Consider the following 72089-nt stretch of genomic DNA (forward strand, 5'->3'; position numbering starts at 1 on the left):
TCATTCCTATAGATCATGTGCTGAAGTGGGACATTTCTCTCTCTCTTTTTAGACGCTCTAAGATACCCAATACTTGAGCTTTACGATGACCAATAAAAAAACAGGTATATAAACTATAAACAGATGTCTTCAAGATTGGTAACCCACACAGTCAAAATCCTAAATTGGTTTAGAAAATCACCGACCAGAGCAACAAATCCCTAGCTTGCATTTCACCCTTGCATAAAATAAGTAAATCAAGTGAAAACAAAAAAGATAGAGTAGTTTATCCTTTTGAAGGCTCCAGTGGAATTTAAATCGGCTCCCCTGTTCATCGATCCAGTAAGGTTATGTTTGGATGTTGAGATGATCTCGATTCTCAAATGTTCTTAGTTTATTAGAAAATAGTAATATTTTGTATCATTGAGATATGTTTAAATGTAAATATGTTGATATATTTATTTGAATATATAAAATATGATGATATGAGTTTAACCTTTTATGGCCGGAAGTTGAAAAAGTAGTAGGTCCTATCAATATATGGTTTGGGATGAGTTGAGCTCAAATAGTTCTCTACATAGATCACTACATTGGGAAAAGTCCCTTGACTTTTCCATTTGCACAAATACAATATGTAGGTCATGTAGTAATGGTAGTAATGCACAAATAATACCAGACTTTGGCCAGAGGTTATCTTGGAAATAATTAGCTATATATGTTTAAGAGCTTTAGGAGTTATACTTTATATTTTAATTAGGTCTAAATAATTGTTTGAAACATATTTTTAAAATAAATCGTGCATCTTGCATGTGCTTCATGAGGTCATGTGTAAAAATCACTTTCACACGAAATCCTGTCAAAAGATTTCCAATCAGTAGTCTGGCCCCGTGATGCCAACTATTCGAGGGATCCCCGCTCTATCGCAGACTACGTACGTACTTAACACAAATGAGTCGTAGAAGTAATTACAAAATTATATATACTTATACGACTGCACATATTTAAATTAAACTTAATATGATCGGAAGGAGGACTCACATTTTAAATATTCTTAAACTTCTGAACAAAGTGACTTCTATTCGAGGTCAGCTCTAGCATATAATGATCATGAGACAGTGTACCAATTTAAACAACATTTTCTTGTGCTATGATCACGCCGGATTCCTTTATTACATTATTAATTATTTTACATATTCGACGCATAAATTGAAATTATCAGGCGATCAATTTATAGCTGTATACTTTGTTTATTTAATATTTCTTGACCCCAATTCGCCGGCGATGGATCAGCGATTCAGCATCGTGAAGTTTGTCTTTCGGAAGAATGTAAAGTACTGGAGATTTATCAATGCCTACGAATATAAAGTACTTGCTGATCTCTTCTTTTGATGTTTGTTTTCCCAAAATATGACCACTACTACCACTTTCTACGATTTTTTCAAGCTAACATTCTTTGCCTTTTTTGTTTTCCCCTCTGCAAATTCAGTTTCTTTCAAGATATCTCGCTTTGAGTCCAATCTCTCCAATATACAGTATCATGGAGATGCTGTACCTTCTGTTGGAGCTGTTGAGATGAACAAAGTCAATTATCTATGTCGTGTTGGCTGGGCCACATATGCGGAGAAGGTGCCACTCTGGGATTCCAAACGGGAAATCTCTCCGACTTCACAACTCGTTTTTCCTTCATTATTGACACCCAAGGCAGTGATAGTTATGGTCATGGGCTTGCATTTTTTCCTTGCACCTGTTGGGTTTGAAATCCCACCAAATTCAGCAGGTGGCTTTCTGGGTCTGTTTAACACCACATCCAGTGATTCAATTCTCAACCAAATTGTTCTGGTTGAGTTCGATTCTTTCGTGAATTCTGAATGGGATCCTCCATTTCAGCATGTGGGTATCAACAATAACTCCATTTCTTCTGCTGTCTACACTCCATGGAATGCTAGCTTACACAGTGCAGATACTATCGATGCATTTATTATCTACAACGCTTCAAGTAAGAATTTGAGCGTCTCTTGGACATTTCAAAGGACTTCCCTTCCTCATGACAATACTAGCCTTTCATACAATATTGATCTCTCAAAGGTTCTTCCTGAGTGGGTCACAATTGGATTTTCAGCTGCTACTGGTTCTTATGTTGAGCGGCATACGGTTTTGTCATGGGAGTTCAGTTCAAGCTTGGATATAAAAGAAACAAATGGAAGGAAGATGAGAAATATAAGATTAATCGTGGGTTTGTCAGTTTCTGGTGTTGTTTTGATAGCTGGGTTTATTATAGGATTTGCAGTACTCTGGAGGCGTAAACAGAAGGCGAAAGAACGAGCAGAAGCAATGAACTTAACATCAATTAATGATGACCTAGAAAGAGGTGCGGGACCGAGGAGGTTCTCTCATAAAGAGCTTGCTTCGGCTACCAACAAATTTGCAAATGAGAGGAAGTTGGGTGAAGGAGGATTTGGTGCCGTTTACAAGGGCTACCTAGCAGATGTAGACATGCCAATCGCGGTGAAGAAAATCTCGAGGGGGTCTAGACAAGGGAAAAAAGAATACATAACAGAGGTAAAGATCTTTAGCAGGCTGAGGCACCGAAATCTAGTACAACTCATAGGATGGTGTCATGACAGTGGTGAGTTCCTACTTGTCTATGAGTTTATGCCCAATGGAAGCCTTGATGCTCACCTCTTTGGCAAGAGGGGCCCTCTCACTTGGGCAGTGAGGTACAAGATTTCTCTAGGGTTGGCCTCTGCGTTGCTCTACCTTCATGAAGAGTGGGAACAATGTGTGGTTCATCGAGATATCAAGTCAAGCAATGTCATGCTAGACTCTAGTTTCAATGTCAAGCTTGGTGACTTTGGGTTGGCTCGACTTATGGATCATGAGCTAGGTCCACAGACAACCGGGCTGGCTGGAACTTAGGATACCTGGCTCCAGAATACATAAGCACGGGTAGAGCTAGCAAAGAGTCAGACGTATATAGCTTTGGGGTGGTCGCCTTGGAAATTGCCACTGGAAGAAGGTCAATTGATCCTATGGATAAGGATTCTCAAATGGGATTGGTAGAGTGGGTTTGGAATCTTTATGGAAGAGGAGATCTTCTGTTAGCTGTGGATGGGAAGTTGCAAAAGGATTTTGACGAAAGCAAATTGAGTGCTTGATGATTGCTGGACTTTGGTGTGCTCACCCTGATAGCAATCTGAGGCCCTCTATAAGACAAGCAATTCAAGTTCTCAAGTTTGAGGCAACAATGCCAAATCTTCCAACACAGATGCCTGTTCCAGTATATCATGTGCCAACACATCTGTTAGCTCTGGTGAACCTTCCATAACTACAAGTCTCCAACACGGTCGCTAAACTTGGTCACCATCTTGCTTCTAAAGTTTCATATTGGCCATTGCCTGTTTCAATGCATGTGATTCATTAGGTATTGCCTATGCTTGGAGGGATGTTCCAAGACTTGTGTTCTTAGTATTATTTGGTATGAAATTGAGACTGGAGACTCAAGGTAAGAGGGATTTGATCTTCTCATTCAGTTTGGTCATTATTCTTTTCGGGTTGGGTTCTATAGTACTTCTATATTTTGTACTGGCTTCATGTGTTACCTCTAAATCACTGCATGTAATTTGTTGGTGCGTGTCAACAAGTTTTGAATGCCAGTACTCTGAATGGGAGGTTTCAAATATATCAATCAGGATTTTTGCGGCGCCTCCAAGTCGCTGCAAAAATTCTTAAATCGCGGATGCAAAAAATGGTCGCAAATACGGTAGACATTGACGGCGATATTTGTTGCCGCAAAAGTCATGTTCTGCCCCAAAAACTGCAGCGGTTTTTCCGTGATTGAATAGAAAAATTAGAGAGAAATCAATATTTTGTTTGAGTTGGTGATTAATCACAAAAAGTTTCGATCCATTACCTTGAGCATATAGCTTAAGCTCATGTTCTTCATCAGTGAGGATATTTGGGGCCAATAAAAAAGAAAATAAAGACATTTGATGCCATCTTATTGAAATTTTGGATTAATATCATATTTTTATAGTATGATAAATAGATTTTTCTTTTTTGAGTAATGCTACTCATAATCTTTTTTCCTATTATTCTCTCATCATCCCATGATTTGGTATTAAATGATTGGAGATAATTGATTATGTTTTCACTTATAGACCTTTAATTTAATGTCACATCAAGAGATGTTGAGAGGATGATAATAAATAGATTTTTCCTTTTTATAATTGGTGATCTTTAATATTGTTCTTAGCTGTATATAACACATCTCTCACCCTCTATAGTGTTAAATAATATCATATGAATTAAACATTAAAAAAGAATAAGAAATGAGTCGTAATTGGATAAATATGATCATATTCTTTTTCAGACATTAATCATGTATATATAGGGTCAAGGTTCATGATCAGAACACACATTTCTCACTAGTATCTCTCAAAAGTCAACTAATCAGGGTACTAATTAATTATACTAAAAAGTAAGAGAGTCTTAGGAAAGAAGGAAGATTATGATAAATTATCTTAATGTGTCTAACCTGCGAAGAAGGCTCCGGCAGTCTTGGAGTTTTTAGCAATGCAATAATATATGTTGGACTTATTTGGATTAGCTAGCTTGGCAAATATGTTATATATATATATATATATATATATATATATATATTATTCATGGCCTGTTTTCTTCTATTATATATAATGTTTTGATCTTGATTAATTAGCTTAGACGTGCCTTCAAGGAGATAACTACTGCAATTATATATATTATTTGGCAGTTCTATTTATAATTAAAAAACCCTAACGAACTTATAATTAAGGTGCGATTTAGATAGTGAGTTCAGATGATATGAGTTGAGATGAAATTAAGTTGAAAATTAAATAAAATATTCTTAGAATATTATTTTTTAATATTATTATTGTTTTGAGATTTGAAAAAATTAAATTATTTTTTATATTTTATGTAAAATCTAAAAATTTGTAATGATAAGATAAAATATTTTCACTATCAGCCCAAAGTTGTGGTATAGGATGAGAGATTGGTCCAAAGTCCTTACAATAATTATTAGCATGTGGGGCGATTTTCAGATCAGCTTGAGGGCATCTAATTAATTACTGGATGGATTTGGTGGGATTGCTATTTCATGTTAATATATATAATGTTCCATCAAGATGAGCACTAATAATAATTTTTATTGGAGGGGTCGAAGTATAACTAAGAAAATATACTAAAATCCAATATTAAATTAATTTTTAATATACATTAATATTAAAGTATATCTTGTAATTTTGGTTTGGTGTCTAGAATTTTTTTGAGGCTTGGGTTTATGTCTTTCTTGAAAATTTGTAATACCCAGATTTTTTGTTGTAATCATAATTTTTTTTTGCTATAAGTGAGGGTTATTAATAAATTAAGTTACCATTCTCTTTCTTAAAAAAAATAGTATTGATATATTGAGTATATACAAATGGACCTGAATGTTCATTTTGATTATCTTTCAATTCGTCCACTTATCAAAATGGAATGGGTGTAGTTTCACTTAAAAAAATGAAAATTTATTACAAGTTATTTGTAATAAGAATAATTATTTATGATGAAAATAGATTCATTTTAATATGAAATAACATTTTCATAAGAAATAATTTGTTACAAATAAATAATTACATAAATTTTTCCTGCAAAATTTTTCCAAAAAGTCTTAATTGATTGGAAACTCACGTGGACAATAGTTAATATTATAAATCTAATTTGTCTTTAATACAGTTCTAATTACTTGACTTTTAATAGGCTGACCAATGGCACTACAAGAAAACTGCTTATTTACGACCAGTTAATTCCAGCGAAATAATTATTTGTAATTAAAATTAGTTGTGAATAGTCCTTTTAGTCGCAATAAATTAATCACAAAAGTCCGTTTTTCTTATAGTGTAGATTTGGTCTAGGAAGGCCCCAAAGTTTTTCTTGGCGAACAATAAATTAAGCTTTAGGCCCTTGCCCACTTAAGCTAGCTAATTCGTGAAACTGATTTGGGTTCAATAAAAAGTACTTGCATGAACTTAATTATTAGAAAAATATTTTATTCACGATTGATTCTATAAAACTAAATTAAGATATGAAATGAATTGAGATGAGATGAATTGAAAATAAAAGTTGAAAGTTGAATAAAATATTATTTTTTAATATTATTATTATTTTAAAATTTTAAAAAGTTGAATTATTTATTATATTTTATATGATAATTAGATGTGAAAGTTGAGTTTTAAAGAAGTGTTTCAAACCCTTTTCGGCCTATGTAAAAAAAAAAAAAAACTTAAAATTATAATTTATTTAATATTTGTTTACATGACCATTCAAAATCTTTTAAACTTAAATCATCTCATTTATCGTCATTTAATAGAATAGTATATTACGTGCGGTTTAATAGAAGCAAAGTTCCTCCTTCAAATCTTATAGATTAATTTACGACTAACCAAAAGATCAACGCTATTTTTACAAAATCAATGATCAATGCTTATGCCTATGGTGGATTGGTTTCAGTCAGTACTTGTTTATGCCCATTGATCTGGTCCCAATTTTCAAATCTAGATTCAGACCTTGTTTGGATAGTAAAATGAAATGAATGAGATATGAATAGTAATGATCAAATAATTTGTAAATAGTAGTGAAACCGTTTGAATTAAGATGTTTATGAGGGTTTTGGGAAATGAGAAAAAAAAGGTTAAACACAAACATTATAAAATTAAAATATTGTTAAAATATAATTTTTTGACATAGTTTTTGGTTTGAGATTTGAATATATTGAATTATTTTTTGTGTTTTGTTTGAAAGTTTTGGAAAGTAGTAATAATTAGATTGAAAAATAAAAATTTGAAATTGAAAACTATTTATGTTTGTAACTTTTGGATATTAAGATAAGATGGAGTTATCTTGATATCAAAATCAGGCCTAGCCAATGCCAGTGCTCAGTAAAATATGAAGAAATATTTGTGGGTAAATTCGCTAGCATTGGATTAGCAATAATAACTTCATCTCAGTTTTTATCTATAGTCATTCTTTAAATATGAAGTAAACTGTAGCCCAGTCATTTTTTTTTTTAATGAATATTTCTCACCAAACCCACTTCTACTCTCTCTCCACTTTGTTTCTTTCCCACGCATTTCTCCTCTCTCTTTCCCCACTTCAGTTTCTTTCCCACGCATCAGAAATTTCACATTTCCGTTTGATTCCCCCTCATCGTTCACATTTCTTCTTCCTCACACATTTCTTCTTTAAAAAATTGCCGTCTGATTTTCTCTTGATCCAGCTCGTCCCATCGCCCGCCCAGCTCCTCCTTGGCATTGCTCACACTGATACCCCTTCTCACAGGTGAGTTTTCTCTTACTGTCTTTCTCTTAATGTTTCATATTTTTGGGTGAATTAAAGAAGGGTCGTGGTCGTGTTCTTGGTTGAACTAGAGATGGAGATTTTGGGATTTGGGAGGATATTCTAATATTTTTGGGGATAGGGTTCTGGATCATATGAATTTTATAATCTTGTATGGTTTTATTGTTCTTTTTATTTTTTTGATATATTTATAGCAAGTATTTGAGCAGATTGCGTGTTGCCTCACTTGCAATTTGTTTTTGGTTGTGTAAATTTCAGTTTTTTTGTCGATGTAAAGTCACTTTTGTGGGTATATGACTATATTCCATGTTTGTGTCATTTTAAGAGGATGATGGTTTTAGTCCTATGAAGAAGTCTCACACTGTCTCTCTCTCTTTGGAGGTTGGATTGATCAAAAGGTGATTTTGTATTTTTTGGGGATGGGTTCTGGATTATATAAATTTATGCTTGTGATTTGTTTTAAATGAGTAGTTAATTTGTGTCTGCTTTGGTTTTTGCTGAAAATTAAGAAAGGGAAAGACATAATACATTTTTTGTTTTAATAGCTTTCTTATGACCAAGAGCTCTTTAGAAGAATATTCTTTTGTAAACATGTTGATATTCAAATGAGCCTAAGATTGTGAAAATTAAAAACGGAATATGTATATACATAGTATTCTATGATGGTGATATTAGTACTCTATTGAGACACTTTGTTTTCTGTAGTATTTCGGTCAAGTGCCAACATTATTCCACATTTCCTATTACTTCTGCAATTGTGAAACGGACTTATTTAACCATTGAGCTTGTGAATTTCCAATGTAATGTGAGCAAACTATCATGTGCCCTCTTTTAGAATATGCATATAAAAACATTTATCTATGTATAATTATCTACATATGTGTATTCATGTATGTTATATGATTAAATATATTATAATTATATTTTTATGTGTAGTGAAAACTGTAGAGTTGCTCGAGTTACGAAAGGTTAGGAATTATATTATTTTCTAATTCAACTGTTTCTTTTTTCAACAATCAATTTTTTCTAGTGGTTATTTTCTCCTTTTTTTTCTTTTGTCCTTTTAATTATCTTGCTATGCATATGAAGAAAGAGAGTCAGCGAGTATCACTACAACCGAATGTGTGTTTTGTGACAGAGAAAACTGTCATAAAAAAATGACAAACCGTCACTAAACATATTTGGTGACGGTTTGAAACCGTCACCATGACCGTCACCTAAAGTGTGTCACAGTAAACATTTGGTGACGGTTTACTGTTCAACCGTCACAAAAAATATTTTTAGTGACGGTTGGAAGTGTTCCGTTCGGTATAACGTTCGAACGTTCCTTTTTTTGTGACGGTTACGAACTGTCACAGAAAATCACGTTCGGACGTAAAATCAAACGTTCGGACGTTATACCCGACCGATTGGCGTTCAAATGAGAGAAGTTGACGTTCGTTGGATATCGTGTTCGAACCTATAAAATTTACGTTCGAATGTTAATGCGTCCGAACGTTAATTACATTAAACGTTCGAATATTTGTTCGAACGTAAACGTAAATGTTTACGTTCGAATGTTACGTTCGAACGTTTGTTACAGTGTGAACCAACGTTCGAATGATTTTTATTTACATTCGAACGTACAGATCAGAAATACTAATTTCATAAAATTTAAAAACATAATACCAATTGTATCATATTACATACCCAATTAACAAGTAACAATGTCTTATAAAAGTACAAAATTAGATATTAAAACTAGTCAGAAATATTGATAAAATTTATTTCTTCTTTTTCCCTCGCCCACGGGGATTCTGTTGCAACGACATAACACGTTCCATTTGCACCATCATCTCCAGTTGCACTTGCTCTTGCACTTCATTGCGTATTCTTTCCTCCTGGTCTCTCTGTTGGTCCTGCAAACGCATCTCTAAATGAGACTGTCGTTCTAAGAGAGACTCTAACTCTTGTTGTCTCGACCTCATATACTCATTCTCACGCCGTGCAGCTTCTAAATCTGCCGTAAGATTATTAATTTGTGAAGCCGATGAGGTTGAGGAGGATTAACATTTATGCTTGATAGATCGTCACAAACCTCTTGCCATACTAGACTGCGGCCCGAGCACTTGCGTGAATATGTCTATGTCACTAGGAGAGGATTCCTCAGAAGCTGACTGCATCTCCAATATTTTGTTCTGCAATTTAAAAGGTAATGATCGTAAATAATTAGTAACGTATTAAAAGAAATAGAAATAAGAAATAAACTATTAAATATTATATAAATAATTTATTTAACAAAATTAACACTGCTTACATAATTATTTGCAGCGACAGGATCCATCCACTCACTATGCTCATTAGTGTGAGCAGCAGCATAGACATGAATGAGGGAAAAGTTTTCAGGATCATCACGTTTCTAACAAAACGAGAATATTAGCAATTTTAAAAAGATAATATTAGTACTTATCAGAAATAATATCAGGAATATAAATGAATTCTATAATTTTTTAATTACCATTTTTCAGCAAGACGGTGGAATGACCTTGAACCGGCACGATGGTGGACAGTCAGAATGAATCTATTCTGTGCATTTGTAGAACTCAAGTGCTACAAAATATATTAAAAATGTTAATTGTAATATGTATACATATAATATATAAAACGAATATGAATGTAAATAATTAAAAGATATAAATGTAAAATACCTGATAATCTGGAGATGCGAAAAGATCACAACACTTTCTCCAATCATCTAACTTCATCTGCTGAAAAGGAGACTGCGCAGCCTCTTCCAACTTCTCAAACTTTTTGAAGTGGTCATGACACGTCCTTTGTGACGTCGGAATAGTGTAGCCATCAACTCATTCACGGTTCTCAATCCTCGCTACGGCCAAAGTCGAGGTAGAATTCATCCTAATAAGGGAATAAGGTAAAAAATATAATATATTAATCTATGTGAAAAAAATATACTGAAAAGTAAACTCACCAGCACACGACTTCGAATGTGCTCCTTAATCTCATTCGGAACATCTTGCCATGAGCGCACATAAAATGGAGCATCAGCTCGAACTACTGTGCCAATATAGGAGGAAAGCGCTGCTGCACTATCATCCACTCCTCCAGTGTAATTATCAGGAATTGTGATCTTCAGTTTACCATGCCTTCTATTTTTTTCAAGAGAGATTCCACGTGTATAGCCACGACCGCGACATGCAGATGCATCAACTACACGATAATAGATATACTATAATTATAATTATATAGTTATTGAGAAAAAAGTATTAACTATATATATAATTATCAACGACAATATTTCCTTACTGGTAGGTGTCGACTGGCTGTTGTTTTCTTCTGTGTTAGCTTGATCTTCAGGAACGGATTCCTCGAGTGAGAAGTCCTCAATGGGTTCAGGACTTGGACTTGAAGGAGGCACATTTCTTCATTGTCGTTTTGGCGGCATTCTTGAAAATAATTAATTATATCAAAGAAAATTAATTAGAAGAAATTATGAAAATTCAAGATATTTTATAGTCACCTATATGAATAAAATATTTAGTACTTTTATTTTTCAGATGAATTTTCCATGCTTGTTTCAGAATCTCCATCAATAACATCTTCATCATCATCATGCACCTCTTCTTCATCATCTTTATCCACCTCCTGCCCGGATTTTGATTCGTCTTCATCTTCTGACTCGTCTTCTTCTTCTTCCTCCTCACTGACTTGAATTGAATGATCATTTAATACAGACGGGTCGAGATGTACGGGTGGGACATCATCTCTATACAAGGGGAGCAACTCGAGTGCACCGAGGTCAACAAACAAGTTAATACCCTCTCCATCTTCCTGGTATGCCTCAACAATCGGAGTGTCATCTTCATCTCCACTATTCTCGTAATCTGCACCCGTTCCTGCTTCATATATATTTCGAGGAACAAATTTTTGTATGACTCGCCAAGTTATCTCCCCACTATCTTCATCAGCACTTTTCATTGGATCAATCAAGTAATAGACTTGGGTAGCTTGACGAGCCAATACGAATAGATCATCTTCGTACCATTTAGATGCAGTATTAACACTCGTAAAGTGATTATCCCTATGTATCGAAACCCGACCACCGCCTAGATCCCACCAATCACATTTAAAGACATATGTTACAGACTACCCAGATATTTCAATCCGATAATATCACGTATGACACCATAATAGTCAATATCATCTGTTCCATGACCCCCCTCGACCAACACACCACAATTTTGAGTCTTTCTATTACGTTCACGGTCCAAAGTATGGAATCTATAACCTCGAACCGTGCATGCAGTATATCGAAGTGCTCTATTTGAGGGACCACGGGCCAATGCATACAATTCAGAAGAAATTGATCCGGGATCACGAGCACGTTGTTCCAAAATCTATAAATTGAAATAGTATATATTTATTATTTCATTATCCAGAGTTAAAAATTTCACAATATAACATATATATAATTTTAGTTCATACACGTTCTTCAAACCATCCGGGAAATTCTTCCTCGTGTCTTGCCTCTATATTTTCTACGCCTTCCGTCCTAAGTTTGTCCATGTGGTCACTGTTATAACATGTTGCAAAAGAAGTATATTTTGAGGACAAGAATTCTAATTAATTTAAAGAAAACTATAATTATTCAAAGAAATGAAATGACATACCTAAGATAGTCATCAATCTCTCGGCAGTTATTTAGCACATACCACCGAACTTTACCGAACTTTCCATCAATTAAATCGTAACCTGTTTGTGCACCCAAGGGTCGTACATTCTGGGAAAACACTGATAGCTCATGAGGAGGCGGAGTAGCAAGATCAGCATTTCGCTCTTGACGATTAAATCGTGTCTCAACACCACGAAGATATAGAGAGCAAAATGTTAACCATTCATCGTATATATAGGCCTCTGCTATTGAACCCTTAGCTTTGGCTTTCCCAACAGTGCACTTCAATCGACCCAAATATCTTTCAACTGGATACATCCAACGGAACTGCACCGGTCCACCCAGAAGTACCTCTCGCGGTAAATGTATTGCTAAATGGACCATGACATCAAAAAATGATGGTGGAAAGATCTGCTCGAATTTACATAGTATAGTAGCAATGTTTTCTTCCAATTTCGACAACACATCTCGATTTACTACCCGAGCGCACAAATCCTTGAAAAACATACATAGTTCAGATATGGCCACACGTACATTAGATGTAAGCTTCCCACGAATTCCCACAGGTAATAACTTCTGCAAAAATACGTGACAATCATGACTTTTCAATCCATTGATTTTCCAATCATCAGGACTCACGCATCTACCAATATTTGAAGCATAACCATCTGGCAACTTCACACCTTGCAAACATTTGCATAAATCCATCCTCTCCTCCCTCGTCATTGTAAAACATGCATGCGGCATGACCACCCTGTTGCCTTCCACCCGTAAATGTAGATTATGTTTAATTCTTATTCTCTCAAGATCTTTCCTCGTCTTGATCGTGTCTTTCGTCTTTTTGTTAATACTCATCAATGTACCCAGTATATTATCACAAATATTCTTCTCTATGTGCATTACATCCAAACTATGTCGCAACTTGCATGACGACCAATACAGCAAGTCAAAAAAAATACTACGCTTTGTCCAATTCAATTCTGGTACGGCTCGTTTTCTCTTGTTCTTTCCCCGACCTTTGCCAAAATTGTTCGCTCTAATATGTTGCAGTTGTTCCACTATCTCTTCTCCAGACAACTCTTTTGGTGCAATCCTATCCTCTACTCTCCCATCAAACTTGGCACATTCTCTTCTCCATGCATGATTTGCTGGTAAATAACGTCGATGACCTATGAAACACAACTTCTGAGAAAATTTTAGCCACTCACTAGCAGTTTCTTTATTACACGTCGGACACGCTAACTTCCCTTTCGTACTCCAGCCGGAAAGATTCCCATACGCCGGAAAATCATTTATGGTCCACATTACCGCAGCATGCATCTGAAAGATGTCGACTTAGATGCATCATAAGTTCTAACCCCTGTTTCCCATAACTCTTTCAGCTCTTCAATCAACGGCTGCATGAATACGTCAATATCATTCCCAGGTGATCTAGGGTCAGGGATGAGTAAAGTTAACAAAAAGTTTGGCGCCTTCATGCACCTCCATGGTGGAAGATTGTACGGAATCAATACCACGGGCCAAGTGCTATAACTTGTACTCATATTCCCAAAAGGGTTGAATCCATCGGTTGTGAGTCCCAGGCGCACGTTCCGAGCTTCTAACCCGAACTCTGGATACTGATTATCGAAAGACTGCCACGCAAGTGAATCAGCTGGATGCCTCATATACCCGTCATTCTTAACTCTTTTCTCCCCGTGATAGGGTTATGCTATCCCCGGTGGCCAAACCAGACAATATCATATGGTGAAACTTCTCCTTTTTCAATCTCGGAGCCCCGAGTGTGCACACAGGAAAGAACACGTAAAAAGACCACTTTGTTTCCAAAGTGGGTGCACTCATATCATATCATATCATGGTGGTACTAACCATATCACGTGAACCAGTATCATCATATCAGAACTATATTCAGAATCAAATCCAGAACAGATAAGTATGCCAAAAGTTTATCGTATCCATATCATATTAAAACACATGCGAAACATATTCATATCCTTTCCATTTGATCAAAAACATATCCAAATCATTTCATATCACATGTATAAAAAAAAAGTATCACAATGATATCATATTCGCTCTTTTGCATATTTCAGAAACATGTCAAATATTTCTTATGTCTACACAATGCATGTTAGAAAAATATTCTCACTTTTCCGTACAGATCTCATGAGTGATACAAATAAACGACCGAGGTTGATTTTTCTCAAGTTTTCATTTCATCACAAAATATGCAAAGTTTTCAGAAGATCAACCACAGTCTCAATAATTCGTATAAAACCTAGCATAGGAATCCCGCTTATCTGGAATTCTTAGCTTTTCCAGAATTTTCCTCACAAATTTCAAGTCGACTATAAATCGTCACCTATAAAATAATCACGTAATTTCCATAAGTTTCTAATCAATCACATATTTCGATATTTAAGCCTAAACTTCTAAAATAACCCATTTTAATTCCTCAAAACTTAAAACCTTCATAATTCCAAAATATATCACCACTTTCTAAAATCATCAATATCCACCGTAACCAACTTCAAACTCAAAACACCAATATTTAAACCGAAACAGCCAACAAATCTCATAGCATAAATCAAATCACACCAACAACTCCATCATCCAATCCAACCGACCCCCGAACTCCTCGGACTCAGTCCGGCATGTCCAACCAGATCACAATAATATGAGTTAGTGTAAAAATATATTTAAATCACGATAGTTCTTTGGAACAATACTTACAATGCCAATAATATAATTTTTGAAAGATCACGGAGGTGCTAGAAGTGGCGGCACAGCAACAGAACAGTGCAAAATGCACTATGGCCGTGAGTCTCAAAAACCCACTTTTGAACGGAGACAAACCAAGATCCAAAATTGATAGGATAGGGCTTAGGGATGTCGGTGAAGCTAGTGGTGGTGGTGATTTGCTGTGGGTGGCGGCGTAGAGGGAGGTTTTAGACCAAAAATGTCCAAAATGAAAATGGAGTTAGATGTACTTTACCGGTGACGGATTGGAGCCAAGGATGGGTGCTTTGGGTTGCTAGGAGGTCGAGGATGAAGTGGTGAAGAGTTGGTGGCCGGAGGTGGCGCGACGACGGCGCTGGAGCTCAAGATGCGCCGCGGCTTTGAAGAGTTCGTGGTGGCTAACGACGGCGCGAGGGAGGCTGAAACTGGAGGGGGTGGTCGCCGGAGGGAGGGGAAGCTGGAGAGGTGGGTGGTGCCGACCACGGCAGCGTGGCAGCGGCTAGGCTGGAAGAAGAGAGAAATGGGCGAGAAGAGAGGGGAGAGAGACCGCGCGGGGAGAAAAGAAAGAAAAAAAGAAAAGAAAAAGAAAAAGAAAAGAAAAGGAAAAAAAGAAAAATAAAGGGAAAAATGAGGTCAAATCCCCACATCTTGGGTCACAACAATGATCCAACGAAAATGATTTCAAAACAGCAAGTAAAATAAAATAATTCAAACGTAGTGATTAAAATGAAAATAAATAATTAAAGCCAACAAGTTAATTTAATATGAAAAGAAATTTAAATGCATAATAATAATTATTATTAAGAAAACATGTCAAATTTAATTTTCACAAATTAAAAATCATAAAATAAACCCACTAAAATCTGAAAATTTTAAAACAAGAGAATCAATTTTTAAATTAATAACAAATAATCCTTCAATTAAAAATACACTAAAAATACAGGGTGTTACATCATTGCACGGTTTACGTCCATATTCCATTTTCATGCAGTCCCTCCATCCGTTTTCTCTAGGTTTTTATCTCTTTACTATATATATCTTATTATATGCTAAGTATCCTCAACCCTAGGATTAGTGCCGCTCCTCCTACTCTTCTCAGAATATCAAACTGAGACCTCCACTCCAGTCACCTCACCACCTTCAAGTAGCCATAACCCAGCCACTGCAACTCCACGCACGGAAGCTCCAGCTCTCCCTCTCCCTGTCGTTGTTGGCCTTTGCCCAGCCCTTGTAAAACCGCAAGTCCCGGCGTCCCCACCAACAGTGCATGCCACCTCTTTGGGCCATTCCGAGAGCATCCCATCGCAAGCCATCGGATGCAAGGTGTCGGTAGCACGTAATACTGCAGGTCTTCACGTGAGCGCAGCCCAGTCCGCTCAGTTGTACTCCTCACCACCGCAGCGCAGCAAAATGCCACTACTCCCACCTTGAGCTACTGCAACTGTCCTCCACCAAGAGCTTCATCCGCCTCACGCCACCTTAGCCTTGCTGCCTCACGTGCACCGCCATAGTAACCACCGCCGCCCACCACACCCAACTCCGTCGCAGCTCCACTCTTCGCGGTGAACCTCCATCGCGTACATAGCCTCTATTTTCATTCAAAGAATTTGGTTTTTTACGTGAGTGTAATCGCATGCTTCTAAGCCATATTTTACACTAATATCGTTAATTACTTTTTTACCCTTTGAACTACTGCAAGTTGTGCAAATGTGTTTTAAAATTTTTAATATGTGTCAATAAAGTTTGTTTTAATTATGATTACAGAAATCATTTAAGTAATTTCACATATTATTAAGTAAAGATTATTTTAAAAGTAAATGATAATGGTGTAATGTTTTACACTTTAGATATGATTTAGTCTATTAAAAAATAGTTATGGTTTATTTTAAAATATTTTGGCATAATTATATTATCTAGTATTAAACTTTATAGTTTGTTTCAACAGTAAATAAGTTAGGTTTTAATATTTAGTCGGAGAAATTAAGTGAATATTGATAAATTTGGAAAGTGATGGTATTTTTAGAATTTAGAAAATTTTAGACATTTAGGAAAAATATTTTATTTTAGTATTTCAGGTTTACGAATCAAAATACTTGTTCGATTGAAATTTATGAGAGTTAAATGACAATTTTATAGGTGACGATTGATTTTCGTTCAGTACTGCTCTGGAGAGTTTCTAATAAGCTAAGAAGTCTAAGTAAGCAGAGTACCTATCCTAGACTTTGCATAAAAATAAAATGAACTAAGGTCCCTCTCGGAAAAAATATACATGTTTTGTTATGAAAAGAAATTTGAAATGAGCTCAGTTATTTGTTCAGCATGACTCATGAAATTCTGTATAAGAATAAAGTACTTTCTGTCATAACTGGTGTAGACATGGACAAAATTTTGGCATTCTGTTTCTAAACTACGCAAAAGAGAGCGAATATGAAAAATTGTGCATAAATTATATTTTTGTAATCTGATTCTATTGTGTATTCTGATGTGATTTCTGAAACCTCTGGCATGACATTCTATTTCTGTTATATTCTAACCTTACCAAGAGTGTAAAACTATGGCATCTGTTTGGGTTGGTACCAACTTTTTTTGTTTCTGGTACACCCACTTTGGAAACAAAGTGGTTTTCTACATAGTCTTTCCTATATGCACACTCGGGGCTCCGAGAATGATAAGGGGAAAATTCACATTATGTTTCTGCTCGGTTGGCCGCCGGAGCTTGCACAACCCTACTGAAATTCTCTTCTGATATGATATTTCAATTATGTTGTGCCAAGGAAATTTTGAATAAGAATATTTTTGAACTTTCGCTCTGATATTTTTTTTATAAGATGTTCTGACTCTGCATTCTGAAAATAAAAAGTATTTTGTTCTGCATTATGAACTCTGTAAAAGCTCATGTTTGCATACTAGTATATGTTATCTGCTTACTGAGTTATTGATAACTCACCCTTTATCTCCATAATATGTTTCAAATCATTTTGATGCAAGAGCTGGAAGTCAGGAATATGGAGTACTTGCAAGTTTTGTTGATTATAGAAGTAAGTAGTTATTCTCACCCTCACTTTCGAAACCCTAGTAGTTCTGAGTAGGCTGCACAGAGAATGATTCAGGCTTTGAGAGAATTTACAACAACTGAAGAAGAAACCCATGTTTAGGCTGTAGGTTCGGAGGGGTTTCAAAAGACATTTATGGAGATTGGTCGATATCAAACGGTCTAGTCGGGTCAGATTTTTCTATATTAGCATGAATGTTGGGTCGGATCGGGCCCAAATCAAGCACGGTTTGGTCGGGTTGCAGGCCTAGGTAAAACTACTTTAATATTGCAAGTTAGTCGAGGTTTGAATTTAATTTACTACATATAGTGAGTTCCTGAATATGGATTCCATCTAAATTTATTCTTAACTACAGTTGCTTTAGATTTGTATATTACTCTCTACTATATTCCTCTGTACTTTATTTTCTCACACAATATATGCATCTCGTAATTTTCATATTACTTTCAAGGGGACATTTCTCCTTTGCTAACTATACAACATAGAATTTTTTTTCATTGTCCACGGTATCTTGTTTCAATTTCGATTTAGGAACATGAATTTTACGTTTTGCAATTTGAGATTTTTATTTTAACTTCTGCAGGATTGTTATATAAATTTTAAGAAACTCGTAATTAGGTAGCTTTGTCAAATTTATCCTAAAAAAATAATGAGACTTTGTGTCAATTTGTCTTTTAACATTTCAGTATTTCACTACCATTGATCATGTCCTCTTACTTCCTTACCTCAATCAACTGTAAACAAATATTTCACGTTCAGAGATTGAGTCTGGATTGGATTTTAATTGTTACGGTTTTCTTCCGCCATAAGTGATGATTATTTTTCAATAAAGGATGGAGGTGCCTAGGCCTATGCAGGAAATTTATCAACCCGGTCCGTCCGTAAAATCCGACCCGATCCGATCCGAAAAAGGCGGTTTTAACTATTTTTCGGGTTCGACCCGTATAACCCGGCTTATAAAAGTTTAGAACAGGTTTTCGTCTGCAAATGAAAAGCCCAGCCAGCTAGCCCCACTGCCCAGAATCCTCACTTCTCTTCATCACGACCTCCTTTTTTAGTTTTTATTTTTAAATAAAAAGTATTCCATTTATGTTGGCTTATGGAGATGAATGGTTTAGAAGATTCATTTCAGAATCCGTTGAGTTCACTCTACTCTTAATGATTTACCCTATACTTGACCAAACCTGGCTGAAGGTGTAATACCCCGTAAATTAGTGCATTTTTAATGAAGCATTTTTATTTATTTATTCAAAATTTATTCTCTTATTTTATAATTATCGGGTATTTTAAATGGGTTATTTTATGATCTTTAAATTGTGAGAATTAAATTGTTATGTTTTCTTAATATTTATTTATTGTTGTACATTTAAATTGTTCTTCTTTAAAATTAATTGATTGTGAAATTTAATTATTTTATTTTCAGTGTATCATTACGTTTAAATTATTTTAATTGATTTGCTGTTTTAAAATCATTTCCGTTGGATCATTTTCGTGACCCAAGATGTGAGGACTAGACCTCATTTCTTTCACTCCATTTTCTCTTTCCTCTTTTTTTTTTTCTTCTTTTCCTTTCTTCTTTTCTTTTTCCCCGGCTTTCCCCCCCTCCCCACGCGACCCAGCTCCCTCTCTCTCCCTCTCTCTCCCCGTGAGTCAGTCACCTTCACCCAGACCGCCGTCTTCGCGCCGCCGTGCGCGACACCGCCCGGCCGACCAGCTCCCCCTCCCTCCGGCAACCTCACCCCCCAAATCCCAGCCCCTACCTCGCCGCCAGTAGCCCACAAGCACCCCACGAAGCCGCGGCATTCTTTGCGCCGTTGCACCGCCGTCGCGCCACCTCCAGCCACCATTTATTCACTACTTCATCCCCGACCTCCTAACAACCCAATGGACCCAACCCCAGCTCCGATCTGTCACCGGTGAAGCCCCACCAAGCCCATTTCCGATTTGTGCATCTTTGGCCTAAAACCACCCCTTGCGCCGCCACCCACGGCAAACCACCACCACCATTGGCTTCACTGACCTCTCGAGGCCCTACCCTATCAATTTTGGGTCTTAGTTTGTCCCCGTTGAAAAGTGGGTATTTGAGACCCACGGCCACAGTGTATTTTACACTGTGTTGTTGCTGAGTCGCTACCTTTTGCAACTCCGTGATCCTCCAGAAATCATATTATAGCGCTGTAAGTATTTTCCTTAAAGAACTTTCGTGATTTAAATATATTTTTGCACTAACACATATTATCTGTGAATTGGTTTGTTTTGCCGGACTGAATCCGAGGAGTTTCGGGGGTCGGATGGATTGTGGACGGAGTTGTTGTGTGTTTGTTTGCATTGTGAATTGTGGTTGTTGGTTGTTGGTTATGGCTTGTTCATGTACATCGCATATTGCACGCATGATCATGTTTGTAAAGAAAACTGGGTTTTCGCATGATTGCATCCCGATGTTCATGTGTTTATTGAAAATTGGATTCTCATGTGAGTAGGGATGGTGGTAGAGTCCCGCCTGCGATTCCCACCTACGGTGCACGCAATAGGGATGGTGGTTGTGTCCCGTCTGCGATTCCCGCCTACGGTGCACGCGGTAGGGATGGTGGTAAGCAGGGACGGTGGTAGAGTCCCGCCTGTGATTCCCGCCTACGGTGCACGCGGTAGGGATGGTGGTAAGCAGGGACGGTGGTAGAGTCCCGCTTGCGATTCCCGCCTACAGTGTCTGATAAATGGTTTGTTTTGTGTGAATCATTTTCTGGGAAAATGACAAACTATATTTTTGGGCCAAAATGAGATTTTTGGCGTGTTGGAAATAATCATTTTTCTGGGAAAAATGGTATTTTATGACTAAATGTATTTTGTCATATTGTTGGTTGCATTAATGTATCTTTATCCTGAGAGTTGTTTGGTTTATACTTACCTATGATACCATTTTATGGTATCGCAGATTTTGATGCAGATGATGAAGACGAGCCTTAGCTTGGCTCCATTGGTGGAGTGATCTGGGATTGCTCCTGTTTAGCGAGTTATGTTTTTATCAATTTATATATTGCCTTTGTAATATTTTGGGATGACTGTATAACTCTTTAAAGATAAATTGTGTTGAATATTTGTATTTAAAATTCTGGTACTTAGTTGACTATTATAATATCCGCTGCGAATTTTTATTGTGCACCTTTGCATGTTGCACACACTTGAGCACATTTCGTTGGGATGCGTGACCGTATTGTCATCATCCCGACGTCACGATTACCGTTCTTTTGTACGTGGGAGTCGGGGCTTCACAGAAGGTACGTGCGCAATCCTATTTACGTATTTCCGCTGCACACACTACTCAGTTTAATTTGTTAACGTTACATCAAACACATATTTTTTAGAAAGTGTTGATAAAATCTTTCTTTTCATTTGTATATATGTAAATATCGTAATATTAGTTGTTATGAGCATATAATTCATAAGCAAATCTCTTATACTTAAAAGGTGCATGCAAAGTGGTGAGTAAATGCACAGGTAGGCTCATGAGCGCCTGGCGCAATAGCAACACCCGCGCACCATTCGACAACATTTTATTTTTCCACCCTTGTATCATTGCCTTTATTTTTCCAACTATTTCCTCAAGGTGCAGCGCTTTCAAGTGGCCAGCTAAGATAGGGACGCCTAAATACTTGAAAGGCAGATTTCCTTCCACTAACCCGGACTTCTCAATAACCTCGGTCTTCTAGTAGTACCAATGTATTTAGAAAAAATAATGGAGGATTTAGAAGAGCTAACCTTTTGTCCGAACCACCTTTCATAAACATTAAGGATCTTTAAAATTGCCCTAATGGTAGAAATGCTCCATTTGCGAAAATTACTATATCATCAGTATAGAGTAAAGTGAAATAACTAGGGATTGTCGAGATTGAGTAAAAGCCCCAATCCTTTTTTTCTGATGCTGCTGCTTGATCAAACGAGAGAGTATTTCTTCGACAATGATGAAGAGGTAAGGTGAAAGTGGATCGCCCTGTCTCAACCCTCGCCCACTTTGAAAAAAACCTTTAGGCACTCCATTCATAACCACCGAAAACCAAGATTGGGACGGGACACACACATTTTAATCAAAGCACAAAATCTTCTCGAGAATCCAAAGGAAGCAAAAACATGGAGTAAATACTTCTACTCCACACTATCATATGCTTTATCTATATCAAACTTAAGAATAATATTGCCTCCCCAAGCCAGTTTATGAAGACTATGCACAAGTTCTTGAACTAGACTGATATTGTAAAAAATGCTTACCTGGAATAAATGCACCTTGTTCCATGGACACAATCCTTGAAAGGAATGGAGAGAGTCTACTCACCAGGATTTTTTAGCAAGCTTTATAAAAAACCGAACACAAACTTATTGGTCAAAATTTGTCAAAGCTTGTTGAAGCCTCCACCTTCGGAATCAAAACCAAGTATGAAGCTGAAAAATTCCTGGGAAAAGCAACACCCGAAAAGAAATTCTGCATAGCCTCCACCATGTCCTTTTGAACAATATGCCAACAAGTTTGGTAGAACCCAAACCCAAACCTATCTGGCCCCGGGCTGCTATCCACAGGAATCGAAAACAAGGCCTCCTTTACATTTTGGATTGAAGGGAGTTGGCCCAATATATTATTCTCCTCCTCTGTAATTAACGGTTGGATTAAATCAGTTAAACTCGGAAGCTCCTCCCTCTGATTATGCGCCAAAAACTTGGAAGTCTTGGGATAAATTGTGCCTTCCGACGACTGTAGGGGGCATGGGATTCCGTAATTTGCAGGATATCCAAAAATTTTTGTTTATGAAATTTGCGTGGAAGGTACTAACGGAGGATACTTTATGGTCTCATTTTTTCCGAGCCAAATATGTCAAAGCATGACATATTTCCCATTTACCTCAGGGGAAGGGAACTCGGTTTTGGAGGAAAGTGCACTCTTATATTCCGAAGGTTCTCAACTGGTCCAAGTGGAAAATTTGAGATGAAAATGTGTCATTTTTGTGGGATAAGTGGTTGGAGGATGGTCCTATTGGTGCAACACATGATTGTGTGGAAAGTCCTAATTTGATTGTGAAAGATTGCCTAATTGAAAATGCTTGAGATGTGGGCTTCATTACTCAATTGATAGGTAATGAGAAGGTTGTTGAGGGTTTGGAAGTTTTGAGTAAGAGTAGAGGTGGGCAAGATATTTTAGTATGGACAGATAACACAGATGGGAGATTCTCTTCCAAGAGTGCATGGAATTGTGTTAGAGTACGGGCATCCAATGTGAGATGGGCAAATTGGTTGTGACATCCTTGCCTTCCGAAAAATATATCTGTTACTATGTGGAAGGCTCTTAATAGTTCACTAAGTGTGGATGATAAGCTGCGGTCAGTGGGGATCGCTCGTGTCAAAATGTGTTTGTTGTTTGACAGGTGGGTACGAGGACCTTGACCATGTTCTTACGTCTAGCAATTTTGCAAAGGAACTGTGGCAGAGAGCTGCTGCCTAGGTGGGGCTAGGTCGTGTATCAGCCTCAACGTGGAGGCGATTAATAGAGATGTGGTTCCTAAAGGCTTCAAAGAGTACGCAAATGGGACAACTAGTTGGGCTTTTACCTGCTGTCATCACTTGGATTCTCTGATTGAGAAGATGCCGAGCTCGAATGGATGGGAGGATGGTTTCCGGACAATAGGTTTGGTTGCAGTTGAAGTATTGGACAGCAAGGATTGGAGAAAAACTCAAATCTTCAAACATGCAGTCAATGAGGGATATAGCCATATAACAAGAGTTTCAGGTTCTTGTAAGGACCCTGAAGTAGAGGCTCTCTTAGTTGGTGTGATGGATTTGTCCAGCTGCAGGAAGAATGAAACTAAATGTAGATAGGGCTTTTAGAGGGAACCCGAGAGCAGCAGGAGCAGGGGGCTTAGTGAGGGATTCAAACGGAAACATCAAAGTGACTTTCTTGGTAGTGCTGGGCTTCGGTCCCAACAACTATGTGGAGTTAATGGGTGTATTGCATGGTCTTCGGTTGGTTAATGAGATGGGCATAATTGATATAGATGTTGAGTTAGACTCTTTGCTGGTAGTGCAATGGCTTAAAAAAAAAAAATGTGCAAACTGGTACCTTGAGAATTTTTGGGAAGAGGTAATGGTGATTTCACAAGGCCTTAATGTTCACTTCTCTCATATTTTCCGGGAAGGGAATAAATCTGTGGATTATCTGGCAAGGTTGGGGGCAGAAGGTACTAGCAAGTTGTGGGGTCCAATCGGGAGTTGCCTTCTCTCCTCAAAGGCATCATGCGTCTGGAAAAAAAGGGTGTCCCACCATTGATGGTATAGCCATGGTTTTGCTGTTGGTGTTTTTTTTTTTTTTTTTTTCTTTTTTCTTTTTTTTTTTTTTTTTTTTTGGAATTGGCTTTGTTGGTGTTTTTGTTTTCGGTATTGGCTTTGCTCGGTGAAAGAGGAACTTTGTAATGGTTTTCCCCTACCATGAAGGGGTTCATTTGTAATAAAGCAAATCTCTTATATATGAACGTGTCGACTTTGTAAAATTATGGCCGCGCTATTTGAGGATCACGTTGATCGATCAATTATTTTGACTGCAGGTAAACAGACTGAACATTTTTCATACATTTACAAGCAAGTTTTATCTTCTTTGACATGATCAAACCTGTCTTAGCAGACCAGGGTGGGAATAAGGACGAGAATCCCAGGATTGTAATAATATTGTTGATGGACCGAGTTTTTTTAGAGTTGGAATATACTGATCTAAAGATTTCTTTTTAGGGAATACCATTAAAAAAGTAATAATATAATAAAAGCAATTAGTAATTATAAAAAGTAAAACACAAGAGATAATATAAAATTAATGACACGACAATATCGACCCTTGAATTATTTTTTAGAATAAGATGCCTAACACTCTAATGGAAAGCTTGAGCCACGCAAATTGGATTATATATATCCTAAAAGAACTAATTAATAATATATTCGGAAGCCATTATATATAATCATTATAAAGAATAAGAACTTCTCTATTTCAAACAATACAAAATCTTATACACCACCTACACTAAATTGAGATGAGATGAGATGAATTTAGACGAGTTGAATAAAATATTGTTAGAATATTATTTTTTAATATTATTATATGTGAATTTGAGAAAGTTGTTTGAAATAAAGAATGCATGTTGTATTTGAAACTGTAATGTAGCTTCGAAGGGCCCAATGTAGTCATATTGTCATATTAATTGAAACTACATTGGGGTCCTAGCTCGAAGTCGTTGAAGCTGTAATGAATGGGTGTCGTATTTGAAACTGCAATAAGAAATTAATAAGGTTGTTGTCAAGCCAGTTAAAATTATGGCAACCATTGGATACTAATATTTAAGCTTATCACTACTCTAGTTTGTTTTATAGTTCACGTCGGTTTGTTGCTGACGCCATTGCGTACTGGCGAGAAATCTGCGTAGAAGTCTTTTTAATCTGTTTTTAATTATTCTCATTTCACTATTTATAGAAATATATCGGTATATATAATGTATATATCGGCTAAAACTTGGCACCATGAAGAAAAATATTGAATGTTCAGATGCAACTTCCACGCCACTCCTTCCCGTCTCCCTCCCACCCTGCTCTCTCTCTCTCTCTCTCTCTCTCCACCATCCAAGCTTTAGATTACTCTTTATAGGACATATAACCATGTTATCTATCTTCATCTTCTTTCTACTTCTTCCCTCTGCATACTCAGTACATTTCCAAATCCCTCGCTTTGAATCTAATGCTGACAACATACTGTACTCGGGTGATGCAGTACCTTCTGTTGGAACCATTGAGCTTATCAACAAATACAATTATTTATGCCGAGTCGGTCGGGCCATCTACTTCGAGAGGGTGCCTCTTTGGGACTCGGATACTGGAAAACTCAGTGATTTTAGTACCCACTTTTCCTTCACTATCGACACCCAAGACCGTCCCAATTACAGCCATGGGATAGCATTCTTCTTGGCACCTGTGGGGTTTGAAGTCCCACTAAATTCAGCTGGTGGATTTCTAGGCCTATTCAACACCACAAACAGTGATTCATCTCAAAACCAAATTGTTCTAGTTGAGTTCGACTCATCATACTCGGGCCAAGATTGGGATCCAGAAGTTGAGCATGTGGGGATTAACAACAACTCAATTGCTTCTGCAAAATACACCCCCTGGAATGCTAGCTTTCATAGTGGGGATACAGCTGATGCATGGATCACTTACAATGCTTCGACGAAGAACTTGAGTGTCTCTTGGAAGTATCAAACAACCCCTAATCCTCAAGAGAATACGAGTCTCGTTTATGAAATTGATCTCATGCGGGTTCTTCCAGAGTGGGTCATAGTTGGATTTTCATCTGCTACAGGTCAATATGGAGAGCGGAATATAATTCGATCATGGGAATTTAGTTCCAGTTTGGAAATGAAGGAAAGAAATGGAAAAAAGACAAAACCGAAGGGTTTAGTTGTTGGTCTGACAGTTTCAGCTGGTGTTCTAGTAATTGGAGCAGTTATGACATTTGTAATATTGTGGGCATGGAAGAGAAAGAAATTGGAGAAGGAAACGATAGAGACTGTGAATTTAACATCAATTAATGACGACCTTGAAAAAGGAGCAGGACCAAGAAGATTTTCTCACATACATCTTGCTTCAGCTACCCACAATTTTGCAGATGACAGGAAGTTGGGGGAAGGAGGATTTGGCGCTGTCTATAGGGGGTTTTTAACTGATTTGGATATAGCAGTTGCTGTAAAGAGAATCTCAAGGGGTTCAAAACAGGGAAGAAAAGAGTACATAACTGAGGTGAAGATCATTAGCCGGCTAAGGCACAGGAATTTGGTTCAACTCATAGGATGGTGCCATGACAAAGGTGAGTTCCTACTTGTCTACGAGTTTATGTCAAATGGTAGCCTTGATGCGCACCTCTTTGGCAAGAGGAGTCCTCTGACTTGGGCAATGAGATACAAGATAGCTTCTGGGCTGGCATCTGCGCTGCTTTACCTCCATGAAGAATGGGAGCAATGTGTCGTACATCGTGACATCAAATCGAGCAATGTCATGCTTGATTCTAGTTTTAATGTGAAGCTTGGAGACTTTGGATTGGCTCGGCTCATGGACCACGAGCTAGGTCCTCAGACAACTGGATTGGCTGGAACATTAGGCTATATGGCTCCAGAATACATAGCTACTGGTAGGGCTAGTAAAGAATCAGACGTATACAGTTATGGTGTGGTTGCATTAGAAATTGCTACAGGAAGAAAGTCAAACGACCGTCCGGAGAAGGATTCAGAAATGGGGTTGGTAGAGTGGGTTTGGAATCTTTATGGAAGTGGAAGGCTTCGTACGGCGATTGATAAGAGATTGAATATGGAATTCGAGGAGAAGCAGCTAGAGTATTTAATGATTGTAGGACTGTGGTGTGCTTATCCTGATCGAAGTCTTAGGCCGTCAATAAGGCAAGCAATTCATGTTCTTAATTTCGAGGCTCCAAAACCAGATCTTCCATTGAAGATGCCTGTTCCTCTGTATCATATCCCTACACCGTCAGTTAGCTCCGGCGAACCTTTAATAACTACTAGTCTAGAAGACGGTCGTTGAATGCGTGAACAGCAAACCATCTTTAATTTGTCAACCTATGTATGGGTCGTTGTCTTTGATTTTCTTTTTTTAAAATTGTTTTATGGGGAATTAGAAGTGCTTGCTTATATATATGCGTGCGTGTGTGTGTGTGTATGTATGTATAATAATGGTGATCTTTTGATGCCGGACAGAATGAGCCTAATATTCTGAAAATCTTACCTATTCTCGTGTGTGTGGCACGTGGAGTTAGAGAGCGGATCAACACTATATAGGGCGTTGGAGGCGTTCTGCGATATAAAACAATGTCGTTAAACCTGGATTTTTTTTAACCCCGAGTAATGTACGACAGTGACTAATACCGAATGAGGACTTTACCTTGCAGAACTTAGAACCCAGATCGTGCTATACCACTTCCCACTAGATGCGATGGCAGTACTCACCGAGGTGATGAATCTAGAATTTGAAAGTATGTGGGAATTAGTGAGAGACCCATAAACAGCTGAGAATCAGAGAACTGAAAACAAAAAATTTAGAGGGGCTCTCCTGGAATCAGACTATGCAGAAGAAAAATCACCTTGGAGAGGCTGTCTCTGATAGATTTCAACCGCCACGGCCTAATTCTGTTGCTGCCTAGATGCTAGAGAGAGAGAAGGGGAACCTGTGATTGAAAGAAAATAAGGAGAAGAATTAAAGAAAGATGCAGACCGAGGCAACGGGACTTACCAATGTGGTGGAGTGCCGCGGCAGTAAGCAAGCGGAGACGAAAGGTATCCCACGAATGTGCTACTGTGACCACGAATCGGAGATGAGAGGGGAAAACAGAGAAGATGTGTGTGTGTGTGTGTGTGTGTGTGTGTGTGTGTGTGTGTGTGACAGAGAGAGAGAGAGAGAGAGAGAGAGAGAGGAGAGTGAGCTTACTTGTGTGAGGAGTCTCGGCGACACCAATCTGAAAATCCACCAACAATCGCAACACCAAATCACCGGGAATATGGAAGGGCGCGAGAGAGGGAGAAAGGACGAGTCTGCAAGAACTTTGAGAGTGAAGAGAGAGTTTAACTGAAGAGGAGTGAGGAAAACTGAAGGTGCGTGTGGGCGAAAATGGGATTCGGGGGAAGAGAAAAATGGGGAGAGTAACTGGCTCTCATACGTGGAGGAGGAGAAATCGGAACCAAGAAACTGAAGAGGAAGAAAACTCACCATACGGTGCCGTTTTGTCATTTCAGAGGCTGGGCTCTTAGTAGACCTGGGCCTGGGTTTGGGCCTGGGCCTGGGCCTATGTATTACACTATGTGGGCAAATTTTTTTTCAAAATCTTCCTGCCATCAATTACATGTTGATATAAAATTTTTAGATTTTATTATATTTGTTCGTCTAACTATAATTTTGTTGAGGTATACAAGAATTTCTCTTATGATAACACAGAGATCGATACCTCAGATATTAATTTGTAACACACCTCAAGAACTTGATAAAGATAACACTAATTTGCTCTCTTCAACGGGAGCTCCGCCGAAATAATAAGTGAAAAAATGAGTGAAATAGACAAAGAAGGTTATATAATATTCCAGATTGCCTTACACTCTCTCTCTAGTGTCTTGAGTATATATGGCTCATATGAAGACCCTACGAAAGGCCGAATGACGGCCATGGGCCTTTTAAGTCCAACTAACAACAAATACACATAAGAAATATAAACAACTCGTCTTAACTAACCAACCCTAGCCCATATAAGAAATAAAATAAAACTAAGTAGAAATCATTAATCATCCTAGCCGGAGCCCATAAAAGCCCCCAAGTCCAAACCTCTCTTTATTACCCCAAATCAAAGTCTACGGTGACCTCGACTCATTCCTATAGATCATGTGCTGAAGTGGGACATTTCTCTCTCTCTTTTTAGACGCTCTAAGATACCCAATACTTGAGCTTTACGATGACCAATAAAAAAACAGGTATATAAACTATAAACAGATGTCTTCAAGATTGGTAACCCACACAGTCAAAATCCTAAATTGGTTTAGAAAATCACCGACCAGAGCAACAAATCCCTAGCTTGCATTTCACCCTTGCATAAAATAAGTAAATCAAGTGAAAACAAAAAAGATAGAGTAGTTTATCCTTTTGAAGGCTCCAGTGGAATTTAAATCGGCTCCCCTGTTCATCGATCCAGTAAGGTTATGTTTGGATGTTGAGATGATCTCGATTCTCAAATGTTCTTAATTTATTAGAAAATAGTAATATTTTGTATCATTGAGATATGTTTAAATGTAAATATGTTGATATATTTATTTGAATATATAAAATATGATGATATGAGTTTAACCTTTTATGGCCGGAAGTTGAAAAAGTAGTAGGTCCTATCAATATATGGTTTGGGATGAGTTGAGCTCAAATAGTTCTCTACATAGATCACTACATTGGGAAAAGTCCCTTGACTTTTCCATTTGCACAAATACAATATGTAGGTCATGTAGTAATGGTAGTAATGCACAAATAATACCAGACTTTGGCCAGAGGTTATCTTGGAAATAATTAGCTATATATGTTTAAGAGCTTTAGGAGTTATACTTTATATTTTAATTAGGTCTAAATAATTGTTTGAAACATATTTTTAAAATAAATCGTGCATCTTGCATGTGCTTCATGAGGTCATGTGTAAAAATCACTTTCACACGAAATCCTGTCAAAAGATTTCCAATCAGTAGTCTGGCCCCGTGATGCCAACTATTCGAGGGATCCCCGCTCTATCGCAGACTACGTACGTACTTAACACAAATGAGTCGTAGAAGTAATTACAAAATTATATATACTTATACGACTGCACATATTTAAATTAAACTTAATATGATCGGAAGGAGGACTCACATTTTAAATATTCTTAAACTTCTGAACAAAGTGACTTCTATTCGAGGTCAGCTCTAGCATATAATGATCATGAGACAGTGTACCAATTTAAACAACATTTTCTTGTGCTATGATCACGCCGGATTCCTTTATTACATTATTAATTATTTTACATATTCGACGCATAAATTGAAATTATCAGGCGATCAATTTATAGCTGTATACTTTGTTTATTTAATATTTCTTGACCCCAATTCGCCGGCGATGGATCAGCGATTCAGCATCGTGAAGTTTGTCTTTCGGAAGAATGTAAAGTACTGGAGATTTATCAATGCCTACAAATATAAAGTACTTGCTGATCTCTTCTTTTGATGTTTGTTTTCCCAAAATATGACCACTACTACCACTTTCTACGATTTTTTTCAAGCTAACATTCTTTGCCTTTTTTGTTTTCCCCTCTGCAAATTCAGTTTCTTTCAAGATATCTCGCTTTGAGTCCAATCTCTCCAATATACAGTATCATGGAGATGCTGTACCTTCTGTTGGAGCTGTTGAGATGAACAAAGTCAATTATCTATGTCGTGTTGGCTGGGCCACATATGCGGAGAAGGTGCCACTCTGGGATTCCAAAACGGGAAATCTCTCCGACTTCACAACTCGTTTTTCCTTCATTATTGACACCCAAGGCAGTGATAGTTATGGTCATGGGCTTGCATTTTTCCTTGCACCTGTTGGGTTTGAAATCCCACCAAATTCAGCAGGTGGCTTTCTGGGTCTGTTTAACACCACATCCAGTGATTCAATTCTCAACCAAATTGTTCTGGTTGAGTTCGATTCTTTCGTGAATTCTGAATGGGATCCTCCATTTCAGCATGTGGGTATCAACAATAACTCCATTTCTTCTGCTGTCTACACTCCATGGAATGCTAGCTTACACAGTGCAGATACTATCGATGCATTTATTATCTACAACGCTTCAAGTAAGAATTTGAGCGTCTCTTGGGCATTTCAAAGGACTTCCCTTCCTCGTGACAATACTAGCCTTTCATACAATATTGATCTCTCAAAGGTTCTTCCTGAGTGGGTCACAATTGGATTTTCAGCTGCTACTGGTTCGAATTTTGAGCGGCATACGCTTTTGTCATGGGAGTTCAGTTCAAGCTTGGATATAAAAGAAACGAACGGAAGGAAGATGAGAAATATAAGATTAATCTTGGGTTTGTCAGTTTCTGGTGTTGTTTTGGTAGCTGGGATTATTATAGGATTTGCAGTACTCTGGAGGCGTAAACAGAAGGCGAAAGAACGAGCAGAAGCAATGAACTTAACATCAATTAATGATGACCTAGAAAGAGGTGCGGGACCAAGGAGGTTCTCTCATAAAGAGCTTGCTTCGGCTACCAACAAATTTGCAAATGAGAGGAAGTTGGGTGAAGGAGGGTTTGGTGCCGTTTACAAGGGCTATCTAGCAGATGTAGACATGCCAATCGCGGTGAAGAAAATCTCGAGGGGGTCTAGACAAGGGAAAAAAGAATACATAACAGAGGTAAAGATCTTTAGCAGGCTGAGGCACCGAAATCTAGTGCAACTCATAGGATGGTGTCATGACAGTGGTGAGTTCCTACTTGTCTATGAGTTTATGCCCAATGGAAGCCTTGATGCTCACCTCTTTGGCAAGAGGAGCCCTCTCACTTGGGCAGTGAGGTACAAGATTTCTCTAGGGTTGGCCTCTGCGTTGCTCTACCTTCATGAAGAGTGGGAACAATGTGTGGTTCATCGAGATATCAAGTCAAGCAATGTCATGCTAGACTCTAGTTTCAATGTCAAGCTTGGTGACTTTGGGTTGGCTCGACTTATGGATCATGAGCTAGGTCCACAGACAACCGGGCTGGCTGGAACTTTAGGATACCTGGCTCCAGAATACATAAGCACGGGTAGAGCTAGCAAAGAGTCAGACGTATATAGCTTTGGGGTGGTCGCCTTGGAAATTGCCACTGGAAGAAGGTCAATTGATCCTATGGATAAGGATTCTCAGATGGGATTGGTAGAGTGGGTTTGGAATCTTTATGGAAGAGGAGATCTTCTGTTAGCTGTGGATGGGAAGTTGCAAAAGGATTTTGACGAAAAGCAAATTGAGTGCTTGATGATTGCTGGACTTTGGTGTGCTCACCCTGATAGCAATCTGAGGCCCTCTATAAGACAAGCAATTCAAGTTCTCAAGTTTGAGGCAACAATGCCAAATCTTCCAACACAGATGCCTGTTCCAGTATATCATGTGCCAACACCATCTTTTAGCTCTGGTGAACCTTCCATAACTACAAGTCTCCAACACGGTCGCTAAACTTGGTCACCATCTTGCTTCTAAAGTTTCATATTGGCCATTGCCTGTTTCAATGCATGTGATTCATTAGGTATTGCCTATGCTTGGAGGGATGTTCCAAGACTTGTGTTCTTAGTATTATTTGGTATGAAATTGAGACTGGAGACTCAAGGTAAGAGGGATTTGATCTTCTCATTCAGTTTGGTCATTATCCTTTTTGGGTTGGGTTCTATAGTACTTCTATATTTTGTACTGGCCTCATGTGTTACCTCTAAATCACTGCATGTAATTTGTTGGTGCGTGTCAACAAGTTTTGAATGCCAGTACTCTCAATGGGAGGTTTCAAATATATGAATCAGAATTTTTGCGGCGCCTCCAAGTCGCTGCAAAAATTCTTAAATCGCGGATGCAAAAAATGGTCGCACATACGGTAGACATTGACGGCGATATTTGTTGCTGCAAAAGTCATGTTCTGCCTCAAAAACTGCAGCGGTTTTTCCGTGATTGAATAGAAAAATTAGAGAGAAATCAATATTTTGTTTGAGTTGGTGATTAATCACAAAAAGTTTCGATCCATTACCTTGAGCATATAGCTTAAGCTCATGTTCTTCATCAGTGAGGATATTTGGGGCCAATAAAAAAGAAAATAAAGACATTTGATGCCATCTTATTGAAATTTTGGATTAATATCATATTTTTATAATATGATAAATAGATTTTTCTTTTTTAAGTAATGCTACTTATAATCTTTTTTCCTATTATTCTATTTATAATTAAAAAACCCTAACGAGCTTATAATTAAGGTGCGATTTGGATAATAAGTTAAGAGGGTATGAGTTGAGATAAAATTAAGTTGAAAATTAAATAAAATATTCTTAAAATATTATTTTTTAATATTATTATTGTTTTGAGATTTACAAAAATTGAATTATTTTTTATATTTTATGTAAAAATCTGAAAAAGTTATAATGATAAGATGAAATATTTTCACTATCAGCCCAAAGTTGTGGTATAGGATGAGAGATTGGTCCAAAGTCCTTACAATAATTATTAGCATGTGGGGCGATTTTCAGATCAGCTTGAGGGCATCTAATTAATTACTGGACGGATTTGGTGGGATTGCTATTTCATTTTCAGATCAGCTTGATGAGCACTAATAATAATTTTTATTGGAAGGGTCGAAGTATAAGTAAGAAAATATACTAAAATCCAATATTAAATTAATTTTTAATATACATTAATATTAAAGTATATCTTGTAATTTTGGTTTGGTGTCTAGAATTTTTTTGAGGCTTGGGTTTATGTCTTTCTTGAAAATTTGTAATACCCAAATTTTTTGTTGTAATCATAATTTTTTTCCGCTATAAGTGAGGGTTATTAATAAAATTAAGCTACCATTCTCTTTCTTAAAAAAAATAGTATTGATATATTGAATATATACAAATGGACCTGAATGTTCATTTTGATTATCTTTCAATTCACTTAAAAAAACGAAAATTTATAACAAGTTATTTGTAATAAGAATAACTATTTATGATGAAAATAGATTCATTTCAATATGAAATAATAATTTTTATAAGAAATAATTTGTTACAAATAGATAATTACATAAATTTTTCCTGCAAAATTTTTCCAAAAAGTCTTAATTGATTGGAAACTGACGTGGACAATAGTTAATATTATAAAATCTAATTTGTCCTTAATACAGTTCTAATTACTTGACCTTTTATAGACTGACCAATGGATTTGGTCTGGGAAGGCCCCAAAGTTTTTCTTGGGCGAACAATAAATTAAGCTTTGGGCCCTTGCCCACTTAAGCTAGCTAATTCGTGAAACTGATTTGGGTTCAATAAAAAGTACTTGCATGAACTTAATTATTAGAAAAATATTTTATTCACGATTGATTCTATAAAACTAAATTAAAATATGAAATGAATTGAGATAAGATGAATTGAAATAAAAGTTGAAAGTTGAATAAAATATTATTTTTTAATATTATTATTATTTTAAAATTTTAAAAAGTTGAATTATTTATTATATTTTATATGATAATTAGATGTGAAAGTTGAGTTTTAAAGAAGTGTTTCAATCCCTTTTCGGCCTATGTAAAAATAAAAAACTTAAAATTATAATTTATTTAATATTTGTTTACATGACCATTCAAACTCTTTTAAACTTAAATCATCTCATTTATCGTCATTTAATAGAATAGTATATTACGTGCGGTTTAATAGAAGCAAAGTTCCTCCTTCAAATCTTATAGATTAATTTACGGACTAACCAAAAGATCAACGCTATTTTTACAAAATCAATGATCAATGCTTATGCCTATGGTGGATTGGTTTCAGTCTGTTGTTTATACCCATCGATCTGGTCCCAATTTTCAAATCTAGATTTAGGCCTTGTTTGGATAGTGAAATGAAATGAATGAGATGTGAATAGTAATGATCAAATAATTTGTAAATAGTAGTGAAACCGTTTGAATTAAAATGTTTATGAGGGTTTTGGGAAATGAGAAAAAAAAGGTTAAACACAAATATTATAAAATTAAAATATTGTTAAAATATAATTTTTTGACATAGTTTTTGGTTTGAGATTTGAATATATTGAATTATTTTTTGTGTTTTGTTTGAAAGTTTTGGAAAGTAGTAATGATTAGATTGAAAAATAAAAAATTTGAAATTGAAAACTATTTATGTTTGTAATTTTTGGATATTAAGATAAGATGGAGTTATCTTGATATCCAAATCAGGCCTAGCCAATGCCAGTGCTCAGTAAAATATGAAGAAATATTTGTGGGTAAATTCGCTGGCATTGGATTAGCAATAATAACTTCATCTCAGTTTTTATCTATAGTCATTATTTAAATATGAAGTAAACTGTAGCTCAGTCATTTTATTTTTTAATGAATATTTCTCACCAAACCCACTTCTACTCTCTCTCCACTTTCTTTCTTTCCCACGCATTTCTCCTCTCTCTTTCTCCACTTCAGTTTCTTTCCCACGCATCAGAAATTTCACATTTCCATTTGATTCTCCCGCATCGTTCACATTTCTTCTTCCTCACACCTTTCTTCCTTAAAAAACTGCCGTCTGATTTTCTCTCGATCCAGCTCGTCCCCATCGCCCGCCCAGCTCCTCCTTGGCATTGCTCACACTGATACCCCTTCTCAAAGGTGAGTTTTCTCTTAATGTCTTTCTCTTAATGTTTCATATTCTTGGGTGAATTAAAGAAGGGTCGTGGTCGTGTTCTTGGTTGAACTAGAGATGGAGATTTTGGGATTTGAGAGGATATTCTAATATTTTTGGGGATAAGGTTCTGGATCATACGAATTTTATAATCTTGTATGGTTTTATTGTTCTTTTTATTTTTTTGATATATTTATAGCAAGTATCTAAGCAGATTGCGTGTGGCGTCACTTGCAATTTGTTTTTGGTTATGTAAATTTTAGTTTTTTTGTCGATGTAAAGTCACTTTTGTGGGTATATGACTATATTCCATGTTTGTGTCATTTTAAGAGGATGATAGTTTTAGTCCTATGAAGAAGTCTCTCTCTCTCTCTCTCTCTCTCTCTCTCTTTGGAGGTTGGATTGAGAAGGTTATTTTGTATTTTCTGGAGATGGGTTCTGGATTATATAAATATTATATGCTTGTGATTTGTTTTAAATGAGTAGTTAATTTGTGCCTGCTTTGGCTTTTGCTGAAAATTAAGAAAGGGAAAGACATAATACATTTTTTGTTTTAATAGTTTATGACCAAGAGCTCTTTAGAAGAATATTCTTTTGTAAACATGTTGATATTTTGGACCTCTCTTAGAAATGAGCCTAAGATTGTGAAAATTAAAAACAGAATATGTATATACATAGTATTCTATGATGGTGATATTAGTACTCTATTGACCTTTTGAGATCCTATGATGGTGATATTAGCACTCTATTGAGACACTTTGTTTTCTGTAGTATTTCGGTCAAGTGCCAACATTATTCCCCATTTCTTATTACTTCTGCAATTGTGAAACGAACTTATTTGACCATCGAGCTTGTGAATTTCCAATGTGATGTGAGCAAACTATCATGTGCCCTCTTTTAGAATATGCATATAAAAACATTTATCTATGTATAATTATCTACATATGTGTATTCATGTATGTTATATGATTAAATATATTATAATTATATTTTTATGTGTAGTGAAAACCTGTAGAGTTGCTTGAGTTATGAAAGGTTAGGAGTTATATTATTTTCTAATTCGACTGTTTCTTTTTTCAACAATCAATTTTTTCTAGTGGTTATTTTCTCCTTTTTTCTTTTGTCCTTTTAATTATCCTGCTATGCATATGAAAAAAGAGAGTCAGCGAGTATGGTACTTGTTTTGTTCCTCTTTCTTGTTTTTAAAATTGACTTTTTGACCAAGCTTTGTGTTGATAAGTATCTACTTAAATTGCAGCTGCCCTTGCTATGAGGGTTTTGAATTATACTCCTATAAATGGGAAACCTATCAGGATTATGTATGGTTTGCAACTTGCAAGAATTATTGTTTAATCAAAGTTCATTGATTGGAAGATTTAAGTGAATATGACAACATGCAATGTCTTTATATTTTAGTTAATCTAACAGTCTGATGTGCATGTGTTTGCATCCAACATTTGGGAGTGAATTTGTTTTTGGTTTTCAGCAGCAAGTATGTTTCAGCAGCAACTAGTAACATTAGCCTATTTATAAGATTCTCAATGTAAATTATATAAGATTCTCAATGGATTGCAACTCATTCTGTAATTCCATTGCAGTTCTCAAAATTTTTATTGGATTACTAGATGTTAGCATTATCTTACTGGACACATTAGCATTATATTAGTGGACACAAAACTATCTTATTGCATGTGTTTTTAGATTAGTGATTGCACATGCTGTGATAATGTGGGCAACTATATCCATGAGCTGAATGTTTGCCTCATGTGATCTGGTTGTTCACTGAATTAATGTTTGTCTCTTTACTCATTATTTGCGTATAATCTACGTCTGATTTTGTACAATAATACTCTCTTTAAGGATGGACGCCATATTGATGAATATCCCTTCTTCACCACCCTATTAGAAAGTGGTGAACAAGGTATCTCCAACACTCTAATGGGTAGCAATCATGATAATGTTGTACTCTAAGCAACATGACTGGAAGGTGAAAAAAGGCCACCTAGTAAGAAATCTGCACGAGGTGTATCTTTCACCATAGAGGAGGACAACCTCCTCGTGTCGAGTTGGCTCAACATTAGCATTGATTCTATTCGAGGAACTAACCAAAAATCTACACAAATGTGGTATAGAATTTTGGATTATGACAATAAGTATAAGAAACCTAGAAATCCAGAACGTTCTGTTATGTCACTGACCAATCGATGGTCGGTGATCCAAAAATGCACAAATAAGTTTTGTGCTGCTATTGCCCAAGTAGAATCATTGCATCCAAGTGGTACAATGGAGCAAGACAAGGTATAAATTTCAAACTATTTCAAATATGCAAATTATTTAGAGAAATTACATTCTCACGTTCTCCCTTGTCATATTTAGATTGGAAGGGTCAAAATCATGTATAGAGAGATTGAGAAATCCAGCTACACCATGCAACATTGTTAGTGTCTATTAAGACACCAACAAAAATGGAAGCAACATATGTCAATGTTGTCAACAAGAAAGAAACTGCCTAGGAAATGTTTAGCTATTGCGGACTCGATTCCAGTAGGAGACGACACAATAGGTGAGAACGTTGAGGTCATTATTGAAAGACCTCCAGGCAAGAAGGCTGAGAAAAAAAGGGAGAGAATGAGGAAGGCTAGCGAAGCTTCGGACTCTGAATTTCATGCCTCCTTAACTCGGATGCACGAGGATAGAGCCATGTTCATGCTGGAGAGAAGACATGAGGCCAGCAAGACAAACTCTGATAGGTCTGAATTAGTAGCCGAAAAGAAAAGGAAGACCGATATGGAGATAATGAAATTGGATCTTGCTGGTATGAATGCAATGCAACGAGAGTGTTTCCAAAATCTTCAAAAAGAAATTTTTGAGGAATCTAAGAGGCAGTTTTCATCTACATCTATATCTCCATCTCCATCTCAACCTTTTGGTGGTGTGTAGCCATTTCTTGTCTATATTTATGGGCTGTTGTTATCTATTTAATATTGTAATAGAACACTTTTTGGCTGGTTTTAGTGGCTGGGTAGCCACTATGTACAGAGGAAGAGCTGTATTTTGGGCTGTAATGTGGGCACTGCTGTTGTTATATTTTGCGTATTGCTGTAATGTGGGTCTCATGGGTACTGTTGCTTTATATCTTGTGGGTAACAACTATATGTGAAAGAATGTTGTTATATTTTCTAGGTTGTTGTATGTGATCAGCAACTATGAGCTATTGTTATGTGTGTGCAGCATCTTTTTGAGCTGCTATTATGTGTGAACAACAATAGTGGTCAACAACTATGAGTTGTTGTTATGTGTGTGCAACATATTTTTGAGCTACTGTTATGTGGGCAGCAATGTGGTCAGCAACTATGAGCTGTTATTATGTGTGTGCAACATCTTTTTTACTGTTATTATGTGTGGGCAGCAACTATGAGCTGACCAATGCTTCTTTTTGAGCTGCCTTTTTTTTTTTCCTCTTTGTAAAGCTTGTGATTTGATTTGTAGTTGTCTTGAGAAGTTTTGTTTGTAGTTGTGATTTTATTTTATTTGTAAATTTTGGGCAACAATTGTGTAAGTACTGAAAGTATAGATTGTTGGATTGTAAACAATAGTGGTAGTGTTTAAATGATAGTAGCAGTAGCAAAACTTGTTGCTCAACTAAAAATGCTTGTGGGGGAGAGTTGTGAAAATAAAAAAGAAAATAATTATTAGAGTTTGTTGGGAAGAGTTGGAGATTATGAAAAAAATAAATAAATAAAAAAATTAAAGAAATAAAAAAATTATATTAAAAAATATATGTAAAAAATAATAATATTTTATTATTATAGAGAATGGAATGGCTAATTCATTGTAGAGTGGGAGTTTTGGGTCATTAATCAAAAGCCAAAAAGCCAGTTATTAGCCAAATTTTGACTCGGAGATAGCTAATCTAATGTGAATGCTAATTTTGTGTGGTGAGATGAGAATTTTGTGTTTTGTTTGAAAGTTTAAAATATTATGTTTTAATATTATTATTATTTTACGATTTGAAAAAGTTGAATTATGATTTGAAAAAATTGAATTGTTTATTATATTTTGTATGAAGATTTGAAAAAGGTGTAATAATGAGATGAAATGAGATGTAAATTTTGTGTTTTGTCTTGTGTCCCAAACCAGTTGCGATCCAAAGCCTTTCATACATACCTAGTGTGACATATATGGGAGTACAAGTACTACGAATTAGCCTTGCTACTTCAAACAAAACCTAATGATAATTAATTAAATAAAAGAAGCAAATAATAAATGGTTGCAAGCCTTTAGACTTGGAACTTTTTCTAAAGTTAAAGCATCATGTTCAAATAATGAGAATTTACTAGGGAAATGTGACCCATCGATGATGTTGCTTAAATTAACGCTATAAAAGAATTGATCTCAATGTTAGTCTATTTGTTTAGAATTAATTTAGGAGAGAATTAGGAATAACGTAGAGTTGTTTGTATGGCGTGCCAAAGTAACTCTTCCGATAATACTTTATAGACTTTTTCATTTTCTCGAGAACTCGATCAGTTTTATAAATCCATTCGTTATAAAGAGTAAAATATCTGATTTGAGAAAGCCAAAACACAGTTTTATATACTATTTTTTTCTTTATTGACTTCATTACATAAATTCATGCAGTCTAATTTCTACTTGTTGAAATACAGTGGATATATGTTGAAATTTTTTGAAAAAAAAAAATCAAAATTTCCCTCAGATTTGGTTCATAATTTTATAAATATAGAAAATGGTCCCCCAAAAAATTTATAATCCTCATATGCTCTCTAAATTTCTTTTAAAATTTCAATATACACAGAAATGTCTCTCTCCAATTTTTTTCCTACAGTCTCAAAATTTTTTGTAATTTCTATATATTATCTATTTTTAAGGATTTGGCCCCACCATAATCACTACAAGAAAAAGGGCTTTTGTGGCCATTTAATTGGGACGAAAAAGACTATTTGTGACCAAAACAGACTCATTTTAGCTGTAAATAGTTATTTCACTGGAATTAATTGACCACAAATAAACAGTTTTCTTGTAGTGAATTAAACTAAAACTAAGTTTATGAGAAATAATAAACTTATTATAATATGGATCCCACAGTTTTTTATTATACAATATTAGGATTTTTAATATAAAATACAAAGTGAAAACAAAAGAAAAATCATTTAAGATTGATGATCTATATGAAAAATAGCTAAAAGGTTTTATCCTTTGGACTTCATTGTGTAGAAAAAAAAATATTTAATATATCAAGTATAACATTATATGCTTATTGTGACATGAAAATATCTAGATCTTACATGAAACTTGATAAACTAACTTAAATACTACAATAAAAGATGGACAATCATATTCTTCTCTCTTTTCTCTCTAGAAAGGAGGTGAAGTGTGAAGGGTGTGCGAGTGGCACGTGAAGGCAGTTATAACGGATTTTTGGCTTTGGGGGGACCATGACGAGGGTCGATTAGGGGAAACAGACGTAAAAAAAAAAAAAAAAAGGACACTGCTAGTGCACGGTGGTGGCTACGAAGGTAGAAGAACCTTAGGTGAGTTCTGGAAGGTCAGAGTGAAAAACTATTGCGGGAACGTAGTGGATGTGTTGGAGGAGAGATGGAAGGGATTCAGGTTGATGGAGGAAGAGCAAGTTGATATTGAACTCGAGGAGGATCTCTCAACTGAGCTGGCGAGCAAAGAACAGAGGAGTTTGCTAGGGAAGATTTGTTCCTCGAGGCCAATCAATAAAGAGGTGATTGGGTCGACACTTGCAAAAGTATGGAAAATCAGTAAGGCTGCGAAGTTCACTAAGGTAAGACCGAATGTCTTTGCTATAATTTTAGAGAACTTAGCTGATAAAATAAGAGTGTGGTCTAGGAGGCCCTGGTTTTTCCAACTAGGTGCTTGTTCTTAAGGAGTTCAAGGGACATACCCCTTTACGTAGAATAAATTTTGATACAGAGAGCTTTTGGTTGCGTATTCATGATCTGCCTTTCTCTTGTATGACAATAGGTAAGGCATAACAAATAGGAGGTACGGTGGGAAAGGTTGAGGATATAGAAGGACAGGAAGATGGGAGTAGGTGGGGGGAATTTTCTGAGAGTTTAGGTTCATCTGAATTTGACTCAACCATTAGTTAGAGGGAGAACTGTGAAAATGAGAGGATGTAGTTTTTGGGTTCCTTTCACTTATGAGAAGTTGCCCAAGATATGTTTCTCATGTGGTTGCATTGTGAATGGAGTGGATGGTTGTAGTAGTGATAAGATCAGTGGTGAGGGGAATGAAGAACAATATGGCTTTTAGTTGAGGGCAAAGTTGCTGCAAAAATCAAAAGGTTACAATGGTGGTTCATGGAGGAAAGAGAAGGGGAGTAGATGGAGAAGGGAGGAAGAAAATATGAACCAATATGGAGTGGAGAATAATAAAAGTGAGGATAATATTGAGAGGATGGCTAGTTGGGTAGGGAATGAGGTGATGGAGGAGGTGAGTGACAGGGAGAATGTGGTGATGGAAGAGACTAGAGGGAAGGAGGGGAGAAAGGAAAACAATAAGGATGAAGGGGTAAACAACACTAATGTGGAGGGGAGTGGGATGAAAAGATCATTTCCAGAGAAGGAGTAGTTGAGAGAGCTGAATGTTCAAGTTACTATTGAAAAGAAGGGCGTGGACAATGACAGGAAGGATGGGGTGGTGGAGGATTAGCCAAAAAAGAGAGGAGAGTGGAAGAGGAAGGCTAGAGCAAAAGGAAAAAAGATAGGGCCTATTTTCTATGGAACTTGTACAGAAGAAGAGAGGGGGTGATACTCAAGTGACAAATGAGAAGGAAAACATGAAAAAAAAAGGGGATAGATCAGTGAAATAGTCTTGGATGTCGTGGCGGTGGCTGATTCTCGGTCCCACCAAGCATTATGAAAATCATTAGTTGGAACTGTCGAGAGTTGAGGAATCCTTGAACAGTTCAAGATCTCTGCAATATGGTAGAGAAAAATAAACACAACTTAGTTTTTATAATGAAAACTAAGTCTATGAAAAACATATTTGAAAATATAAAAGAAGGCTACATATGGATGGGTGTTTTGTGGTTGAAGCAGTGGGGAAAGGAGGGGGATTGGTTCTGTTTTGGGACTCACATGTGAGAGTGGAATTAGTTAATTACTCTCAAAGACACATCAATGTTTGGGTAGATGATGAAGGGGAAAAGGGCTAGCTATTAACTTGCTTCTATGGGCATCTAGATACTGCAAAAAAAAAGGATTCATGGCAGTTGTTAAAATCTTTCAAACCAGTAGGTGCAAGAGGATGGTGTTTACTGGGTGATTTCAATGAAATCCTCACAAATGATGAGATTTTTTTTTTTGGGGGGGGGGGGGGGGGGTGAAGAGCAAGGCCAGAAAGTCAAGTGGAACAATTCAGGTCAATTATGCATGAAGGTAACCTGTATGATTTGGGTTAGAAAGGAGAAAAGTTCACTTAAGAGTAATTCCCATGGGGATGAATCCTTTACCAAGGAAAGATTGGCTAGGGCTATGGCTAATTCTGTATGGCTCAATCTTTACAACGAAACAATGGGTGGAGGTATTGGCAGCAAGAACATCAGATTATAAACCCCTACTGGTGCACATTCTGAAGCTGAAAGATAAAAGGTGGGAAAGGAAGAAAGGCTTTAAGTGTGAGGCATGTTGGGCACTAGAAGAAGAATGTGAGATGATCCTAAAGGAAGTATGGAAGAAGAAAGAAACAGCAGCTACTCAAGTCAGTTATGTGATGGGTTTACTACAGAAAAGTGGTGCAGCTCTACAAAGATGGAACAAAAAGAATAGGCTGGGAGGAGATAGAAGTTAAAACCAAACTGCTACAGAGATTACAAAGTGAAGAGAATGGCAGTAACATCAGTGAGATAAGAAGGGTAAAAGAGGACTTGAATCTCCTCCTGGAAAAGGAAGACCTTAGATGGAAACAAAGGGCCAAATGCAATTGGTATAAGCATGAAGATAAGAATAAAAAATATTTCCATGCTTGTGCCAACCAAAGAAGAAGAAAGAACTTCATTAGCTCAGTGTATGATGAAGATAACAAAAGAATGGAGGGCTTCTTAGATGTTGAAGAAACATTTAGAGCATGTTTCAAAAATTTGTTTCAGTCCTCAATACCTAGTAAGGTGGTTATAGAGGAATGTTTGGTAGGCATGGAAGCAAAGGTTTCTCCTGAAATGAATGACTCACTGATGAGAAGGTTCTCTAAAGTAGAGGTGGAAGATGCTTTAATGCAAATAGCTCCATTAAAAGCTCCTGGACCAGATGGATTTGGGCCATGCTTTTATTAGAATCATTGGGAGGTAGTTTATGAGGAAGTGTGTCAAGCTGCATTATCAATCCTGAATGGTAATCCCATGGAACCCTCTCTTAACTATACCTATATAGCTTTAATCTCAAAGTGTAAAGAGCCAAAGAAAGTAAGTGAGTATAGGCCAATAAGCCTATGCAATGTAATGTATAAAATAGTTTCCAAAACTATTTCCAATAGGCTTAAAAAGGTCTCTCAGTTATAATTTCTCATACTTAAAGTGCATTTCTACCAGGAAGACTGATGAATGACAGTATTATGGTGGCATATGAATTGTTACACTCTATGAAATCTAGAAAAAAGGGGAAAGTGGGTAACATGGCCATAAAGTAGATATGTCAAAAGCGTATGATTAAGTAGAATGGGTCTTCCTGGAGGCTGTAATAAAGAGATTGGGCTTCAATGAGAAATGGGTGGAGTTGATAATGAGATGTGTGAAGTCAGTATCCTATTCAGTGCTCATAAATGGTCTTCCTGGTTATAAATTATGGCCTAAAAGGGGCCTGAGACAGAGTGACCCTTTGTCACCCTGTCTCTTCATTATTTGTGTTGAAGGTTTGAGTACTCTTCTGAATTTTTATAAAAACTAGCAGTTAACAAGGGGAGTGCAAGTGGCTAGAGGGGCAGTAGCTAATCACTTGCTATTTGCAGATGACTGCATTTTCTTTGAAAGGGCTAAGATAGAAGAGTGGTATAGGCTTCAAGAGGTGCTAAAAAAGTAGGAAAAAGCCTTGGGACAATTTCTCAATAAGGAGAAGACATCAGTGTTTTTTAGCATTAACACTAGGGAAGAGGATAAAAAGGTGATAATGGAAGCTAGAAACTTTATAGTTTGTGGTAACTATGAGAAGTACCTGGGCCTTCCGACCCTTGTGGGAAGATCAAAATTCAATACTTTCAGAATTTTAAGGGAGAGAATATGGCAACAAATTTCAAGTTGGAAAAATACTTTTCTTTCCCAGGCTGGGAAATAAATACTGATTAAAAAAGTTCTCCAGGCCATTGCAACCTATACTATGTCAGTGTTTAAACTCCCTAAAAGCTTTGCCTTGAGATTAATATGCTTTTATCAAAATTCTGGTAAGGTAAACAACAGGGAGATAGCAGCATCTGCTGGAGGAAATGGGAAAAGATGGGGGAGCAAAAAAGAAATGGGGGTTTAGGGTTCATGGATTTGGAATCTTTTAACATGGCTCTCTTAGCTCAGCAAGGATGAAGGTTGATTAGAAACCCTATGTCATTAGTAGCTGTGGTTTTCAAAGAGAAATACTATTGACAGTCAAGTTTCTTGGATGCAAAACTGAGTTCTCAACCCTCATTGATTTGGAAGAGCATATGGCATGCTAGGCAATTGGTGAATGATGGTATAAGATGGAGAGTGGGTGATGGCAGCAAGATAAAAATATAGGATGAGAAGTGGTTATCCATTCTCTCATCTTTTTCTATACAGTCACCAATTTATGTTTTGCAGGCTGAGGCAAAAGTTGAGGAACTAATTGACAAGCAGAAGGGGGAGTAGAAGGAAGCCTAAATTCAAACAATTTTCTCTCTTAATGAAGCTGAGTAGATACTGAGCATCCCTTTGAGGAGAGGATTGGTACAAGACAAATTGTTTTGGAGCCCTTCCAAGAAAGGTGATTTCTCTGTTGGTAGTGCATACTTCTTGCAGCTAGAAAGACTAAAAAGATTCAAAGGTGAAAGTTCAAGGGAGGAGTTTATGGATGAAAGGTGGAGTAATATTTGGGATCTTACAGTGCCTAGTGCAACTAAAATGTTCCTACAGAAGGCTGGAAACAATTTACGGCCAACTAAGGAGAATTTGTTCAGAAGAAAGATAGTGACAGAAAAATCCTGCCCAATCTGTTTTGCAGAATCTGAAACCATTATGCACGTTCTTTGAGAGTGTCCAATAGCTAATGATACCTAGGCAGAAACAAGTTGTGGGGTTCAGAAGTGGAATAGAGAGGAAGTTGACTTCATGCTGTTGTGGGAGAAGCTAATGAACAAGCTGAGTAAGGAACAACTAGAACTTGTGACAGTGTTGTTTAGAAGACAGTGGATGAGAAGGAACTTGTTCGTGTTCGAAATGAAGGTAGTTTGTCCCAAAGCTCTACTGCAGAAGGTAAGTGAATCATTAATTGATTACAAGGCTGCTCAGGCTTTACAGAAACATGAAAAGCAGGGACAAGTTTGTGGAAGGGGTTCATTGAAATGAGAAAAACTAGACCCAGGCTCAGTGAAGATAAATTGGGATGTTTCTTTGGATGTGAATGGTAGAAGAATGGGAGTGAGAATCATTATCAGGGATGAGGAAGGGGAAGTTCTAGTTGCTGTCTGTGATCAAAAGAACCATGTTGAACATCCTATGGTGGCAGAGAGTTATTCTTTAAGGAGGCTCTAGAACTGTGTAGTGAACTTAACATTCATAATTCAATCTTTGAAGGTGATGCTAAATCTGTGATTATGGTAGTCCAAAGGGAAGTTCATGATCTATCTGTGGTGGGTTCTATAGTTGAAGATATTAAGTTCTTTTTTCATATGATACCTGATTGGCAATTTCTTTTTGTTTTTAGAGAGAAAAATACAATAGCACACACTTTAGCTAGAAAGGCTTTGAGTTTTATAGAAAAAACAGTTTGGATAGAAGAGATGCTAGAATTCATTGTGAATGATCTGGTTAGAGACAGAAGTTGTAATTGTTAACTTCTATCAATGAAATATTGAGGTTTTCTTTCAAAAACAAAAGAAAGAATAAAAGATGGACTTTCTAAAAGATCAATCGATAGTTTCTATGAAGAAAACATATTCTAAATATTTTATTACAAAAATAATAATAAATGAATATTAGTCAATGAAACATTATCGTCAGAAATGTGAAACATATATAGCTGTTTTAGTAATTTTATTTCTACGTGTATGTAGCACATTATCGACATTTAATTTTATATATAGTTATGCTTTTCTAATTTTCTAATTTTTTTTATTTTATTTTACATAAACGTTAGTACCCCCACTGTCGAAATTTGTGATTAAATGGATTATGTGACTGGAAGAGGACAACTTGCTTGGGAGAACAAAGTGGTTTTTTCTTTTGACAGCTGAGAACTGAAGGGTCTTCGTTTTTTGGATTGGACTGATCATGTGACTCGACGAGAGTAAAGTTTCTGCTGAAAAATTATGTGTTAATATAAATAGATATGTAATTTTTCAGAAAAAGAAACGCTCAAGGATTTTTGAACATCAAATATTTTTGAGTATTGAGGTGTTAAAACTTTCACATCGGTTTTTGTCATGTTGGGTTTTTCAACATCAAATGTTTATTGTCAACCCTTGTGGCGTATTGAATTTTGCCCTAGCTAGCGATGTTTTCAATGATGTGTTGTTCAATGGGTTTTCACCCAATTGTCCATTCCCAAAAACAGGAGACTAGTCCATTGTTCCTGAGTGTATGCCTTAAAGCAACCATGCAAGGTTGTTGCCAATTAGAAAACAAGAAAAGAAGATCCATGGAGAGGCCGATCAGCATTGTGCGTCTAAGGTCGAGCTTTTTGGAAATGGCCAAACCGGAGTACCACAACTTCTCAGTACGACAAAAAATACTTTCATATTTAGTTTTCTTGTTTTGATAGGGCGAGGATGTAGATGAATACCACTAATATTTAAGCCTTATTAACAGCTTCGAATATGTCCGAATACAAGATATTTTTATGTTTGTCGATTTTGCTTTAGTGAATTGAAAAGGCTTCAACCAAAGTTCTACCCTACCTTCTTCAGCCTCAACAAATGAATGCTGTTCTGATGAGTCAGCTCTTCATTTTGTTTTTGTTGCTACTTCCCTTTGCAAACTCGATTTTCTTCAACCTTTCATGTTTCCAATCAAATATGGATAACATATTAACCTTTGAGAATGATTCATTCACGGCTAGAGGAGTACTTGAACTCACAAAGAATCAACTCGATTACTCCCTCAATGGAAGTGTCGGTCGCGCCTCGTATGCTGAACCTGTACGCCTTTGGGATGCAAAGACAGGGGAGCTTACGGACTTCATCACCCACTTCTCTTTTGTCATCAACGCTTTGAATAGATCATTCAGTGGTGATGGGCTCTCCTTCTTCATTGCACCACTTGAGTCAAGAATCCCTAACAATTCAGGTGGTGGGTATCTTGGACTGTTTAGTCCCGAATCTGCTTTCAACTCCTCCTTGAATAAAATTATTGCAGTTGAGTTTGACAGTTTCCAAAATTCATGGGATCCAAGTAATGATCATGTTGGAATCAATATAAACTCCATTGTCTCTGCAGCAAATGCCATATTGGCACGGAGCATAAAGAATGGATCAATAGCAAATGCATGGGTTAGTTATAACTCAATCACCAAAAATTTGAGTGTTTTCCTAACTTATGCTGATAATCCAATCTTCAACGGGAATTCTAGCCTTTCATATACTGTCGATTTGAGAACTTTTTTGCCGGAATGGGTTAGAGTTGGTTTCTCCGCAGCCGCAGGTGATCAATCGATGGAGTTTCATACAATTCGTTCTTGGTCGTTCAATTCAAGTTTGGAGGCATAAGATGGAAATAAAAAAAACAGTTCAGTGCTTTGACGGGAACTTCTCTTCTAGTGTAGCACAACAAAGATCGAATTAATCAGAAACAACTTCAGTTTTGTTGTATGGCTGAAAATGCTCATTATAGCAGCAGTAGTAGAAACTTGAGTCAGCACAAGCACTACAAGTTAAATAAGTTAGCAAACTGGGTTAGCATAGTTATTAGTTGGAATCATTATGATCATGTAATAAATGAAATCTTGTGAAAATACATATCAATATATTGTTAGCACATAGGTAAATCCCAAAATATTCTAGTTTAGCAACTTGATCTTTTCTTCCTTCTCTTTGTTTGTACTTTAGAAATGAAAAAATCTCATAAACTGTCATTGCGTGGAGAGACAGAACAATAAACTTTTCTATAATGTACAATGTACGTAACTTTGGCCATCCAGAGTAACTATATGTTTAGGACTTAGGCTTATTAACTTTCTCAAAAACTAATTAATTTTATAAATCCATTGGTTGCAGAGTTAAAAGAATTAAGTTTTGAAAAAAAAAAAAAAACACACACACAAAGTACACACACATTTGTAGCACGAACAGTACTACTATTGTACGCGGTAATTGACGATAGAAATGATATGTATTAATGAAAGTGAATAATATTGAGACTAAACAAGAATTAGTAAAATTCTCTTTAATTAGGAGAACTAAATCGTTCTTTTCTTTCTAAGAATTGCTACAACCACAAAATAATTTCACAAAAGTAAACTCATAAACTGACATGGATTTATATAATATATTAGGTCTACTTTACAATAGAAGTAACTTTACAATTTGACATACCACATCAAGCCACATCAATTTGTGAGTTTATTTTTGTAGAATTTTTTTTGTGGCTAAAGCATTTCTCTTTCTTGATAGGAAAAAGAACTGAATTGTAACACCCTGTATTTTAATGTATTTTTATTGAATGATTATTTTTATTAATTCAAAATTTATTCTCTTGTTTTAAAATTTTTGAATTTTTAAATGGTTTAATTTTTATGAACTTGAAATTATATAAATTAAATTTGATATATTTCCTTAATATTAATTATTATGCATTTAAATTGTTCTTCATTTTAAATTAATTTATTGTGAGATTTAATTACTTTATTTTCATTTTATTATTACGTTTAAATTATATTATTTGACTTGCTGTTTTAAAATCTTTTTCGTTGGATCATTTTTGTGACCCAAGATGTGAGGATTGGACCTCATTTCTTTCCTTCCATTTTTTTTCTTTCCTCTTTTTATTTCTCCTCCTTTTCTTTTTCCCTCCATTTCTTTTTCTCCTTTCTCTCTCCCCGCACGCGTCACCCCCTCTCTTCTCTACCCCATTTGTTTTTTTTCTTCTCCACCCACAGTGTCGCCGTGCGCCGCTTGTGTCCGTTACCGCCCCTACCGTTAGCATCCCCATCGGCCGGCGACCCCACCTGCCAAATTCCAGCTCCTCTTATTCCGCCATTCTCCTCCACGCACAGCATCAAGTCGCGGCCTTCCTTGTGCTCCAGCGCCGCCGTCGCGCCACCTCTAGCCACCATTTCTTCACCACTTCATTATCGACCTCATAGCAACCTAATGCACCCATCCTTAGCCCCGATCTACCACTGGTGAAACACATTCATCAACATCTCCGTTTTGAGCATTTTGGCCTTAACCCGCCCTCTACGCCGCCACCCACGGCCAACCACTACCACCACTGGCTTCAACGACATCCCTAAGCCCTACACTATCAATCTCGGGTCTTGGTTTGTTCCCGTTCAAAAGTGGATTTTTGAGACCCACGGCTACAGTGCATTTTGCACTGTCCCGTTGTTGTGTCATCACTTTTAGCACCTCTGTGACCTTTCGAAAATTTTATTATAGCACCGTAAGTATTTTTTCCAAATAACTTTTGTGATTTAAATGTATTTTTACACTAACTCATAATTACTGTGAACTAGTTTGATTGTGCCCGACTGAGTCCGAGGAGTAAGAAGGAGTTGGTTGGATTGGTTGATAGAGTTATTTGTGTGATTGGTTTACGCTGGGATTTGTTGGTTGTTTCTGGTTTAAATATTAGTGTTTTAGCATTTGACGTTGGTTATAGTGGAGATTAATGAATTTAGAAAGGGATGATATTTAGAGTTGAGAGAATTTTAAGTTTTTATTTTTAGGAATTAAAATGGGCACTTCAGGTGTAATATGAGATTTATCTGTTCACTGGAAATTTATTTAAGTTACATAAATTTTTATAGGTGACGAATGACAATTGTTCAGTACCGTTATGGAGAATTTCTGAATAAGTTAAGAGACCCAAGTAAGCGGGATTTCTATACTAGATTTGCATAAAAAGAAATGAACTGATGTTGGTTTATAAAAATGTGCATGTTGTTTAAAAAAAAAAAGTGAAAAACAACCTCAGTATATGTTTTGCATTCACTCATGAGATACGTATGAAAGAGAAAAGAAATGTTTTTGACATAAAATGTGTAGACACGAGTAATATTTGACAAGTTTCTGAAATATGCAAAAGAGCGAATATGATTTCATTGAGATTTTTATGCATGTGGTATGAAATGATTTAGATCTGTTTTTGATCAAATGGAAATGATATGAATATGTTTCGCACGTGTTTTGATATGATATGGATGTGATAAAACTTTGGCATACTTACCTGTTCTGAATCTGATTCTGAATATGGTTATGATATGATGATACTGGTTCACGTGATATGGTTGATACCAACATGATATGAGTGCACCCACTTTGGAAACAAAGTGGTTTTTTACGTGTTCTTTCCTGTATATACACTCAGGGCTCTGAGATTGAAAAAGGAGAAGTTTCACCATATGATACTGCCTGGTTTGGCCACTGGGGATAACATAACGCTATCACGGGGGTTAAACATGGTATATGATATGATAAGATGAAGATGTTCAGTTATGTTATGCCAAAACATTTTTTAATATGAAACAGATATTTAAATATGAACAGTTGGTTTTCAAATATGAAAATGGTTTTTGAATACAAAAAAGATCTTTGATTATGAAACGGATATTTGAATATGAACAGTTGGTTGTTGGTTATGAAAATGGTCATTGAATATAGAAAGTGTCTTTAAATATGAACAATAAATTTTTGAGTCTGAAAAGTCGCTCTGATTTTCTGATAACACGCTTCCGAGATCTACATATAAAAATGAAATGTTTTATTTCTGCATACGGAACTTTCTAAAAAGGCTCATGTTTACATACTAGTGTATGTTCTCTGCTAATTGAGTTGTTGATAACTCACCCCTTATCTTCATATATTTTCAGATGACATTGATTACCCAGCCAGGTGTCAGGAATAGAAATTGAAGCTTGGTTATATATGGATGGAAGGTTGGATACCTAAGAGTACCATTATTAGTAGAATGATTTAACTTGAGTATTTGAAGTACTTTATGTTGTTTGGACCTATTGAGACCTAAAGATGTATCGTTTAATTTCGTTGAGGTTATTGGGAGATTGTAGACACTCCTTTGGTTTATGTTTTTATAATGATGATTTATGGAGTTTGTATTATGGTTATTTAGAAAATATGAGTTTGTGTGCTAATCATGAATTCCTTGGAGTTTTAAGTGCTTAGAGAAACAAGTTTGTAAGTGACAGGTAATAATTCTCTGACCCTTCCAGATACGGGGCGTTACATGAATGATCTTCATTAATGTGGTGGCATGGATTAAATGGACTGGTTAACTTATATAAATGGTATTTTTAGACTAAATTCGATAAACTTAGTAAATAAAAAAAGGGTCGTAAATTAAGTTTTAGACTTTAAAATGGTTTTAACTTTTAAGCAGCTTGAACGTTAAATTAATATAGTATATGGGAGGAATAAATAATATTATATATGCAAAATCGATAGTTCTTAAATTTTATTTGAAAATTAGTAAAACCCATTGGGGTTTTTAAAAATCAAGTTTATGAATGATGAGGTGTTAAGACTTACGCGTCGGAATGTTAAACAAATTGGTCGTCTTTACACCGATTCATTGTAGAGTCAACATTATTCTGATTGACTTAGAAAGGAATAAGAAGAGAAAATCGTAAATAAAAGCATTATAATGATGTGCCGTGTACCGCGTGGTTGTTTAATTTGCAGGCAAATGTCCATTAATCCGAGAGAGACGAGACTGCAGACTCCATTGGACCTGATCAATATCCATGTTTAAAAGCAATCAATTAAGGACAACGTCGGTCAAGATTAATAATATCTTTTGACTCTGGCCAGGGGCATTATAAGCAGCAGCTTGAGTGCAAAGTTCGTAAGATTCCTGCATGCATGAGTATTCACACTATCATGCATGAACACCATATATTATTTGAGGGAAATAAAGAAAAAAAAAAAAAAAAAAGCGATAACGTCAATGAATTTATGGCGACACTCAATTTGATTATATTTGCAGTATGATCCAAATTTTTTCTCAACCCCTTGTTTTGATTCATCTATTAATTATCAAAGGTCATCAAGGAAAAAAAAAATTGGAGAGCAGCAGTCTCAGAATATGAAGTTGTTGTTGAGGAATAATTCTATATTACCTGTGGATAAAGTCTTAGACATGTTTATAAGGAATGAACAATTATCGATCTCTTGTAAAATCGATTTTATAAGATGAGTTAACCTTAAGAATTTCATCCGTTTCTTTTTTTTTTTTTTTTTACGGAAGGGCGGCACCTTCTAAATTTTATTCAAAAAATAAACGTCACAATACAACCAGACACCAACTCTTAGCATAAAAACCAGGCACTAACCCAAACCAAGAAAACCAGCAAACCTGCAACTAACGACCTCTAAGAGGCATAACAACAAACAGTTAGCCTCTAAGGCCTAAGAATTTCTTCGGTTGTCATTTATGCATGTTCGGAAGAGTAACATGAGTAGAGACACAACTCTTTTACAATTCTATTTTAATTCGATGACATTTATATAAAACAACGATGCTCTTACAATTTTATTTTATAAAAATGCCCTCTTATTAAAACAGAATTGCAAAAGAGTTGTATAAATCAGTTGTAAATATAAAAGAAGGGCGGGAGGCTCAAGAGCTATGATACCCACATGTACTCGAGTATTTTGGAAATGGCCAAACCAAGAGTGGACCTGCTCACTACAAAGGCGTATTGTATTCGAGGGCGAGGATGTAGATGACATTCTTAATGAATACGACTAATTAAGCCATATTGTACCTTGGAATAGTCAGAACACTTTAGGACAGCATCCAACCGGCTTGGTTTTTTAGCATATATAACACAACCTTTTTCTGTTTGTCGTATTTGCTTTTGTGAATTGAAAGGCTTCCATCCCCTCTTCTTCCCTCTGTCTTAGTTTGTAGAGTTTTCGATTATTCTACAAAACATGCTCTACATATAATAGTCCAAGCAATAAGAAACCATATATATAATAAAATAAGATTAATTTTGGATGCCTGGATTGGAGTAGAGATGAAGCAAACATATATCAAACAAAAGGCAATAAATATTGCAGCAACCTCCTCCTGACCCAAACATTGGCCTTTTCCTCCAGAAAGTCGGCATCAAAGTGATTCAGATAGAATATCCAAACGAGTAATGTTAGATATAGTTATGAGTTATGCAAGCGCTGCATACTCTTTCTGAAAAAGAGATGTTCACGTGGGTTCCATATTTACTCATTTTCTTCAAAATGAGTATGCGTTGTTTGCGCAATCTATGGTTGTATCTAACAATGCTCAGATGACATATTTGGGTGAAATTTGCATTCATGATCATTTTTATATATTTGCATACGATCAAGTGCTCTGGATTGTGGCCCAAAGGTGCGACTTCTACTATGTCACTAAACAAGAAGTCAAATGATCTTGCTAATGAGTTGTTATATAATTGCTGTATTAGGCCCCGTAATTTAGATGAGCCGGCCAAATAGTACAGACGACGACAACCGAACATGATTCCATTCGAATTTGTAAAGTTAAAGACATAAAAATTATATAATGAAGATTAGAAGGAAAAAACAAAGCTATGAAATAGGACAAACATACGCGGTTTGAACTACTCCTTGAAGGCATTTGGCATCAAACGGACCTTAATTCAGATCTCCATCTCTATGCATGCATCCCAACCATGACTATCTTCAACCAAAGTTCTTGCCTTCTTCAGCCCCAAAAAATGAATTCTGTTAATCAGACCTTCATGATTTTCTTTTTATTGCTACTTCCTTGTGCAAACTCAGTTTTCTTCAACCTCACTAGTTTCCAATCAAATATGGATAACATGATAACCTTCGAGAAGGATGCATTCATGGCTAGAGGAGTACTCGAACTCACAAAGAATCAACTCGATGACTCCCTCAGTGGAAGTGTCGGTCGAGCCTCGTATGCTCAACCTGTACGCCTTTGGGATGCGAAGACAGGGGAGCTTACGGACTTCATCACCCACTTCTCCTTTGTCATCAACGCTTTGAATAGATCAATGTATGGTGACGGGCTCTCCTTCTTCATTGCGCCACTTGAGTCAAGAATCCCTAGCAATTCCAGTGGCGGATTTCTTGGACTATTTAGTCCTGAATCCGCTTCCAAACCCTCTTTGAATAAAATTGTCGCAGTTGAGTTTGATAGTTTCCGAAATTCATGGGATCCAAGTGATGATCATGTAGGAATCAATATCAACTCCATTATCTCAGAAGCAACTGTCTCATGGTCAAGTAGCATAAAGAATGGATCAACAGCTAATGCATGGGTGAGTTATAACTCAACCACACGAAATCTGAGTGTTTTCTTAACTTATGCTGATAATCCAATCTTTGGTGGGAATTCTAGCCTGTCATATGTTGTTGATTTGAGAACTATTTTGCCGGAATGGGTTAGAGTTGGCTTCTCCGCTGCAACAGGTGATCAGTTTGTTGAGTTACATACAGTTCGTTCTTGGTCGTTCAATTCAAGTTTGGAGGCAGATAATGGAAAAAGGAAAAACAGAGTAGCGTTAGCGATTGGTTTGGCTGTGGGTTTGGGTGTATTGGGTTTTGGATTAGGTTTACTCTGGTTTTTCTATTGGAGAAAAAGGGCCAATGATCAAAGAAAAAAACATTTGAGTGGTGACGTTTGCATGGATGATGAATTTGAGAAAGGAACTGGTCCAAGGAGATTCACTTACCGTGAACTTAGCCGTGCAACAAATAACTTCGCAGAGGAAGGGAAGCTTGGAGAAGGAGGGTTTGGAGGCGTTTACAAGGGATTGTTAAGTGAATCAAATACAGAAATTGCTGTTAAAAGGGTCTCAAAAGGATCAAAGCAGGGAAAAAAGGAGTACATATCAGAAGTAAGAATCATCAGTCGTTTGAGACATAGAAATTTAGTTCAACTCATTGGTTGGTGCCATGAACAAGGTGAATTCCTCCTCGTGTACGAGTACATGCCCAATGGAAGCCTTGATTCTCATCTCTTTAGAGGAAAGATTATGCTAACATGGCCAGTAAGGCATAAAATAGCCCTTGGATTGGCTTCTTCTCTTTTGTACCTTCATGAAGAATGGGAACAATGTGTGGTCCACCGAGACATCAAGTCAAGCAATATCATGTTGGATGCAAATTTCAACGCTAAGCTTGGTGATTTCGGTCTTGCAAGGCTTGTAGACCACGAGCTGGGCTCGCAAACAACTGTTTTAGCAGGCACCATGGGCTACCTAGCCCCAGAGTGTGTCACCACTGGCAAGGCTAGTAAAGAGTCTGATGTCTATAGTTTTGGGGTGGTTTCGCTTGAGATTGCATGTGGAAGAAAGCCAGTAGAACCAATGGCAGAACCAACAAAGGTAAGGCTGGTCGAGTGGGTATGGGACCTCTATGGAAAAGGTCAAATCCTTGAAGCTGTTGATAAGGGTCTATGTGCTGAATTTGATGAGCAGCAAATCGAGTGCTTGATGGTCGTTGGCCTTTGGTGTTGTCATCCGGATTCTAATATCCGACCCTCTATAAAGCAAGTTATAAATGTTCTCAACTTTGAGGCTCCTTTGCCCAGCCTTCCATCAAAGTTGCCTGTGCCTATGTATTTTGCGCCTCCAATGGATATGTGTAGATTCTCTTACACATCATCTGGTTTGACTGGATCAGTCACAGATCAAACACGGGGTTCATCTAGCAGTGGTTCAACTTATTCTTCTACTACGTCAGCCGGCTCTGCAAAAGCTCTTCTAAATTCAGGAAAAATGTATCGGTAGTTTGCTTCTTATGTTAGACTTTACAAATTTGAAATATGTGTTTATTCCTAATACTCTTTTACTTTTAAAGCATAGATATTACATCATAAAACTAAGGTTTGTGCTTGTACTAGTACTGGAGGTGTGTACTACTTTAATTTGCTTGAATTATTTCCTTCCTAATCATACACTTGCATGATCGTTGAATTTGCTATCAAAATTTGTATTCCTAACTCTTGGTGCTAGATCCTATTGGTATTTAGTGTATGTTACCATAATATGCATTGATCCATTTAATTATACCGGTGTTAAATGGGTTGATTGGACAGAACACATACATGCAACTTATTTCACTAAAAAAATTATACTAAAATAAAAGGACTAGAATATAATTAAGATTTTTTTATATATTATAGCTTGATAAGAGGTACTACCATGTGTAAATTTGGAGAACTTTCGCCTGTTGTTTTGTACTATTTCTTTTATAAATTTGACATTGGATAGTTAAACAAGTAATGTCGAGTGAACCCACTACGCAACCTGGATATTAAAGTGCTTGACATTTATTTAAAGAAACAAATTCTAATCCAGCTAAATAGCTACTTTGTGGTGCCCCCAATCCCCCTTATATAAATACACGGGGATCGAGACGCCAGGATGGTGACAACACGGTCACACATCCCAACGAAGTGCCAGTGTGTGTACATGCAACAGTGTACAAATAAAATAACGCAGCGGATAGTCAACTAAGTACCAGAATTTATTTACAATCAAACATCAATAAAAATTTAAATAGCAGTTATACAGTCATCCATAAAATAATTTTATAATAGTTTTGAAATAAACAAACGAGTGATCCAAGATCACTCCTCAGGCGGAGCCGTCTCCTCAGGCTCGCCCTCCTCCTCCACATCTGCATCAAAATCTGCGTTACCACAAAATGGTATCGCAGGTAAGTATGACCTCAAATAACAACGTAATATAAAATGTATTAAATGCAACTAACATGCATGCACATGATGAAATATGCATTTTTCCACAAAACATCATTTTCCTCGAAAATGATAATTTTCCAACACACGCCAAAATCCCATTTGGCCCAAAATATCCGTAAAACATTTTCCCAGAAAATGATTTACCCAAAAACCAACTCGCACTATTTTCCCAGAAAATAGTGCATTAATTCCAAATGCACCATGCATTATTTCCATATGCACTATGGCCTCCCCTATGGACCATCCGCACGTCCTGGCTTCGTAGCGGTGCTCAGTTCCGCGCCCAGCGCGTACATGGCCAAGCACCCACACTACGCAACGAGCGATGCCCAGTTCCGCGCCCAGCGCGTACGTGGCCAGACATCCTCTAGTCCCCGCCAGCAGAAGGACCACGGAGTCGGCACGAGACCATCTCGTCCGATCCCATTGTCACCCGGCGACAATCCAGGGGACGTTACTCAGTATATTCCGCTCCCGAGTAACCAGAGGAGCTCCACCGAGTTAATACCCCATCTCGGCTTGGGGTCGTGATACACACGCACCAAAAATATTATCACATAAAATCATAGCTTTTCAAATCACATGAACATGAATGCAATACACGAAAACCCAGTTTTCTTTTACAAACATGATCATGCATGAAATAATGAAATGTACATGTACCAACACAATATCTAACATCCATCAATGAACAATACCAACAAATCCAACCAACCCATCAACAACCAATATCCAATTCAACCAAATCAACCAAACAACTCCAATCACAAATCCATCCGACCCCGAACTCCTCGGACTCAGTCCGGCATGCCAAAAATACAGTGAAATGGGTTAGTGCAAAAATACATTTAAATTACGAAAGTTCTTTGGAGAAATACTTACAGTGCAATATAATAATTTCCGGAGGATCACGAATCTGCAAGTGGTGATGTCTGAGCAACACCACAGTGTAAAATACACTGTGGCCGTGGGTCACAGATACCCACTTTTCAACGAGGACAAACGAAGACCCAAAAATGGTAGGGTAGGGCCTAGGGAGGTCGGTGAAGCTAGTGGTGGTGGTGGTTTGCCGTGGGTGGCGGCGCAAGGGGTGGTTTTAGGCCAAAATGCACAAATCGGAAATGGGCTTGGTGGGGCTTCACCGGTGACAGATCGGAGGTGGGGTTGGGTCCAATGGGTTGCTAAGAGGTCGAGAATGAAGTGGTAGGAAGATGGTGGCCAATGGCGGTGCGACTGCGGCGCAACGGCGGAAAGAGTGCCGCGGCTTTGAAGGGCTACTGGTGGTTAACGGCGGCACGGATGGAGGTGAGGTTGGTGGGGTGAGGTCGCCGGCGGTTGGGGAAGCTAGCGGGCTGGGCGGTGAAGGCCACCGCCGGCTCACGGCGGCGCTGGCGTGAAGGTGGCCCGCGGCTTCGTGGGGTGCGTGTGGGCTACCGGCGGCGAGGTAGGGGCTGAGATTTGGGGAGTGAGGTCGCCGGAGGGAGGGGGAGCTGGTCGGCCGGGCGGTGTCGCGCACGGCGGCGCGACGGCGGCGGGCTGGGCGGTGAGGAAGAACGGACAGAGAGAGAGAGAGAGGGAGAGGGAGAGTCGCGCACCGGGGAGGAAGCCAGGGAGAAGAAAAAGAAAAAGAAAAAAAAGAAAAGAAGAAAAGAAAAAGAAAAGGAAAAGAAAAATAGAGGGAAAAGAAATGAGGTCTAATCCTCATAACTTGGGTCACAAAAATGATCCAACGGAAACGATTTCAAAACCTCAAGTTAAATAAAATAATTTAAACGTAATGGTAAAGTCAAATTGAAATAATTAAATCCCACAGTAATTAATTTAAATATTAAAAGCAATTTAGATGCATAACAATAAATAAATATTTGGAAAGCACATAAAAATAATTTTCACCAAATTAAAATCATAGAAATAAACTTACTAAAAATCCAACCAATTTAAAATAAGAGAATAAATTTTAATTACATAAAAATAATTCCTTCGGTAAAAATACACTAAAATACGGGGTGTTACATACTTTGTCCCTAACTCAATGTGCTTAAAAATTCTTAACCTTTGCATTAAAACTATTGTGTCATTTTTTTATGGTAAAACTAATATAGTAGGCAAAAGATCAGAGGGGAGGATTGCAATTGATTCCCTTAATTTCCAACTGAAATTCTCTTTCTCAGAGAAAAGAAAAATCCCCTTTCAATCACTCATGTTGGTGATCTGATCGGCTTGTCTCATCTCATCTTCCCTTCTCCTCCATCTATCCTTCTCTTCCACTTTTCTTTTCTTCTTTTCTTTTTTTGTTTTCTATGTTTTTCTTTTGTATTGAAGGATATTAAAAGTCAAATTTACACTTGTTATAACACCACGTATTTTAGTGTAATTTTAATTGAAAGATTTTTTTTATTAATTCAAAAATTGATTCTCTTATTTTAAGTTTATCCAAATTTTAGTTGGTTTATTTTTATGATTTTTAATTTGTGAAAATTATTTTGATATGCTTTCTTAATATTAATTATTGTTATACATTTAAATTGCTCTTTATTTTAAATTAGTTTATTGTTGGATTTAATTATTTTATTTTCATTTAATCACTACGTTTAAATTATTTTATTTGACTTGCTGTTTCGAAATCTTTTTCGTTGGATCATTTGTGTGACCCAAGATGTGAGCATTGGACCTCATTTCTTTCTCTCACTTTTTTCTTTTTCCTTTTTTCTTTTCCTCTTTTTCTTTTCTTTTCTCCTCATTTTCTTTTCTCCTCTCTCTCTTCTCTCCTGTGCGCGAGGCTCTCTTTGTCCCCGTCCGTGTGCCGTCCACCCTGCACTGCCGTGCGCCGCCCGCCGCCCGTGTGCGTCACCACCCTGCCTTCGGTTTTCTTCCCCTCCGGCTGACGACCTCACCCTCCGGTTTCCAGCTCCTCTCGCACCACCGTGAGCCCTCACGCACGGCTTAAAGCCGCGGCACCTCTTTTGTTTGTGTGCCGCCGTCGCACCTCCGTTGGCTGCCATCTTTTCACCACATCACCCTCGACCTCCCAGCAACCTAAACCACCCATCTCCAGCTCCGATCTGCCACAAGTGAAGCTCTACCATCTACTTTTCCGATTTGAGCATTTTGGCCTCCAAACACCTCCCACGCTGCCACCCACAGCCAACCACCACCACCATTAGCTTCACCGACATCCCTAAACCCTTCCCTAGTAATCTCAAATCTTCGTTTGTTCCGGTTCAAAATCTTGCATTTTGAGACCCATGACCATAGTGCATTTTGCATTGTTACGTTGTTGTACCGTCATTTCTAGCACCTCCGTGATCATTCGAAAATTATACTATAGTGCTGTAAGTATTTTGCCATAGCACTTTTGTGATTTAAATGTATTTTTGCACTAACTCATTTTATTGTGTGTTGTGATTTGTTGTTAGTTGTTGGATATTGTGTTGTTTCTGTATATTGCATATTTGCACGCATGTTCATGTTTGTAAATGAAAATTGAATTTTCACATTATTGCATACATGTTCATGTGTATTTTATGAAAACTAGGTTTTCATGTGAGAAATGGATTTTGGGTGCGTGTGTATCACGACCCCAAGCCGAGATGGGGCATTATCTCAGTGGAGCTCCTTTGGTCACTCGGGAGTGGAATATACTGAATGACGTCCCTGGATTGTCGTTGGGCGACAACGGGATCGGACAGGATGGTAACGTTCTCGAGCCGACTCTGTGGCTCCTCTGTTGGTGGGGCCTAGAGGATGCTTGGCCACGAACGCGCTGGGTGCGGAACTGGGCATCGCTCGTTACGAAGTCACTTGCATGGTCGTTACCCGTGGTGTGACAAAGGGAGACAGGGTGTGCGGATGATCCCTAGGGGAGATCATGGTGCATACGGTAAAAATGGATTATTGGACTTTTTTCTGAGAAAATAGCGTGTGTTGGATAAAATGATTTTGTGAACTATTTTTTGGGAAAATGGTGGATTATTGTTTTGGACCATTTTCAGGGAAAATGGCGGGAAATATTTTTATGGATATGTTTTGGGCCAAATGGGATTTTGGTGTGCGTTGAAAAATATTCATTTTCAGGGAAAATGATGTTTTGGGCATAATGCATATTTCATCATATGCATGCATAATTGTTGGTTGCATGAATGCATTTTTATTCTCGAGGGTTGTTTGGATTATACTTACCTGCGGTACCATTTTATGGTAACGCAAATTTTGATGCAGATGAGGCTGAGGCTGAGCACGAGGATTCGGCTCCGCCTGAGGAGTGATATGGGATCACTTGTTCTTGTATTTGGACTTGTATTATATTTTTCAAGATAACTGTATAACTCTTTTTAAACGTTTCACTTAAGTAAATTTGTATTAAAAATTCTGGTACTTAGTTCACTTACTTAAATTATCCGCTGCATTATTCATTGTACACTGTTGCATGTACACTCACTTGGCACTATCGTTGGGATGCGTGACCGTATTGTCATCATCCGGGTATCTCAATTCTCGAGTTTCCGTACATGGGTGTCGGGGGTGCCACAGGTGGTATCAGAGCAGTTCAGCTCTGGGTAAAACCACATGTCTCTTAGGTGTGGTACTAGAAATTTTAAAAGTGTAAATTGAAATTATTTAATTTAAAGTATGTTGTTTTTATTGGTTTTATTTAATATCGAGGCTCGAACGACATGGTCTAGGTGAACTCTATGGAGTAAGAACTCAAGTCGCAACTGAGGAGGGGAATAGTTTTAAATCGCTTAAGATAATTGAGGTCTTAGGTTCTGTAGAATTTATGTAATGAGTCTATGGGGTAGGAGGTTGTAAGTTCAACGAACTTCAAGGTTAGATTTATGAGAAGTTCATCTAAGGTTTGTGGCCCTATAGTTTTTAGGAAATAAATTTTTTGGATTTAAGGTGGTAGGTTCAACAAGCATTTGAGGGATTACCTAGATTAGAAGATTTCAATCTTGCCGACTTTGATAAGCAGTTTGATAACATTTAGGACTTTAGAATTTACAATCTTTATAAGGTGAATGTTTTAGATTTAAGGTCATCGATCTTGAGAATTTCGGGAAATAATTCTTATTTGGTTTATGATTTTAGAATTGTAGAGTTGAAGGGATGAATTATAATAGGATTTGAGTTCTTAGTTTTGTAGACTTGGTACGCTAGCTTGATCTATTCTAGCGATTGATTAGTCGGTAACCATTAAAATATGATTGATCAGAGTTGAGTTACTGATATGAGAATTTTTCAAGAAAGAATTTATTTGGAGATGGAAGGTAATGATCTAGTTCGTGTATTTTCTGAGGATTAAAGATGTTGATCTACTTCAAAAAATGATTGTTTTTAGCTCGAGGTTATAGTGACAGGTTAAGAATTTAATCCATATCAATTTTAAGGATAATAGATGGTGCGGATTTAGGAAATGATTCTTGTTGATTTCAGGGATATAGGTCCAGATCATAGAATGGTAATGATGGACCACTTGCACGTTTGGAGGATTATTGGTTTTGGCTAAGGGTGCATGAGATCGATGCGTAGTAGTGGAGAGTGTGTATGCATTTCGGAGACTATAGGTCCTAGTCTCATTTTTAGCTTGGAAGAAGTGGATTTGGTAGGTGTTGAAGAGGAATAAATACAATAGTATTAAATTCAAGAGACCTTGGCTTTGAGTTTTTGATGAGTTGATCGAAGTGTATAGTCGAAGCGGGTTACTCAATGGAATGATGGTTGGCAATAATTGTTGTGATTATCTACAGGAATTAATTATGACTTGAGGTTACCTAGGAATTTAAATTTTGAGACTATACTTTCCTTTGGAGATTGAGCTTCCAGTTGGTTGAATTAAGGACATTGTTATTTAACTTGAAGAGAGATTGATGGGTCGTCATGTATGGTGTATAATAAGATCTTGGAAGTTGAAGCTTAGGCATCAGCGGTGGATAATATGATCAAGTATGTGAGTTAATAAAGCATTAGGATCCATGGGTGCTTTGCAATGGCTTTTGATGAATTGAAGATTTGAGCAGTATGACTTGCCTTGAGGTTTAATAGTGATGTGCTATTGAAGGAACTAGTCGTGGTAATACTAGCTTATAGGAGTAGAAGTAGGTGGGTGAGTTACCAAGAAGGTTTTGATAATGTTTTGATGAAGTCAATGGTGGTTCGTAGTGAGTTTAGTCACTGCTAGATTAGATGATATTCAGAATTAAGAAGACGAGCTTTTGGGTTTAGGTTGTTGGATTGAAGTTTATAGGCACTCTTATTGGTTGGTCGGGTTGGAATCGAGCATTCTAGGGTATGTTCCTTATCTTAGATGAGACAGGTGTATTTTGGGATGATATTACTTATTTTTAATTTGGGATGCTAAAGTTGATTGATACTGGTTTTCTGTCAATGATCATGGATGTATTTTGTGGAATATTGATTTTGATTAAGACAACTAGAGGTCATTGAGGAATATGAGTGATAACTCGTGGTTTTGGGAAAGTGAGTACTTTCTACCAAAATGTGGTAAGAGTTTTCTGGTTAGTAGGTATGGAGCCACCTTATACTCGATGGTGTCTTTTTTTTTTATGATGACAAATTTTATGCATGTGACAAATTATCAGAGTGCGCATCAGGAGCATGATATTTTGGTTGGAATTAGGAGTTCAAATTTTGTGCTGATTTTAAGAAATGAGTGGTGACTTGAATTTTTGAGACGATGCTTGTAGTTGGGGATTAATTACTCAGTTGGACCAATTATGTTATTGATGGTTAACTTTGGAAGTGTCCATTAGGTTACCAAAGATAGAATACAATAAAGGTTTAGAAGTTATAGCATAGGAGTCGATTGAGGTTAGCACATATTATTGTATGAAGCTATTAATCATTGGAATTTACTAAATTTTGTATTAAGGTTCTTGTGGAAAATGAGATTTTGGATAACATAGCCACCCTAGGAATAATTGGCGTGATGTGCCACTGGGGGACTAATGCGAGTATGATGAATATCGCCATGTTTATTAAGAAATGTGACACGTGCCTTCATGTTAAGGCTAAGCATCAGAGACTTGATGGTAAACTTCAATCTCTCCTTATTCCTAATTGGAAGTGGGTTGACACTTTTATAGATTTTGTAGTGGGTTTGCTGAGGACCCCTAGTGGAAAGAATTCGGTTTGGGTGATTGTTGATCGGTTGACCAAGAGTGCTCATTTCTTGCCCATCAACAATACCGACTCATTGGAAAAGCTGACCCGGTTGTATGTCAAAGAGATAATGCATTGGCACGGAGTACTCAAGAGTATTGTGTCAGATCGGGACTCGCGGTTCACGTCTCATTTTTGAAAAAGTTTGCAGGCAGCTTTAGACACTAAGTTGAAGTTTAGTACTACATATCACCCTCAAACTGACGGTCAATCAGAGCGCACTATTCAGACTCTTGGAGATATGTTGTGGGCTTGTGTCATGGATTTTCAGGGGAGTTGGGAAAATCATCTGCCGCTAGTAGAGTTTGCTTATAATAACAGTTTTTATGCCTCCATTTAGATGGCCCTGTATGAAGCTTTGCATGGAAGGAAGTGTAGATCACCTATGTGTTGGGATGAAGTTGGCGAGAGTAAATTAATTGGGCTTGAGATTTTTCAAGAAATGAAAGATCAAGATCGGTTTATAAGGACTAAAATGGTGGAAGCACAAAGTCGTCAGAAGAGTTATGCAGATATGAGTAGAAGAGACTTATCCTTTGAGGTAGGTGATTGGGTTTACCTCAAAATCTCTCCTATGAAAGGCGTTAAGCACTTTGGTAAGAAGTGAAAGATTAGTCTGAGGTATGTTGGCGTTTTTCAGATTGTAGAGAAAGTTGGGCTTGTTGCTTATAGGGTTGCATTGCTGGACTATTTTGGGGAAGTTCACGATGTGTTTCATGTGTCGTCATTGAAGAAGAGTTTTGGACAGCAAGAGTCACGTTTTGTCTACCCTGAACACATTCAACTTTAGCCTAACCTTACTTATGAAGTTGCCCCGATGTAGATCGTGGATTGGAAAGAGCAAAGGTTAACGTCCAAGAAGATATCTTTGGTGAAAGTGTTATGGCGCAATTTGTTGGCTCAAGATTTCTCTTGGGAGAGAGAAGCCGACATGACGGAGCAATATCCGTATTGTTTGATTGACCCTGGCGGTATGTTTCTTAAGTCTGCCCTTAGCCGAATCTTATTCCTGTCCTAGTCTTAATGTTTGACCTTGCCAATTTCGAGGACGAAGTTTTATTTAAGGGGGGAGGATGTAACACCCCGTATTTTAGTGTATTTTTAATTGGAGGATTCTTTTTATTAATTCAAAAATTGATTCTCTTGTTTTAAGTTTATTGGATTTTTAGTTGGTTTATTTTTTTGATTTTTAATTTGTTAAAATTATTTTGATATGCTTTCTTAATATTAATTATTATTATGCATTTAAATTGCTCTTTATTTTAAATTAGTTTATTGTTAGATTTAATTATTTTATTTTCATTTAATCACAACGTTTAAATTATTTTATTTGACTTGCTGTTTTGAAATCTTTTTCGTTAGAACATTTGTGTGACCCAAGATATGAGGATTGGACCTCATTTCTTTCACTCACATTTTCTTTTTCCTTTTTTCTTTTCCTATTTTTCTTTTCTTCTTCTTTTATTTTCTCTTCATTTTCTTTTCTCCTCTCTCTCTCTTCTCTCCCACACGCGAGGCTCTCTTTCTCCCCATCCGTGCGCCGTCCACCCTGCGCTGCCGTGCGTTGCCTATGTGCGTCACCACCCTGCCTCCCGTTTTCTTCCCCTCTAGCCGACGACTTCACCCTTCGGTTTCCAGCACCTCTCGCACCGCCGTGAGCCTCCACGCACTACTTCAAGCCGCGGCACCTCTTGTGTTTGCGTGCCGCCGTCGCATCACCATTGGCCGCCATCTTTTCATTACATCACCCTTGACTTCCTAGCAACCTAAACCACCCATCCCCAGCTCCGATCTGCCACCAGTGAAGCTCCACCATCTACTTTTTCGATTTGAGCATTTTGGCCTCCAAACACCTCCCACACCGCCACCCACAGCCAACCACCACTACCATTAGCTTCACCGACATCCCTAAATCCTTCCCTAGTAATCTCAAGTCTTCGTTTGTTCCCGTTCCAAATCTTGCATTTTGAGACCCACGGCTATAGTGCATTTTGCACTGTTATGTTGTTGTTCCACCATTTCTAGCACCTTCGTGATCTTTCGAAAAGTATGCTATATCGTTGTAAGTATTTTCCCAAAATACTTTTGTGATTTAAATGTATTTTTGCACTAACTCATTTTATTGTGATCTGGTTGGTTATGCCGGACTGAGTCCGAGGAGTAAGGGGTCAGATGGATTGGAGAATGGAGTATTGTGTGTTGTGATTTGTTGTTGGTTGTTGGATATTGTGTCGTTTCATGTACATTGCATATTGGCACGCATGTTCATGTTTGTAAATAAAAACTGGATTTTCGCATGATTGCATACATGTTCATATGTATTTTATGAAAACTGGGTTTTTATGTGAGAAATGGATTTTGGGTGCGTGTGTATCACGACCCCAAACCAAGATGGAGTATTATCTCGGTGGAGCTCCTCTAGTCACTCGGTAGTAGAATATATTGAGTGACGTCCCATGAGTTGTCGCTGGGCGACAACGGGATCGAACGGGATCATAACGCTCTTGTGCCATCTCCGTGGCTCCTCTATTGGCAGGGGCTAGAGGATGCTTGGCCACGAGCACGCTGGGCTTGGAACTGGGCATCACTCATTATGAAGTCACTCGCACGGTCGTTACCTGTGGTGTGACGAAGGGAGCCAGGGTGTGCGGATGATCCCTAGGGGAGATTATGGCGCATACGGTGAAAATGGATTATTGGGCTATTTTCCGAGAAAATAATCTGTGTTGAATAAAATGATTTTATGTGAACCATTTCCTGGGAAAATGGTGGATTATTGTTTTAGGCCATTTTCACTGAAAATTGCGGGAAATGTTTTTATGGATATGTTTTGGGCCAAATGAAATTTTGGCGTGCGTTGGAAAATTTTATTTTCGAGAAAAATGATGTTTTGGGCATAATGCATATTTCATCATATGCATGCATAATAGTTGGTTGCATTAATGCATTTTTATTTTCGATGGTTGTTTGTATTATACTTACCTGAGGTATCGTTTTATGGTAATGCAGATTTTGATGCAGATGATGCTGAGGGTGAGCCTGAGGATTCGGCTCCGTCCGAGGAGTGATATGGGATCACTCATTCTTGTATTTGGACTTGTATTATATTTTTCGGGATAACTGTATAACTCTTTTTAAACCTTTTACTTATGTAAATTTGTATGAAAAATTCTGATATTTAGTTAACTTACTTAAATTATCTGCTGCATTGTTCATTGTACACTGTTGCATGTACACACACTTGGCACTATCGTTGGGATGCGTGACCGTATTGTCATCATTCAGGCGTCTCGATTCTTGAGTTTCCATACGTAGGGGTCGAGGGCGCCACACTTGTCCGTCAAGTACCATTGCGTTTCACACGCCCAACCTCCTGATTTCTTGTAGGGTGGAGCAAAAATCTAAAAATCCAACTCCACTCCAACTCCGACAAAATGGAGTCGAAGTAATTTTTTTTTTCAAATTTTCAGCCGGAGTCAGACGTGTCATTGGACTGGCTCCAACTCTGACTTTATGCTCTGACTCCGACTTTACGCTCCGACTGCTAATCGAACTTCGATATTGTACATATGTGTTGCCCAAATGACTAACACAACAAGGGGTGAATTGGGTTGTTTTTAAAAATCTGCAATTATAAATTAAATACATAATATAAAATATGAACAAAATACAAAGCAGCAGTAAATATAAAGAGTGAGGGTAAGAGGAAGCAAACTCAGTATTTTAGGTACCCATATGTCCCTAATAGTCATTGTATGTTTTCTTCTAATGGGACAAGCATGATAATTATGACCATTTCTATTACAAAAATTGTAGATAGCATGTGACATATACAAAGAACTTGAGTGATTGTAATAATATCTTTTTTTGAAAAATTTTTTTTTATCAAAAGAATTTTGAATACTGGACTTTGATTTAGAAGGACTATCAAAGAAGTTTTTATAAAATTTGTATTTTTGTTTTGGCATGTATCGCAAGTCTACCTTGTCAAAAACACATCTTTAAATATCAAGAAGTTTTGAGTCACTTTCTTTTTCAACTCAAAATTTTCATCTTTCAAAATGATGTTTTCTTTTCTAAAAATATCAATTTCGTCTGTTAGAGAAGAATTTTTCTTTTTCAAAGTAGTATATTTTGATACCCAATTTCTCAAGTTCCTCATATACCTCTTCTAAGACATCTTTCAATTCCTCATATGAAGGATTTTCAATATTGTCAAGATTTGTTACCTTAATGTCATCTTTAGCCATAAGACAAAGATTTGCAGATTCTCCATTGCTTGCTTCATTGTCTGATCTCTTTGAATCATCATCTCATGTAGCTTTCACTGCTTTTGCTTTCACTTTGTCATCACTCCTCATCTTCATCACTTTCGCTTTCATGAGGAACAACTTTAAGTGTCAAGCTCTTTTTTGGCTTTCCTTCTTCTTCTCTTCTTTTCAATGTGTACTCATGGGTAGTAAGTGATCTGATGAGTCCATTTACTTCGAGTTTCTTAAGGTCTCTAGCTTCAAGAATCGTTATTACTTTTGATTCCCAATGTTTTAGCAGAGAGTTGAAAATTTTTCTTATTATCTCCACGTTGGAATAGACTTTGTTGAGAGCTGTCAAGCTGTTTATGATGTAAGTAAAACGAGTGTATATACTAGAAATAGATTCTTCATTATTCATTTTAAACATTTCGTATTCATAAGTAAGAATATAAATTTTTAATTCCTTGACTTGCGAAGTTCCTTCATAAGTAACTTTCAAGTTATCCCAAATTTCTTTTGTTATCTTGCAAGTCATTATTCTATTGAACTCATTTCCGTCGAGAGCATTATATAGGAGATTTATAGGCGTTGAGTTCAATGTTGTAATTCTATCATTTTCACGATCGAACTCTTCTTTTTCCTTTTTGACCTTCACTCCACCAACAAATTTTGTTGGAATATAAGGTCCACTTATAACGCATCTCCAAATTTCTCGACCTTGAAATTGAAGGAAAATTATCATTCTACCTTTCTAGAATGTGTAATTGTCTACTCAAAATAATGGAGGTTGACTGCTAGATTAGCCTTCACCAAATGTAGCTGTAATATTGGCCATAAGTTCTTAACTTAAAAGATAGTTAATCTTATAAAAGTAGCACTTGCTTTGATACCACATGTAGCCCAAATGACTAACACAAGAGGGGATGAATTGGGTTATATTTAAAAATCTGCAATTATAAATTAAATTCACAATATAAAATATGAACAAAATACAAAGTAGCAGTCAATATAAAGAGTGGGGGTAAGAGGAAGCAAACTCAGTATTTTAACGACGTTCAGCCCCACTACCTACGTCCTCACCTCAAACTACCCCTTGAGGATTCCCAAATTCACTATCTAATATCTTTCAAGTGGAGATAGAAACATATTACACCTTTGAGCAATACCGCTACAAAGAATCCGTATAAAACACCCTATACACTTGCAATCACCTTACATGTGGTGATTCAACATATATTCACTGTGTAGAGCACCTTCTATACACACAAGGGTTACACACATCATTTTACTGATACAAGAGCTAATTGTAGGTAGGTTATCAGAAAACACTCCTGAATGAGTGGAATAAGAACAATACAGCGCAAACTATATTTTTCTTAAAATGAACAAGGGTTAAGACTTAATGCTTAGATAAGATAGATTGAAAATTTTGAATGAATGTTGTATGCTCTTGTTGTTGTATGCATTGTTCTGAATTTAAAGAATTCAAATGAGCTACTAATAGGCATATGAGACTTGATTTTCAAATTTAAAAAGATTCACATGTCAAAATGGAGCATCACTCATTTTTCAAAATTTTTAAATAAAAGTTTTTTCCTTTTTGCAATTGTCAAAGATATACATCATTTACCTCTTAAATATTTCAAACATAATCTTTTTACTTTTCACATATGACAAAAGGAGCATGATTTGCTTTTCAAAATTTTCAAACAAAATCATCTTCCTTTTGCTTATGTCAAAAAGGGCATCAATCACTTTTCAAAATTTTCAAACTTAATCTTTTACTTTTCGCATATAACAAAAGGAGCACTATTTACTTTTCAAAATTTTCAAACAAAATCATCTACCTTTTGCATATGTCAAAAATAATATCAATCACTTTTGAAAAGTTTCAAACAAAACATGCACATGTGAAAGATAACAATCAATCATCTTACAAAAATTCAAATTTCAAACTTTTAATATTCAAATATGTAATGCACATGTGAAAAGTGCAATTTGATGCTTTATGAGAAAATATTAATTTTGAGCCTTAATCCAATTTCAAATTTTATCATGAGATGTACAAAATTACTCTAAGAGCTTTATTTGTAAGGTTGTTCCATTTCTTGCTTGCTTGATTCGTTGATGTGTTTGGCTCTATTGTATAGACAACTTGAGCTTGAAATTCCTTTATGTTTGAATTCATTTGTTATCATCAAAATCTATATGTAAATATATAATTATATGAAGTTTGAAATCTTGGGTTCAACAATATGTTATAAAAATATATATTTATTTATATATTTATCATATATACTAGTAGTTATATAACTATAACTTACATTGTTAAATTCAATAATATACTAGTATGAGCAAATTATTATAAAATAATATATTTATATTATAATATAAATAGACTAATGATAGTTTAATATATGTAAATATCATAGTATTACTACCATACATAATCAAGTATAGAAATAAGTTAGACACTAGTATTTAAATAAGTCTAATATAATAAGTTAATAACACATATACTAATTTGCTAAAGTATAATAACATGTAATACTAATGTATAATAACATGTAATTAGATACTATAGTATAAGTATTGTATAAAAATAAATTAAACACTAGTATAAAAATAATTAATAAGTCTAGTGTAGAAATAAGTCATAAATAATTTAGACACTAGTATAATATAATAACATATAATTAGACACTAAAAAGAATATGTAATATTATAGTATGATAATATGTAATTAGACACTATAGTACATGTAATGCCCGGTTCCACCACCA

General features: G+C 36.7%; 5 protein-coding genes across 5 annotated transcripts; all 5 read left to right on the top strand.

Moving 5' to 3' along the window:
• Positions 1-1386: 1386 nt before the first annotated feature.
• On the top strand, positions 1387-3330 carry LOC121260071 (L-type lectin-domain containing receptor kinase IX.1-like). Its single transcript, XM_041161926.1, is given in 6 exon segments — positions 1387-1621; positions 1624-1709; positions 1711-2890; positions 2893-3114; positions 3117-3272; positions 3275-3330. Coding segments are annotated over 6 exon segments (1935 nt in total).
• Positions 3331-25368: 22038 nt separating this feature from the next.
• Positions 25369-27705, top strand: LOC121260868 (L-type lectin-domain containing receptor kinase IX.1-like). The gene has a single exon (XM_041162922.1). It carries the CDS (start codon positions 25492-25494, stop codon positions 27418-27420), a length of 1929 nt encoding a protein of 642 aa, XP_041018856.1. The 5' UTR covers positions 25369-25491; the 3' UTR covers positions 27421-27705.
• A 2802-nt stretch (positions 27706-30507) lies between these two features.
• On the top strand, positions 30508-32587 carry LOC121260073 (L-type lectin-domain containing receptor kinase IX.1-like). Its single transcript, XM_041161928.1, has 2 exons — positions 30508-30552; positions 30671-32587. The coding sequence occupies exons 1-2, from the start codon at positions 30508-30510 to the stop codon at positions 32579-32581; spliced, it is 1956 nt and encodes a 651-aa protein (XP_041017862.1). The 3' UTR covers positions 32582-32587.
• Positions 32588-47973: 15386 nt separating this feature from the next.
• LOC121260074 (agglutinin-2-like) lies at positions 47974-48663 on the top strand. Its single transcript, XM_041161929.1, has one exon. The coding sequence runs from the start codon at positions 47974-47976 to the stop codon at positions 48661-48663; it is 690 nt and encodes a 229-aa protein (XP_041017863.1).
• Positions 48664-54735: 6072 nt separating this feature from the next.
• LOC121259234 (L-type lectin-domain containing receptor kinase IX.1-like) lies at positions 54736-56978 on the top strand. The gene has a single exon (XM_041160743.1). It carries the CDS (start codon positions 54813-54815, stop codon positions 56898-56900), a length of 2088 nt encoding a protein of 695 aa, XP_041016677.1. The 5' UTR covers positions 54736-54812; the 3' UTR covers positions 56901-56978.
• The last annotated feature ends 15111 nt before the right edge of the window (positions 56979-72089 follow it).

This window comes from Juglans microcarpa x Juglans regia, chromosome 4D (genome assembly GCF_004785595.1).
Source record: "Juglans microcarpa x Juglans regia isolate MS1-56 chromosome 4D, Jm3101_v1.0, whole genome shotgun sequence".
Taxonomy (NCBI): domain Eukaryota; kingdom Viridiplantae; phylum Streptophyta; class Magnoliopsida; order Fagales; family Juglandaceae; genus Juglans; species Juglans microcarpa x Juglans regia.

Bases quoted from the DNA above. Each gene is read 5' to 3' on its own strand.
- LOC121260868 (XM_041162922.1), top strand. From the start codon at position 25,492: ATGTTATCTATCTTCATCTTCTTTCTACTTCTTCCCTCTGCATACTCA.
- LOC121260073 (XM_041161928.1), top strand. From the start codon at position 30,508: ATGGATCAGCGATTCAGCATCGTGAAGTTTGTCTTTCGGAAGAAT. The intron at 30,553-30,670 runs GTAAAGTACTGG...ATTTTTTTCAAG, and splicing joins AGTTTGTCTTTCGGAAGAAT to CTAACATTCTTTGCCTTTTT.
- LOC121260074 (XM_041161929.1), top strand. From the start codon at position 47,974: ATGGATAACATATTAACCTTTGAGAATGATTCATTCACGGCTAGAGGA.
- LOC121259234 (XM_041160743.1), top strand. From the start codon at position 54,813: ATGACTATCTTCAACCAAAGTTCTTGCCTTCTTCAGCCCCAAAAAATG.